The following is a 52,183-nucleotide window of genomic DNA, read 5'->3' on the forward strand; positions in this document are numbered from 1 at the left end:
TCCAGCCCTAGGAAATGTCCCCCAGCTCCTTGTGAAGACTGGGGTCACCCCAGAGCTGTGCAAGGGGCTGGGAAGCATTCTGTCCATAGTCTCAGTTCCACATGCCCAAACTGAGACTCATTTGAAGATGCTGATTTTTAGAAGGCAGATCCTCAGATCATCTTGAAAATCAGTCTCTCCTAAGGTCATTTTCACCCAAATCACAAGTCACTTTTGGAAGCTGTGTCCTTAATGTGTGTGTTTCACAGCAACACTGATTTAGTTTGTATGTATTATCAACACATAGGTGCTGCAATGCCACAGGATAAAAAGGGGGATTAATAAAAGGGACTTATTCCTATGCACTTTATCTGGGCACATCAACCATGTGTAGAGGTCCACTGGGTGAATTTATCTAGTTTTGTTTCACAAACTTCACATGCAACAGTGCTTAAAATATATGCTTGGGGACTGACTTAACTTCCACGGAAGCCAATGGTGCCTTGCAGTTGATTAACTTCAATATGTGCCAAAGAAGTCGAAAGATACAAAAGGTGTGCTATACACTCCTACATCCTAGCATCAAAAATAGGCATGGCCTCAGCCTTCTGCTTTAAAATCTATGGTGTGGTCTAGAGTAAAGGAAGTAAAGGAAGAAAGAGTAGAGGAAGAAACACTCTGCTGCTGCCTCTATTAGCAGTGAGTGGGTTAGAAGAGGAACACAACAGCCCAGCCAAACTATGTCTAATGGTCTCAAAAACAAAAGACACTCCACGAGGCCAAATTCTGTATTGTTCTGGACCTTGTGAAATCCCATGGATATCTGTGGGGTCGCACAAGAGGAAAAAAGGGCAGAATCCAAACCTGTGGGTGGATCCAAGTTGAAAATTAAGCCAGTTTTAGCACCTGCTTCATATTTACGACATTGCTCAAAGTGCTTCAAACTGCAAGTGAATATTTGTGCTGGAAAGTCTGTTATGGTATCTCCTCAGGACCAGGCCGGTATGTGCTTACTTCTAACCATATTAAAAAGTAGGACTAACCTCAGATTACTACTGTTACACTGCATGCAGTTTACTGGATTCTCTCTGTTAATGGCTGAACTTTTTATATAAAGACCAAACATAAGTTTTTGATTTTCTTAGACTAGTAAGAGGTTGTTTTTTTAAAAGAAACTGCTGCCCTAAGCAAATTGCAAGTCTATAATATTTCCATTAAGAGATCTTACATTCCCAATGTCTAGTGATTTCAGTAATATGTTATGCAGTCCAGAAACATGGAATGAAAATTGTTCTTGTGACCACAGAAGCATTTTAGATCCTTCCGGTGAGGCCCTTATCCAGGTCATTTCAATCTGTTTGATTAATGTTTCCTTTTTTCTCTGTCATTACTTATAGGGAAGTGGGGGAGGTACAGATTTCTTTCAGAAGAATGCAGTCTAAATGGAAACAGATTCGCATTTACAAGACTTTAAGAATATTTTCCTTTATTTCTTCCAAATCAATAGAATCTGGCAGGTAAGTCATAATGGGCTGCACTCCAGGCCCCAACATGGCCCCCTTACAGGGGTTGACTGAAGGAGCAGTGGGTACATCCAGAGCATTCCTGTATTTCAGCTCTCTACTGTTAGCAGATTTCTTTGAGGACTGGTAGCATTCAGTACAAGTTGGAGGAGCCCTGAGACACCTCTGTTTCTTTGGATTAGTGGCAAGAAAAGGGGTGGGCGGAGACAAGTGAACTCCAGTATGTCCCTGGGACTGGGAGTTGTACTAAGCAAAGCTTGGCTAGACCCATGTGTTAGCTGAGCTAGAGGCTTAGGCTTACTTAAGATGGTAGGAAGGGCTTAGTGTCTGAAAGTCCCCTAAGTTCAGAAAAGAGCTGAACTACTGAATTAAGCAGTATTGGACACCATCCCATAAGGATAAGAACAGACTGAGGACACTCAGGACATCTTTCTTGATGAGGTCAAGATGGGTTGGTACCAGCCTCCAAAGGGCAGTTTTCTGCACCTTCACAGCATCAGTGTAATCGATCAGCAAGACTGTGGTTTTGGGCAGTGGCATAAGTCGGGCAGAGCAAACATGGCAACCAGCCTGGGCGCTGACTTGGGGTGGGATGGGTGGGACAGGGGAAGGACAAGCAAAAAAAGTGGTTGTTGACAGCTATGTGATTGCAATTGTAAACTGCAGCAGCAACTGGAAGTCACTGCTGCCCCTGTGTACCGGGCACCTGGCTAGGTCCCTATGCTGCTGGTTTTGACACTTGGTAAAGTCCTTCTGTAACCCAAAACTAGTATAAGAATGGAGCTATAGTGGCTGTTGACTCACTGTGTATCTCGCGCAGACTTGTAATCAACCTAAACTAGTGATTAGTGAAAAGATGCCTAGCAAGCTAAGTTTATGCCTCTTCTCTGTTACCGTGTGTGCTTAGCACTGCTACAGGTATCATTAAAGCTCTCCCTGAGTAGCACCAAGGGCCTAGAATGGTATAAACTCAAGTATATGCTCTGAGAACCTAATCAGCATGTGCATGCTGGTTTTGTCATTTGGATATTTGCATTGTAGGTATTTGCACAAGTGAATATTAAATTTGGTGGCATCACTTCTATAAGTTTGGTCAGACTTTCAGGTAACTACATGTAACCACATATAAAAAGTTACTTGTATGTAGTATACTATAGTTACTTTTTCTTCCTGTACATTACCTCTTCACTTAAAGCCATGTTCCTTATTCTGGCATGCCTGTGGGTATCAGGGGGGGGGGTGGGACTTTATGTCAAGGAGCACTACACATCCTCTGCCAGCAGTATGGGGTCAGGGGAAGGGCGAGCTGAAGTGCTCTGGGTCAAGATCCAGGGGGGGCAAGGCGAGAGGGATTTGACGGTGGGGGTCTATTACAGACCCCCCAATCAGGAGGAGGAGCTGGACAGGGAATTTTCAGGCCAGCTTGCGGAGACACTAAAAGCAAGGGATGTAGTTGTCATGGGCGATTTTAATTACCCGGACATCTGCTGGGAGGAGCAGTCAGCCGGGACGGACCGCTCCAGGAGGTTCTTGGCCGAGTTGCAGGACCTCCACTTGATTCAGGAGGTGCACAGTCCCACCAGAGGAGATGCTCTGCTGGACCTGGTCCTGGCCGCAGGCGACGACCTGGTAAGAGGCCTCCAGGTTCTTGACCACCTGGGCAATAGTGATCATCGCGTGCTGGAATTCACCATCCAGCGTAGAGTGTCAAGGGCCCGCAGCAAGGTGGTGGCCCTAGACTTCAGGAGGGCCAACTTCAGTGAGATGAGGAGATTAGTGGGAGAGGAACTGGGGTCCTTGAGGGCAGAGGAACTCAGCGTCCAAGAGGAGTGGTCGTTCCTTAAGGAAACGATACTCGGGGCCCAAGGGGTGTCCATCCCGACAAGAAGCAAGGCGGGCAGGAGTGTCCAAAAGCCCCCCTGGCTCACCAAGGGTGTCCGGGAATGCCTGCTTGCCAAAAGGGTGGCGTACGCCCGGTGGAAGGGGGGTGTAATCTCCAAAGAGGAGTATACCTCCTCTGCTCGGGCCTGCAGGCGGGCTGTTAGGAAGGCCAAGGCGGAGATAGAGCTCGGATTAGCGTCCAGGATTAAGGATAACAAAAAGTCCTTTTTCAAATATATTGGGAGGATGAAGAAGGCGCCGGGTAATGTGGGGCCCCTGCAGGATATGCGGGGCAATCTGGTGGTTGCGTCAGAGGATAAAGCGGACCTCTTTAACCAATTCTTCACCTCCGTTTTCTTGTGCAGGGACCGGGACTTCCCTGCTGTGATAGAAGCCGGACGCGAGGGGATCGCCTTCAGACCTCAGGTTGGGGAGGACCGGGTTAGAGAGCTTCTGGAGGGGCTGGACGCGTTCAAGTCAGCGGGTCCGGATGCTCTCCACCCCAGGGTGCTGAGGGAGCTGGCTGGGGTTATTGCAGGGCCCCTGGCACGGCTCTACGAGCGATCGTGGTGCTTGGGCCAGGTGCCAGACGATTGGAAGGTAGCTAATGTGGTCCCCATCTTCAAAAAAGGGAAAAGGGAGGACCCGGGCAATTATAGGCCCGTCAGTCTTACCTCAATCCTGGGGAAGCTCTTTGAGAAGATCATCAAGGAGCACATTTGTGATGGGCCGGCATCCGAGATGATGCTCAGGGGCAATCAGCATGGATTTATTAGGGGGAGATCATGTCAGACCAACCTGATTGCCTTTTATGATCAGGTCACAAAGGCCATGGATGCAGGTGTCGCGGTGGATGTAGTCTTTCTGGACTTCAGCAAGGCCTTTGACACCGTCTCTCACCCCATCCTAATTAATAAACTAGGCGACTGTGGCATAGATGCCTACACGGTCAGATGGATTGCAGATTGGCTGAAGGGTCGCACTCAGAGGGTGGTGGTGGATGGATCATACTCGACTTGGGGGGAGGTGGGTAGTGGAGTCCCCCAGGGCTCGGTCCTGGGGCCTGCGCTGTTCAATTTCTTCATCAGCGATCTTGATGTTGGGGTGGAGAGCAACCTGTTTAAATTCGCTGATGACACCAAAATTTGGGGGGAGGTGAGCACGCTAGCAGGGAGAGAGAGATTGCAGAAGGATCTGGATAGGTTACAGGGGTGGGCAAACAGGAACAGGATGTGTTTCAATACGGACAAGTGCAGGGTGCTGCACTTGGGTAGTAGGAACCAGCAGCACACTTATACGATGGGGAGCTCCCTACTTGAGAGCACGGAGGCGGAAAGGGATCTTGGTGTCATTATTGACTCCAAGATGAACATGGGCCGACAATGCGAGGTCATGGTTGGCAGGGCTAACCGGACCTTGTCGTGCATCCACAGGTGCATCTCGAGTAGAGCCAGGGAGGTGATCCTCCCCCTCTATGCGACGCTGGTCAGGCCGCAGCTGGAGTATTGTGTCCAGTTCTGTGCGCCCCATTTCAGGAGGGATGTGGACAACATGGAGAGGGTCCAGAGGAGGGCCACCCGCATGATCCGGGGACAACAGGGCAGACCCTACAGTGAGAGACTGCGGGACTTGAACCTATTCAGCCTCCACAAGAGAAGGCTGAGGGGGGACCTGGTGACCGTCTATAAACTCACTAGGGGGAACCAGAAGGGTTTGGGGGAGACGCTGTTTCCCCTAGCCCCTGCTGGCATAACAAGGAATAATGGGCACAAGTTGATGGAGAGGAGGTACAGATTGGACATCCGAAAAAACTACTTCACAGTCAGGGCGGCTAGGAGCTGGAACCAACTTCCAAGGGAGGTGGTGCTGGCCCCTACCCTGGGGATCTTTAAGAAGAGGCTGGATACTTACCTGGCTGGACTCATTTGAGTCCCGTTTTTGTTTTTAGGGTGAGTTTTTTTTGGGTTGTTCTCCCGCCCTGGCGGGGGGTCGGGCTAGAAGATCTATTAGGTCCCTTCCGACCCTGAAACTATGAAACTATGAAACCTTGTTTTTACCCCTTACGTATTTAAAAAGGGACTTCTTGTTATCCTTGATCTGGGTCACTAGTCCTAGTTCCATCTCTGCCTTAGCCTTCCTAACAGCCTCCCTACAGTCCTGAGCAATGGAGGTATAGTCCTCCTTGGTAATGGCCCCTCCCTTCCATTGGGTGTACGCCTCCTTTTTGGCATTGAGACGTTCCTGGATGCTTTTGGACAGGGAATTTTCAGGCCAGCTTGCGGAGACACTAAAAGCAAGGGATGTAGTTGTCATGGGCGATTTTAATTACCCGGACATCTGCTGGGAGGAGCAGTCAGCCGGGACGGACCGCTCCAGGAGGTTCTTGGCCGAGTTGCAGGACCTCCACTTGATTCAGGAGGTGCACAGTCCCACCAGAGGAGATGCTCTGCTGGACCTGGTCCTGGCCGCAGGCGACGACCTGGTAAGAGGCCTCCAGGTTCTTGACCACCTGGGCAATAGTGATCATCGCATGCTGGAATTCACCATCCAGCGTAGAGTGTCAAGGGCCCGCAGCAAGGTGGTGGCCCTAGACTTCAGGAGGGCCAACTTCAGTGAGATGAGGAGATTAGTGGGAGAGGAACTGGGGTCCTTGAGGGCAGAGGAACTCAGCGTCCAAGAGGAGTGGTCGTTCCTTAAGGAAACGATACTCGGGGCCCAAGGGGTGTCCATCCCGACAAGAAGCAAGGCGGGCAGGAGTGTCCAAAAGCCCCCCTGGCTCACCAAGGGTGTCCGGGAATGCCTGCTTGCCAAAAGGGTGGCGTACGCCCGGTGGAAGGGGGGTGTAATCTCCAAAGAGGAGTATACCTCCTCTGCTCGGGCCTGCAGGCGGGCTGTTAGGAAGGCCAAGGCGGAGATAGAGCTCGGATTAGCGTCCAGGATTAAGGATAACAAAAAGTCCTTTTTCAAATATATTGGGAGGATGAAGAAGGCGCCGGGTAATGTGGGGCCCCTGCAGGATATGCGGGGCAATCTGGTGGTTGCGTCAGAGGATAAAGCGGACCTCTTTAACCAATTCTTCACCTCCGTTTTCTTGTGCAGGGACCGGGACTTCCCTGCTGTGATAGAAGCCGGACGCGAGGGGATCGCCTTCAGACCTCAGGTTGGGGAGGACCGGGTTAGAGAGCTTCTGGAGGGGCTGGACGCGTTCAAGTCAGCGGGTCCGGATGCTCTCCACCCCAGGGTGCTGAGGGAGCTGGCTGGGGTTATTGCAGGGCCCCTGGCACGGCTCTACGAGCGATCGTGGTGCTTGGGCCAGGTGCCAGACGATTGGAAGGTAGCTAATGTGGTCCCCATCTTCAAAAAAGGGAAAAGGGAGGACCCGGGCAATTATAGGCCCGTCAGTCTTACCTCAATCCTGGGGAAGCTCTTTGAGAAGATCATCAAGGAGCACATTTGTGATGGGCCGGCATCCGAGATGATGCTCAGGGGCAATCAGCATGGATTTATTAGGGGGAGATCATGTCAGACCAACCTGATTGCCTTTTATGATCAGGTCACAAAGGCCATGGATGCAGGTGTCGCGGTGGATGTAGTCTTTCTGGACTTCAGCAAGGCCTTTGACACCGTCTCTCACCCCATCCTAATTAGTAAACTAGGCGACTGTGGCATAGATGCCTACACGGTCAGATGGATTGCAGATTGGCTGAAGGGTCGCACTCAGAGGGTGGTGGTGGATGGATCATATTCGACTTGGGGGGAGGTGGGTAGTGGAGTCCCTCAGGGCTCGGTCCTGGGCCCTGCGCTGTTCAATGTCTTCATCAGCGATCTTGATGTTGGGGTGGAGAGCAACCTGTTTAAATTCGCTGATGACACCAAAATTTGGGGGGAGGTGAGCACGCTAGCAGGGAGAGAGAGATTGCAGAAGGATCTGGATAGGTTACAGGGGTGGGCAGACAGGAACAGGATGCGTTTCAATACGGACAAGTGCAGGGTGCTGCACTTGGGTAGTAGGAACCAGCAGCACACTTATACGATGGGGAACTCCCTACTTGAGAGCACGGAGGCGGAAAGGGATCTTGGTGTCATTATTGACTCCAAGATGAACATGGGCCGACAATGCGAGGTCATGGTTGGCAGGGCTAACCGGACCTTGTCGTGCATCCACAGGTGCATCTCGAGTAGAGCCAGGGAGGTGATCCTCCCCCTCTATGCGACGCTGGTCAGGCCGCAGCTGGAGTATTGTGTCCAGTTCTGTGCGCCCCATTTCAGGAGGGATGTGGACAACATGGAGAGGGTCCAGAGGAGGGCCACCCGCATGATCCGGGGACAACAGGGCAGACCCTACAGTGAGAGACTGCGGGACTTGAACCTATTCAGCCTCCACAAGAGAAGGCTGAGGGGGGACCTGGTGACCGTCTATAAACTCACTAGGGGGAACCAGAAGGGTTTGGGGGAGACGTTGTTTCCCCTAGCCCCTGCTGGCATAACAAGGAATAATGGGCACAAGTTGATGGAGAGGAGGTACAGATTGGACATCCGAAAAAACTACTTCACAGTCAGGGCGGCTAGGAGCTGGAACCAACTTCCAAGGGAGGTGGTGCTGGCCCCTACCCTGGGGATCTTTAAGAAGAGGCTGGATACTTACCTGGCTGGACTCATTTGAGTCCCGTTTTTGTTTTTAGGGTGAGTGGTTTTTGGGTTGTTCTCCTGCCCTGGCGGGGGGTCGGGCTAGAAGATCTATTAGGTCCCTTCCGACCCTGAAACTATGAAACTATGAAACTATGGTGAGCCATGGGCCAAAACCACTAGGCCAAATCATTACCAGCTAGCCCGTCACACAGCTTTTTCCTCATTATTCTTGCCTTCCAGGCCTCTAATCAACTCTAATCAGATTGGACTCTTTCCAGTCTGTCCACTTCCTTCTTGAAGCGTGGGACCTAAAATTGGACGTAGTATTCCAGGCAAGGGCTCACCAGTGCTGAATAGAGTGGAAGAATCACTTCCCTTGATTTACAAGTGACAGTCCTATGAAAACAGCCAGTGGCATAAGCAGAGTTGTTTCCTGGGGCAAACCCTGTGGGAGAGCTGGTAGAGGGGTGGTATACATGGCTTCCAGGCAGAAGGACAGATTCCAAGGGGAGGCGGGGAAACAGGATCTGAGAGTGAGGAAGGGGAGGGGATTGGTGGGTGGGGCAAAGGAACTGGAGTGGGGTGGATAGGGCTGGTTTTAAGGATGAGGACAACACTCTTATCTGTGCTAGGAACTGCATAGCCCAGGGGTGGGCAATTATTTCAGGCAGAGGGCTGCTTACTGAGTTTTGGCAAGCTGTCAAGGGCCACGTGGCTAGCCCTTCCCCTTAACAGGTGCCCCACCTCCTGGTCACCATCTTGGGACCAGACGTCCCGCCCCCTTAATCCCTGGCCTTTGCCACCAGAAGCCCTCCCCTTTGCCCCAGAAGTACTCCTTTCAATAAGGGGTTTTACCATCTCGGAACCAGAAAATACCAAATTATAGTCTAAAAAGAGAACATCTAAAACATTTATTAATTTGATTTCAAAAAATACTTTTGCCCTAGTTTACATGTGTTTGTGTAGTGTACACAGAGGTGATTGCACAATAGCTTAAAATGAAGTCTTACTTTTGTATGTTGTGGGAGGGGTGTAGGTTGGGGGAGGGGGGGCTGTGGGTGTGTGGATATGTGTGGTGAGGGAGCATGTAGCTGTGTGTATGGATGCATGGGTGTCCCAGCTGCCTGCAGAGGGTTCGGGATTGAGAGTGTGGTGGGAGGTAGAAAGGTAAGAAAGGTTTATTGACTTAAACACACAACTACGCATAAATAACACAACAAGAACAGACAATAATAATTCGCGTCGGCAACTCATCGGCAGTCCCCTCTGATGCCTGATGTATGACAAGTTTCTCTTTTGCAAAGCTTAGCAAAGTCAGGCATCCCTGATCAGCGCTGTCCGAGGGGTACCGGGGAAGGACCCTGGTATTCAGTCCTTGGGCTCCTCGAGATCCATGGGCCCACTGAATCCAGGCCAGCAGATAATCTTAAATCAGGAGCTTCTTTTACAGAGCTGCATCTTCCTCCTACATGATTTCCGGATGTGCCAGCCAATTTATAACTTCTGAGCTATGCTGACAATTTACAGCCAACCATATACTCCCTACTTCAAACTGTCCTTAGACTGACCAATAGAAGTACAAGCCTTGCATTCTTTTGATAAGGTTAATTTTTACTATGCCACAGGGCCTACTACTTCAAGGCTTTGTTAAATTTACTAGGCTTTACTTCATACAAGGCCTTACTACATCTTTGACTTTAATTAGGCTTTTAACAACAACATATAGCTTAATAGCCGAACAAATGACAGAAAAACACTTGGTCTAATCTTCATAGAGCCTTCAGGAAGCATCTTTATCACACAGACATCATTTTCAGCTGTCACACATGGGGTGGGGGTGGTATGGGGTTTGTGGGGGAATACGTGTAGGGGGAGGGTGGCTGGGGTGTGTGAGAGGATGTGGGGGTGTGCGTGTATGGCAGTGCGATGGGGTGTGTGCCTGTATGTGTATGGTGGGGTGTGCATGTGGAACTCACCCTATGAACACACACATACACTCTGCCCCTGCCTGCATACACACACGCACTCTGCCCCTGTCTACACACACATACACACTCTGCCTCTGCCTATACACACACACACACACACACACACACGTACCAGTACAGCCCCACTCTCCCCAGTCTGGCCATGCAACTGGGAGCCAGTGGAGCTGAAGCAGGGCAGAGGCAGAAAGCAGAGAAATAGCTGGGGGTGGGCGGGGCAGGGCTGAACTCTTGCCTTCTGCTGATGGCTCCACCTGGGTCCTACTTTCCCTGGCTCCTATTATCTTTGACAGGCAGCCAGGAGCAGATAAATATTTTCTAAATTTTTTAGGGGTCCTACAGGCCAGATAGAATGGCCTGGTGGCCCAGATCTAGCCCATAGGCCATTTTTTTGCCCACCCCTGGAATAGTCCCAGCCAAGCTGCTGCTGCTGGCACATGTGCTCTGCCCGCCTTGCTGTTCTTAAAGCGGCAGCAGCCTGGACTGTTTTGGAGTTTCTGGCATGGGGATGCTGCTGGAGCACACACTCTGCATTGGTGGAGGATGATTCAGGCACCCCTTCCAACTTGGTGCCTAAGGCAGGTGTCCCTCTTACTCACCCCTAGCTATGCTAATGACTACAACCCAACATAAGTGGAGGAAGAAAATATGATTTGAGGGGGGCTGAGTGAGGCCCTTGCGAGGGAGGGAGTGGGGCAGAGACAGGAGCTGGAGCAAACGGGGCCCTGGGGCTGGAGCTGGGACAGGTCATGAGACACTCAGAGCCTGAGCGGCTCATCCAGGGATGCAGGGAGCTCCTGCTGATGCATGCATCCCCTGTGCACTGTCTGCAGTGCCTGCCTGGTGGTGAGAGGCACATGGCATTGTGTGGCTCCCAGGGCACCGGCAGTGGGGTGCAGAGTCCATCCCCCCAGCAGCCTCCGCCCCACACACAGACTGGGGGACCACATGCCCTCTGTGCCTGCTCCGGGGGTGTGCACAGTGGTGGGAGTCCCCTGCACTCCTGTCTAGGTTCCAAACATCCTATGACCTGCCCCAGGGCCCCAGTCACCCCCACCTCCCCACCACAGAGGCCTCGATCTGCCCTCACATCCCTTCCCTCCCCCGCGCCCCTTCCTGTCCACGCATTTACCTGCTGAGCACTGCTCCGCACATAGCCAGGCTGGGCTGAGTTCCTGGGTGCCTGCAGGCTTGGCTGCTTGTCTCTGTCTGTGTGCCCCCCCTCCCTCCCTCCCTCCCCCCACCCTGCAACTGCCCAGAGCCTGTGCCCAGGCTACCTGCATCTGGGGGGCCTAAGCCTCATTATCCCCAGGCTTCCTCCATCTATGCAACCCTCTGCCCCTCCAGCCCTACCAGAAGGGGCCCCCAGCTGCCAGGGCTATGGGTCTACAGTCCCCTTCTGCCTGCAGCAGTGCTTAGGCCCCTGCTGCTGGCTGTGGGAGGTGGGGGCTGCTGCAGCATAGCCAAGCATGGAGCCCAGCTCTCCCTCCCCTATGAATTGAATTGAAGAGCCAGAATTGAACCCGTGGGGGGGGCAGGGGCACGCTGCCTGCTGCAGGCTTAGGTTGGGGGGCTGCATCCCCACTACTGTGCACACTCCTGGGGGGACAGGGAGGGCATGTGCTCCCCAGATCTGTGTCTGGAGTGGGGGAAAGCTGCCTGCTGCAGGCTCAGGCTCCCTGCCCTGCTGCCCTCCCCCTGGAGCCTTTGCAGTCCGGCGGGTAGGACCCGGCATGGCAGGGCAGAGCAGGGCCAGCTGGGGAAGCTCATTGCAGCTGCTGTGAGCCCCAAGCTGCCCTGGTGATGCACCCCCTGCCTGCTTAGCAGCAGTGGGGGTGGCAGCGCAGGGTTGTGCCCCTTGCTGTTCCTCCACACAGAGCAAAAAGCCAGGGGATTCCCAGGGGGCCAAACTCAGTTCCACCATAGTGACAGGACCATGGGCCTATCTAGCCAATGATGGGCAACTGCTGGCATCTCCCTGGGAAGTTTTCAAGGCCCTTGTGCAGCCTGAGGCTTGTTCTTGGCAGAGGGCAGGACACATCCCTGGACTGGTTCAGTCTCAGTGTGTTCACACCCAGATAAATCTATTCCTAAATGGGACTGTACAGGGAGTTGTCCGTGTCCCATCTGATTCCAGGTGGTCCATACTCTGACGCTTGCTGGCACCCATCTATGGCAGTTCTTTGCTGCCTGGGTGTTGCTTTTCTGATAGGTAAGTAGCACAGAGACCCTATACCCTTCCTGGTGCTCTGGGGCTGCCCAGAGCACAAGGGCACTGTGGTGCGCCGGAAGGGGGTGGGGGACCCCCCACAAGCCCCATGACACCCGAACAAACCCCCCCTACCCGGGGAAACTTACCTCCGGGAGCATGACCGGAGCGGGAGCCGCGGCTGCGGGCTCTTCAAACAGCTGTTCCTGGGGCGGGGAAAGCCCAGGCCAATTGGGGCGGCCGGACAGGCCGCTGCGGGAAGATTGAAAAGCCCCGCTGGAACCCGGCAGCGGGGAGGAGAAGGAGCGCGCCGGTAGCGAGCACGCCTCGCCTGGCCTGGCCTGGCCTGGTGAAGCGCCGGTGGCCGGCAGGAGCTTTGTGGCTGGCTCGGGGCCAGCATCCCGAGCGGGGGAAGCTGTGCCCCTGCATTAGACTGGGAGGGAGGAACCAGTTCCACCCCCCCGCATCTAACTTCTAAGGAATTAATTAGAGGCGTTCTTCCCAGAGGTGAGGAGAAGGAGGACACCAGAAGAAAAAAAAGAAAAAAAGGAGACCAAAGCCTAGCCTGGCCACTACTCCTTTGAGTGGGTTCCTTCTGGAGAGGACCTGGCTAGCATGATCCTGTGCTCACCCATCACTTATGCCCCACAGGTAAGGCAAGGTCAGTGCCTGAGCCAGACAGGCTGCCTGACCCAGTGGAGCTGCTGAGCTGGGAGCCTGGAGAATTTGTCAGGCAATGCCAGAGCCCCCACCCAGACGGCAACACCCCCAACTCCTCACACACCTTCAGGTCCCTAGTGACCATACTCCATTGTTAGTAAAGGAAGGCTTCTGGGGAGAAAGAAGGTGGAGAAAAGGGGAGGGGCTGGTGTAACCAGGGGACAGTACTTGGGAAGGTTGGTCTAGCTCAGCAGGATCTAATCTTTTTGGTAAATTTGCCATAAATTAGCCTTGCAACCTGTCCAAGTGCTACTCTGATCCCCTTCCCCTGCCTCATCTGCTGCTTTTTTTTTTTTTTCTTCTTCCTTCCCTATTTGCTGCTGTGCTGCCTGTCCCCTCCCCTATTTGCTCCATAACATACATAGTGACTGCCTGTGCCACTTGTAGCACCTGTGATGCAGTTTGGCCACCCCTGGTCTAGCTGGTGGAAAAGGGTAGTAGAGGAGGTTGACATAAAAGGGTAAAGTGGCTTGAAGAGAAGTTGGCATTTGGCATGAGTGGCTGTGCATCCAGATGTAGGTTCCAGGAGCATGCATAGGTAGGTGGTTGACACCACAGAGGGCCTGGCAGAGTGTTGGTAGCTGCATACTGACACCAGTTGATTGCTGCAGGTAACGACAACACTGCTGCTGTGGGTAGGAGCCCAGGACCAGCAAGTGTCTCCCTATCAAGCTGTAGAATATTACTGGGCTTTGTGGGCCACAGGCCCATGCAGTAATTCTCCATGCCCCTCACTGTATGTAGGGCTGTCCTTGCCCAGGCCAGACCATCGAACCTAGGCATGGAGGTTCAGCAGGTCTGGGGTTTTCCTCAATTATATAATGGGGCTGGGCCTCATAATGCAGGTGGAATGCCCAGCATCTGCTCCACTGCCAGGGCATGAGAGCTGGTAGGAGCAAGGTATCTTTCCCTTACACCCCATTCTGCATGTCTGTGCTAGTCCTCCTCTTTTGTCTCTGATCCTGCAGGGTCCCACTGTTGCTGACTGACTGCTCATCAGAGCTGGCCTTGGAAGTTACTCATTTTTAACAGGGCTATGCTGCTGCTTCTGCCAGTACTTAGAAAAACCAGAGATTCTTGTCTAGAGGGTCTTGCTTTTCCTCTCAGGATCGCCAAAAGTGGGGTCAATAAGGAATTTTTCCTCTAGGTCAGAGTAGCAAAGGCTGTGCGTTTTCCTTCTTCTGGAGGTAATCCTTTTTCCTAGTATCCTCTGAGCATATAACCAATTACCTTCCTGTTGTTGCTATGGCAAGGTAGTGTCCCTCATCTCCCTTTGCATTTACATGTAGCATGTGATAGGGACTGTAGCACATTGGGGTCCCGGGGTGGCCGTGACACCCCTAGTGGCTCCACAACCCATACCCCCCTCTGCCCCAAGGGTACTCTCCCTTCCTTCCATCTTGACCACCACACCTTGATGTAATTATTGGACTGGAAGGGAGGCTGCCTTGAGTCTTAGAGTGAGCTTTATTCTATCCAGTAGCCAGCAGGTCGCCCCCCTCCCCACAACACTGCTGGCCCTGACCCAGCTCCCGAGCTGCATGGGCATTCTCTGCCCATCTGTGCCCCAGGGAATCCTTAGGGACAAGTTACATAGCTCCATCTGTCCCTACACATCTCATGCCTCACAGGTGTCATTGTACTATCACTCTCATGTTGCTGGGCCCCTGACCCCTGTCTCTGGGCACCACACTTACTTGGCCTTCAGCCTGCCCACAACATGGGTCATGGCAATCGCATGTGCCCAGGGCACTAATGGGACCTGGTAAAAGCACCCCTCAGTCTCAATCCAAACCACTGGTTGGACCTGTAATTAGAAGATAAGCCTCCTGGCTATAACATAAACTCTCCTTTCCAGGTCCACCACCATCAACAAAAGGGAAGGCAGCACACTACCCCTTCAAAAGGCAAAACCTTCCCCTCCCCACCTTTGGGTTATATCCCTTTAAGGTCCCAGAGTCTCGCTGGTAATCCCAAGGCAGCTCAGCAGTCCATCTCGTGCCCTTAGCCAGCTCCTTCCCCTGCAGCCTGCAGGGCTAGATTGCCTTGCAAGCTCAGGCCCTGGGCCTATATGCCTCCCAGAGCCTGCCCGTCTGGTCAGATAGCTCTATAGGGTTGCCTGAAGGTGCTCCTTGTTTCGACTCACTGCCTGGTTTCCATGGTAGCCCACCTGTGACAGTGCCTAGGCTCCCCTACAGGGCTCCAGACTACAGCCTACTGTGGAACAACTAGCACTGCAATAGGCTTCCTAGTACTCACACAGGCATCATCCTATTGTGCCACTGCACTCACAGTGGCTGTATCCCTGAGTGAACGCTCCTGCAGCTTTTTCCCCTGCACTTTCTTCCCACCTGGGGCTCTCCCTAGGCCCTTTCTCCTTTAAAGTAGCAAAGTGCCTTGTAACACCTCTGTTACAAGGTGTTATTGGTATTCCAGGTGTTATGCCTTGTAGCTCTGTGTGAGGGTTTGAAATGGCAATTTGGGGGATTTCTTGGAAAAGGTATTATCTGAAAATCCAGGGATCCAGATACAATGCCCCAGAGGCCTCTTCTAGTCCAGAAGACACAAAGGTTTAGCTCGTGTCATCCTGCAGCACCCTGCCTCATGCCAAGGCATTGGCTAACATTGGGTGGGGTATGAGAGAGAAGCATGGTTAGCACTGTTCCCAAACCTGAGTGGGCGTGCAGGGTAGGGATATAAGGCTGGCTAACCATGTTCCTTTCTTGCAAGCTGCTGTGGGGAACCATGCACTGTCTGGAGTGGAGACTGAGGCTGGCATGTTTGTGAACAGTGCTCAATGGATAACCTTGCCCCCTTCCCTCCCTCTGATGGAAGCAAGGGGCTAGCATGGCTGTTAGGAGGGGAGGGAGAAGAGTTGATCCCATGGCAATGGGCCTGGTTTAAACCTAGTTAGCTGTAATGGTGGTTGAGTGTCAGGAGTGAAGGGGATTTGTGAGGGGCGCTGTTTGTCATGTTGACAAGGTCTAATGGTCAGCCAATGGGGCTTGGCAGCCTGAAAAGTTATAGTCCCTGCAGCAGTGCAGGGGTAGTTCAGTCCCAGGAAGTGCCCAGACACTCCTGGGGTGCAAGTATCTAGGCACAAAGGTAGGGCAGGAGTTGGGGAAGACCAAGTAGCCAGACCAGGGGCTGCAATAACATGTTGCATGGCCAGGGCCAAGAGGAGGATGTGCAGGGCATTTAGCAGGTGGAAAGGGCAAGCAGGAGTCAGGAGGTAGACAGAGAGTGAGGTAGGCAGATGGATGAACAGATGGGCAGGGCTTCTGCCCAGGTAGGGACTTGGCTTTGCATGCAGCTTACAAATAAACAGGTGATGCCAAGGAAATCCCTGCACTGTGCCTTGCCAATTCCCAACAGCTCTGGCTGCTATACAACAAGATGGGCACCAATGTACAGAGCTATAGGCAGCATGAAGGGCAGAGGGCCTGGCATGGTATCAGTGCCCCAGGGCAGCCCCTCCCCCTGTTTTTACCTGTGACTCAACCCAAAGAAGCCCCTACCCTGCACTCAGAGCATTCCACGCAGGAGCAGAGAAGTCCTTTTCCTGTAAAAACTAGAAAAAATGGGCTGAGCCTCAAAGAGGGTTGCTGGCCCCCAAGCCCTAAGGAACCCCTCATCCTACCCCTACATTAGAGCCACCCTGAGTGCTGCTTTTGTGGCCACAGGAAGTGATGGGCACCCAACACATGCTCTGACTGTGCTTGAGGAACATATCCCTCACTTGACCGGAGGAAGCCATGGTGGCTGGGCTCCTGCCAGTCACAGCTCAGAAACCCTACTTCACAGGGTGGCCCCAGGTATGAATACCCCCAGAAGCAGGCTCCCAGAGTGGGGGCAGGAGCACTTCATGGACAAAGCAGAGATAAGGCCAGCTGCACTCTTGGCCCCTCTCCTGGCAGAGTTCCTACCTGTGCCCCCAGGGCAACAAACTCAAACCCCATCAGGTCCTGCACAGGCTGGGGAATACAGATCTGCCCAACTACCCCCAGTCTGCCCTGACAGCTGTGCTCCATCCCATGGAGTGCTCATCCCAGCCTCCCTTATGGGTGAAAGAGAGACCATTCCATCACTTTCCATATTTATTCCCATTAGCGAATGCAGTAACAAGGAGATGATTACTTAAGAAAGGGACTAAAGGGCCTAACTGTACAGGAGATGGGCTAGAGCCACTTTTAGGCAGGATCAGAGTTCTGCCTGCCCACCCAGGGTAGCCCTCCCCTCTCCATGTGAAGCTTTACCCAAAAAACTCCACAGGGTCAGCACTGTGACCTGTAGCTTGGCATAGGTAGGTAACATGAAAGGCAAAGGCACACACACATCCTGGAGCCCACAGCCATCTATGTATGGAAAGAGCACAGAGCTCAGTCCTTTGGGGTTGTTCCTGCCATTTTGTGCCCCAGAGCAGCTGCAGGGTGCCCCTGGGGTACAAAGAGCCCTGGCTGTCCTGTTTCTGCAAGGCCCCTGGGGTTCAGATCATCTTCATCACTTTGTTGATCCAGTCGACATATAGTGAGACGCGGACAAAGATCGCGGGCTGGTCTTTGCGGGCACATACACGGGATGGGGTGATGACCCCTTCCAGTACCCAGCAGTCATGGGTCAGGCAGGCCAGGGGTCCCCCATAATCACCCTGTAGGGGGGCAAAAAAGTTGCACAGACTCCTACATCCACCACAGCCCTGCAGCATGGAGCAGGGCCCCCCACCGTTACCCCTCTGGCATCAGCTCCTGAGCTGTCTGACTGCTGGCTGTCTACCTGGGCCTCAATCCCCTTCCCCTGGCAGACCCCCACCATGTTTGCCTCACAGGCCCTCCCTATTGTGGGCTCTTCCCATCCTATGACCTTGTCATATCAGCCTGCTGCATGGCCTCCATTCCAAGTCTCCCCCTTGCAGTCAGATCTTATCCCAGTGCTCCCCTTGCCCCTGTGTCTCTCCCCTCCATACCACAACCCAGCCCTCCAAGACACTCTCTGTATTCTCCACAGAATGACCCCCCCAGCATTCCCCTAGCCCCCAAAGCCTGCCCCCATTGCACTCCCCTCCATTGTCCCCCACAACATTCTCCTTGCACCCTCACAGCATTCCTCAAACTGTTTCAAAGTTTGCCTCCTATGTGCTGGATAGACTAGAGGCCCTGTGCTCCTGGTACTAGGGTTACCATATTTCTAGTTTCAAAAAAGACACCTGTCGGTGGGAGGAGGGTATATGATTGTGAAGGGGCAGTGATTGGCCTGTGCCCTACCCCTGCCCTTCATTCCCAAGCCACAGCCCCCACAGACTTGCTGCTGCCCCTCACTCCCAACCCACAGTACCCTGCCCCCCAGACCATGCTGGTGCCCTTCATTTCCAACCTGCAACGCCCCTCCCATCCCTGCTGATACCCCTCACTCTGGACCTGTAGTTTCCTGCCCCCCCACCAGCTCTGCCAGTGCTCTTCACTCCCAACCCACAGTCCCCTGCCCCAGAAGAACCGCACCCCCTTCCCTTTCCCCCACCTCCCTGCCCTACTGCAGCCACAGCACTGGCCCTACCTCCAATTGCCCTGCCCCCACTCTCCAAAGCAGCTCCTTGCTAGGGCAAGCCAGGAAGTTCAGGGAAAGCAGAGGCAGAGCAAAATCCAGGACATTTGCTGATATTTAAAAAAAAACATCTGGACGGAGATGGGAGGACCAAAAAAGGGGACATGTCTGGGACAACCCGGACATATGATACCTCTACCTGGTACTGTCTTTCTAAGGTTTTGGCAAAAACATGGATCAACAAGGTCTCAGCTTTTCACAGTCCCCCCTCCCCTTTCAACATCCCTCCTCCCCTTTCAACATCCCTCCTGTTTCTCCTTAGTTGAATAAAAGCTTTGCTTCTAACCAAGTGCCCCTTTTCCCTCTCTCCTCCTGGAAGATGACCAGGCTTGATTGGGCTGCCAAAAAATATAATGAGCTAGGAGTTTCAAGGGCCTGGCAGATCACATCTGGAAGATAAGTGACATTTTCCAGGAAGCTAGGGAGATTCAACAGTAAGAGACAACTACTTAGTAGACATACATACTAAAGTAGTAAAATAGGGTACCCGTCCATGGGTATCAGTGTGGTAACTGGTGACTGATCTTCTTATGCAATCATTGGAATCTGATTGTTTTTTTTAGTTATTCAATGTATAGCAAAGGTATAAAACAGTGGTGCCCAATCTTCCGGATTAGTTGCTGGTTGAATGGCACAGGATCTGTCCATGGCCCAGATCCTGCATGGGGTCAGCACGTGGGGTTGGCTCACGGGTGTGATCCAGCACACCAAGCTAACCCTGCATGCCAGATTCAGCTGCACACCAGCCCAACTCCATGTGCCATTTCTGGCCTTATGCCAGCCCAACACCACAATAAACCAAGGGCAAAGATGGACTCTGGGGGCTGGGTCCTGGTCAACCCAGCTACTCGCTGCACCATGGCACTCCCCTTCCTCCAGATCTGGTTCCCTGTGGTGCTCTCCTTGGCTCCCACAGCACCTTCTTCCCTCCACAGCACTCCCTTTAACTCCCAAAGTCTGTACCCCATGGCATTTCTCTTGCTTCCACAGTAATTCCCTTACTTTCCACAATCTGTCCCCACACTGGCATCTCTTCCCCCACACCCTGTCCCATCCCTACCACTTCCCTTAACCCACAGTGTATGGCTCTCTCCTCACCCCCCACCGGACTCCCCCAACTGCTCTATTACTCTCCCTAACACACCCCTTCCTTCCATGGCACTCCCCTAATAGCCTGCCCCCAGGACTCACCTCACAGGCACCCACCCCAGCCTTCAGGGGTGCAGTGCACAGCTCACTGTCCTTCACTTGGCCCCGGTGTACCATGCTGCACTTCTTATTGCTCATCACAGGTAGCCTGGCCACATTGAGCACAGTCTCATCACCAGTGCCTGAAGGAAGGAGAAAAGGGAAAGCACTGAGGGGCAGGAGCAGGGCAAGAGCTGGTGCCACCAGGGCCATAACTGTATAATTATCTGTGCTTCTGGGGTTCTCTGTTGTTCCCACAGCTTGTGACAGCACAGGCTAGAGGAAAGCCTGTCCACCAAGCCAGGGGAAAATCCCATGTGCTGGGATTAGAGGTTGAAGTGATGAAAGGTGGAAGGGGGCATCAACTTAACCTGTGTCCGTTGCCAAGCCAAGGCTTCCACACTGTAGGGCAGAGCACACAGAGCTGGGGAAGAGAAACCTATCACTGGTGAAGCCCCAGCCACAATGAGTCTGAGAAGCTGGGGGCCATGCTTGAGATGCTTTGTGTGCATTGGGGTCATTCCTCTTCCCAACCCTAGCTTGATACCTCTAGTTTCACCCCATCCGGCAATCTCGCACTCTGTATTCTCAGGAACAATGTACCGCTCAGGTGGGAGACAGATCAGAGCCACACGCTTGTTCAGAGTGGCAGGCCTGCCAAAATAAAGACATGCTAAGCCAGCCTGCATAGAGATAGAGGCATGCATAACCCCAGGCTCTGGGCTCCAGGCCTAGGCACAGAACGTTCCACACTTAGCAGCACATGGAGGCTCCACATGTCCATGTCCACCAAAGAATTCAGCCCCCAGCATTCAGCTCCAAATGTGCAGAGCCTGAGACCATTGCTGCTTAAAGGGGGAGCTGCCCATTCTTCTTCAGCAGGGCCCTGGGGGGCTCAACATTTTTTGGTCACAGGCTGCAGCATATGGCTGTAGAATGCCCCATTGCATAGAGCCGATGGCTAAAAGTTTTACTTCCTGTCTTCATGCCTATCCAGGATCTGCCCGCAGCTGCCTTTTGCAGCCCTCCCTTTCTACTAGAGGAGCTACCTGGACTTCAGTGCAATCTACCTACACTAAGCCATGAAGCCAGGGCTAGTGTCCAGCTCACAGCCAGAGACTGAGGCAGCTAGAGATGAGCTGCTAACATTAGCTACCCAATGCCCTTTCCCTGGCACAGAATGGGAGAAAAGGGAGGCAGCTGAGCCAGGCTGCCTGGATGTAGGTCTGCAGATTGTTGGCAGTGAGTCCAGGCTTGGTGAAATCAGGAGGATAAAACTGGAGGCTCTGACCTGAAGACAGAATGAATGTGTCTGCCCAGCATCTTTGCTGTGGGGATAGGCTCTTGCTGCACCATCCTGGCACTGTCAGGCATCCTTTCCTGTAGGGACCCAGTGCACCCCTGAACACAGCACCCTCCCCAGCCAAGCACCCTGTGGGCACCTCACCTTGGACCTGATGTTATCTAGTCAGAAGCTGGCTCCCTGCATCACCAGAGCCCTCTTTGCACTGACCTGACACTGGCATGCTGCTCTACTCATTACATGTGCAGCAAGCCCAAACAGAATATGCCTGGCTTGTGAGTGACCAGGCACTGCTCCAGAGCTCTCCCACATTGAAAGATGCCATTAGCCCTCAAAGGATTCTCCTCAGACACATGGGCCTTCCACTGGTGAACTGGGCACACACTGCCCAGGTGAAGGGAAAGAAGCTCTGTGCAGAATTACAGCTGGAGAAGAATGGGCAGGCATGTGTGTTCCATCTGTCTCCCTTCCTTTCCCACCACACAGGCATGGATGAGGTATGTGTCCAACCCAGGGAGAAGGGTCTGCCAATCCAGCACTCACAGACCTCTCACCTCACCAGCTTCAGCATGACCAGCTGGGACTCTGAAGGCCCACAGATGATCTTCAGGATGGGGATGGCCTGTTTGTCAGGGTCACTGGGCTTGGGGTCCTTGAAGAGTGTCCCAAGCTGGACCTCATAGCCAGACAGATCAGCATCACTGCAAAAGGGTAACAGAACAAGCTGTAGTGTCTCCTACTGGCACAAGCACCATCTTGCAGCACGCACAACCTCTGCCCCCTGTCCCCGGCATTATCTCACGCAGGCCACCTGCCAGCAGCACTCCCAGTGCCCTGATTGACCCAGTCCCCTATCCCACCCATATGGCCTCTGCTTCCCTCCCTATCCTGAGCCCAGCCCTGTGCAGCCCTCTTGGAGAGCTGCAGCTCCCTCCCCCAAAGGGCTCGGTGACTTGCAGCAGACTCCAGGGCTACTGTACCCATCTCCAGTCTCCTCAGTTTATTGCCACACAATATTAGCACTGTTAGGTATGCAAATACCTACATAGGATTCACAAGATAAACCCAGAGATATCGAACAGGAATCCATAATGTCAGAAATATTTCTGTCCTGTTGTGATCTTTCTGAGTTTTTTGCAACAGAAGAACTGTTCTGCTATTTTTTCACAGTCAAAAGCAAGTGAAAGCTAAGAGCTTGCATTTTCCAAGAGGGTGCTTGAGCCTAACAAAATTGAGAACCACTGGCCTAGGAACTAATGGAGACAAACACAGAGGTGGGGGCCAAGGCTTGACCCCACACTTCCTGTAGCCAAGACCTGGGGGTGCTACAGAAGCATGCCTGTATCAGAGCCCTTATCTTCTTCAGTACAGCTGGTTGCTGGGGTCTGCTAGGCCCTCCTTGTGACTGGGCCCAGACTTGCTACTACAGGCCATTGAAGCCCCAGAACTCAGACCAAATCGGCTGTGTCTCCTCTGTTCCATTGCCACTCCCAAAGTGACTGGTATCTCCTGACCAGTGGGAAGAAGCCTGGCTCTAAGCCCCCTGCAGCACTGGGAGCTCAGTAAAACATTGCTCCAAACAGCCACTCCCACAGGGAAACCCCTACAGTGCAGCCCCAGGGCAGAGTCAAGGCACATTACCAGGAGGAGAAGCACTGACGCGTGCTGATGACCCACTGTTCCTTCACCAGGGATCCCCCACAGAAATGGACTCCTTCCCTGCAAGACAGAGACACATCATAAACTGGAGGAGCAGGGTCCTTGTGTCCCACTTCTTGCACTTACCCCTATGTGTTGTCACACTAGTCAGCCTCACAAGATCCGGGCCACACACATGGCACACTTTACTACTGCCTATACCCAGCAGAACTGAGGGCTGGTCTGGAGAGGGCCATGTGGCACAGGAAGCCTTGGCACAGCTAAGAGGAAGGGCATGACTTGCTCAGCCTCCCACGTCCAGCAAGGGCCAATGCCAGGTGCTCCAGAGATGAAAGCAAGAAATACTGTAGCGAACAATATTGGAATAACATTCCCCAAGAAAGTTCACATATCGTCCTCTTTGCTTGGGGATCGGCATGTGTAGCAGCAGGAGCATCCAGACCCTTCCCCAAAGGGCTGGTGTTTATTCTCATTAGTAGCCATATCATCTCTTATGCCAGCCTCCTGTGGCAGGAAGTTCCACATGCCAAATGTGTAAAGTTTTGGTTGGAAATGTGCCTGCTTCCACCTGCCCCTGGTACTGCTGAAGGGGAAGGTGGAGTCATTCATCTGCCACTCCTTGCCAGAGCATGGTACTCTGTGCACCTTTGGCCGTCCCCATATATTTAGCATCACTCTGCATTGAGTCATTTGGGTCCTTCCAGTCTCTTCCTAGAAGTCTCTTCAGGTCATTGATCATTCTCATGGCCTGCTGCTGCCCCCTTCTAGTTCTGTCACAGCCATTTAGCAGAAGGGCAGTCAATCCTGCACACAGTGCCGCTGAGGAGCCTGAAGCCACACCATCGATTTATATAGGAGCATTAGAATATTCTCCACATCAGAGGTTTGGAAGGCACCTTAAGGCTTGTCCAGCCCAGCTCCCTGCACAGATGCAGGATTTGCTGTTCCTAAACCATCTCTGACAGAAGCCCATCCAATATCTTCTTGAAACCCTCCCATTCCACATGCAGCCTAACACCTTAGCTTTTTGACCACAGTTGCACACTAAACAGAGGTCTCCATTGGGCTGTCTTCAATAACAATTACATCCCATTTCAGAGTAGAAGCAGCTCATGGTGTGTGACTAGCTTCCATTGTTCCCTCCAATGAACATCACTTCACATTTATCAGTTTTCAATGTCATCTGCTATCTATGCTGTTCATCTTTTGATCTGGTTTAACTCCTCCAAGGTTCGTCCATCTTCCCTAAAGTGGACTGACCAAAACAATTCTGGGTCCCTGCTCCCAATTATGAATAAATAACTCAGTCATGAATAAATAACAAGCTTTTCCCAGAGGTCTTCACTTTTTTTCTGACACCAGTGGAAGTGACTGGCACTGTGCAAATGTCTTGCCATGCTTTTGCTCAGCTCTGCTCTTTCTCCTCTGTCTATGGTGAAACTTTGACAGGACATCCACTGTGGCTGTCATGGGCTGCTCTGTGAATGCTAGTGTCCCTAAACTACTGGCCTCCAGCCCTGACTAACCCAACTTTCAGGTGTCTTATGGAGTGCCAGCAATACCATGCTGAGGTTAGGAAGCCAGTTCCACCATGAGCTCAAGGTTACTGATTTTTAACCTCTCCAGCCCCCTTTCCCAGGAAGCTGTGGCACATGTGCTCCCATGGCAGGAGGAGAAGCAGCTCACAGGGTGGATGAGGATTGGTTAAATTTAGTGCAGATGCACACTACCCTAGGTCTTTGGCTGCAGTCTTTGCATCTCCAGTCAGGAAGAGGCACACTATGCTGATAAGTGCAGAGAACATTCTGGCACACTAAATGGAGTTAAAATACATCACCGCTAAGCCTCAGAATGACAGCTCTGGAAACATCCAGATATGAGGTTGGAGCAGGCTGCTGCAGCTGCTGTCCAGTGATCCCAGCTCTATGCCTGCCCCCAGCTGGCTTCAGCTGCAGCCCCCTATCAGAATCTTGCTCACCGGTTGCGGATGCTGACAGTCCAGGGTGAGTTCCCAGGGCGTCCTCCAACAATGCGACCCTTCAGCTGCAGGCGCTCATCCCTCTTGCCACACTCATCAAAGACCACATTACCTGAAAGCACAGCAAGGATAAGGGTGATATAAGATGAGCAAGGCTAGGTCAAGAAGGAGGCTCAGGAGAAGATTCCCACAGGTGCCTCTGACTGACAGCCTCCTCCTTCACAGCATGAAGCCAAACACCCCTGGGCCCAAATAATGGGGGCCACTTTGGGACACTAGCCCCTGCCCTTGAGCATCTACCCCTTTACTGAGGTTGTCCCAGACTCAGGATCAGGACCAACTGCAGCCAGTAGATTTACCTGCATTCTCCAGGACAGATGGTATCTTGTCACCAGCTGGGGAAGCAAAGCACAGATAAGGAATGAATGTCAGACCTGGAATATGCAGCAGTTACAAAATGGGGAGGGAAAAGGAACAGCCAGCCTCACTTCTGGAGAGGCACACCAGCACCACAGAGGCAAAGATAGTTTTCCAGGGTCACAGCCATGCCCCTGCCAGTGGGGTTCTCAGCCAGTCCACGCATCACTGCTGTCAGAGCTAAAGTCTCAGTCATGCCCAGAGCTCGTGAGTTCAGCAGATAACAGGCAGCTGTGCTGGCCACAGTGTGGGGAAGGCCCCACAGAAATTGATCTGCCAGGCAGGCTCTCTCAAAGCCTCAGCCCATAGAGCAGGGATGGGCAATTATTTTGGTTGCGGGGAACACTTAATGAGTTTTGGTGAGCTGTCAAGGGCCGCAATGATAGCCCCACTCCTTGACAGGTGCCCCACCCCCTGGTTGCCATCTTGGAACTGTAATTTCCCACCTAAACCTTGATCTTTGCCAACAGAAGTCCCTCCCCTTGCCCCTGGAAGTACTCCTTGGGGGGGGGGAGCCTTCTTGGAACCAGAAAAAAATCAAATCATATACTAAAAGTCAAATATCTGCTCTAAAGTATTTTAATTTCAAAAACTATTTTCATCTTGATCTATGTGTGTTTGAATAGTGTATACAGAGGTGATTGCATAATAACTCAAAAATAAACTCTTACTCTTCTATATTGTGTGGGGTGTGGTTGGGGGGTGGGTATGTGTCTATGGTGGGGTGTGTATGGTGGGGGTGTATATGGGATTTGTGATGTGTGTGGAGTTGTGTGTATATGTGGGAGGGTTGTGGGGGTGTGTGGCTGTGTGGGGTTTGTGGGGTGAGGAGTGGAGGAGCAGAGCCAGGCTGGCCTGCCTCTATTGCAGAGGGCTCGCATGCAGCTCCTGGCACTCATGCAACACCAAGGGAAGCTCCACCACTCAATGGAGTCAGCAGCCTTCCCTGCTCCCTGCTGCCATGTGCAGACCATGGGACTCCACAGGGAAGTGGGGCTCCCTGCCACTTCTGGCGGAGTCCCGTGAGCTGCATGTAGTGGCAGGGAGCAGGGAAGGCTGCTGGCTCCATCACATGGGGCTTCCCCCCAGTGATGCACAAGTGCTAGGAGCTGCACATAGGCTCTGCACGATAGAGGTGGGCCAGCCTGGCTCCACTCCTTGCCACCACACGCAGCTCCCAGAACTGGCCGGAGCTGCACGCCGCCTGGTGTCTGTGGCTGCATTTGCATGGGCCACAAACACTCCGAGGGTCCGCTGCCCGCTGCTGCCGCCGCCGGTAATGGCAGGGACTGCGCCATGGAGAAGGCCATGTGGGGGGTTCCCACACTCCTCCCTTTTCCCTCACCCCACAAAGACCACACACCCACACCCAGCCCACCTGAGCTCCACACTCCCACTGCCCTTCTGGGCGTGGGCCCTGAGATCCATGCTCCTACCAGGCCCAGCTCCACTCTCCATGCTCCCACCCAGCTGCAGCTTCTTTGCCTGGTGCCTGGAGCGAGCACTGCAGTAGGGACACAATGAAGAGCTGCTGGAGGCTGAGCAGGTTCCCCGGTGGCTGCAGCAGCGCCCCCCCCCACCCCCCCCCCCACCCCTCCACAAGCTGTGCATGCTGGTTGGGGCTGGGGCCCTTCTGTGCAGGAGAGTGGGAGCGAAGCACACAGATGGGCTTGGCAGAGTATAATTAATTGGTGGTTGCCCACAGGCCAGATGAAATCACCTGGCAGACCAGATCCAGCCCACGGGCCATATTTTGCCCATCTCTGCCACAGAGGGCAGGACATCCCCAATGGGACCTAAGAGTTGGCCCTGCCACTAGCCGTGCCCCTCCACTTCTGTGACCTTGGGCCAGACAGTTCGGGCAGGATCTCAGTCTGAGAGCCTAAGGCAAGGTCATAAAGAGATGTGTGTGTTCCTCAGGGTGAGATTACATGTTAGAGTTAACAGATGCTAATTCTAAGAAATGTCTGTGTTAAGGTTAACTGGTGCTAGTGGTGTTAATACCCTCTCTAATGTGCACTGCTCAGACCTGCACCTAGAGGGCTGTCGAGCAAGCGTGTAGCTGAGGGAGGGGTGGGCAAAATATGGCCCGTGGGCTGCATCTGGCCCGCCGGGCCCTTCTATCTGGCCCGGGGGGGCCCTAAAAAGTTTAGAAAATTAATATTTATCTGCTCCTGGCTGCCTGTTAAAGATGACTGGAGCCAGGGCCAGTAGGATCCAAGAGAAGCCAGCAGGACTCAGGAGAAAGGCTGGTCCAGCCCTGCCACACCAGCACTCTCCTGCTTCCCTCCCCGCCAACCCGAAGCTTCTGCCTACCCAAGCTTTCACTGCTTCCCTGCACACTTGCTCCATCATGTGGCCCCAGGCTGCATCGCTGGACTGTGGGAGCATGGGGCTGTGCCAGTACCCTGGGGCCAGGAGAGGGAGGGGGATGGGTGTGTGTGTGTGTCCGTCAGTCCGTGCAATGAGTGAGGGTGAGAGAGAGACAGAAAGAACAATGAGGGAAGGAGAGAGAGTGAGAGAGAGAGAGAATGTGTGTAGTAAGGGAGGCACAGAATGTATGTGTGTATGTAGTGAGGGAGGCACAGTGTATGTGTTCATAGGGCGAGTCTCACAAGCACACCCCACCATACACATGCACCCACACCCCCCATCGCACTGCTATACACACAGACTCCCACCCCTACACACACCCCAACCACTCTCCCCCACACACAACCCCCTACAAAATCCATGCCCACCCACACCCCACATAACCACACACACACCATGCTCCCTCACCCCACACCTGCACTCCCAACACCTATCCACCCTGCCCACAAACCCCCCTTCACACACCCACACCCTCCCTACATCCTACACACCCACACGCCCACAGCTCCCCACAAACCTATACCCACCCCCCATGCCTCCCCCCCACAGTATACAAGAATAAGGCTTCATTTTAAGCTATTGTGCAGTCACCTCTGTGTACACTACACAAACACATGTAAATCAGGACAAAAATATTTTTTGAAATCAAATTAATGAATGTTGTAGATGTTTGATTTTTAGAATATAATTTAATATTTTTCTGGTTCTGCGATGGCAAAACCCCTTGCTGAAAGGAGTATTTCCAGGGGCAGGGGGAGGGACTTCTGGTGGCAAAGGTCAGGGGTTAGGAGGCAGTACTTCCGGTCCCAAGATGGCAACCAGGGGGTGGGCCACATGTCAAGAGGCGGGGCTACCCATGCAGCCCTCAAAAGCTTGCCAAAACTTGGTAAGCGACCCTCCGCCTGAAATAATTGCCTGTCTCTGAGCTAGGGGCTGCAAGTCTGCTCCATGCCTGGCACTCTAGTCACAATATAGGCCAAGGAGGAGGGAGGGCCCCCCTCTGCTACATATATTGTTCTCTTGGTCCCCCAAATCACCCCGCTGCTTCCCATTGGCTCCTGGATCCCAACTGCACCCTGTGATTGTCCCTTCCACCCCAGACTGCCCTTCCTAGCCCCTGATTGGCTCCTACAGTCCCAGATCACTGCCCTGCCACCCCAATCAGCACAAGAGCAGTGGTGGTGGCAGCAGCAGAGTGGAGAGGTGGTGGGGCCTCTATGCCTGCTCCCCTGCAGCCCTTGCCACCCCCATGCATTCAGATCCAGCCCCACCAAGCCCTGAAGCTGCCTGGTTGTCCCTTCCTTCCCCTCCTTCCCCCTGCCTCCTCTTCAGTTGCAGGACTTGGCAGGGACTAGATCTGGGCACACACGGATCACATGGCCTGCAGGGTCCCTAGGAGCAGGCAAGGAGGGAAACCCCTTCATTGGCACTTCCGCTATTCTCAGGCTGATCGAGGCAGCATAGCAGAGATTTGCAGGTGGAGATTAGGGGCAGAGGGGGAATTGGGATGACAGGGGAACAATATGGGGGTGGAGGAGGTGATTTTGAGGTTGAGGGGGAGTTTGGGATGCAGAGGGGGCAGCAACCTGGCAGCTCCCCCCTACCTTCTCACAGCTTCCTTATGCCTCCTTCCCCCTGGCTCCCCTACCCCGCTTTACTCCTTTTCCCTCCCTCCCCACTCACCTGTTGCCTGACTGTTCCCAGCTGTCATTCCAGGGCCATACAGCCCTGGAAGACAGCTAGTCCACCTGGGAGCAGTGCCTCCTGAGATACGGGAGGACCGCAAACTGGTGGTTCAGGTAAACACCCAGACGTTAACTCAAACTAGCTAGCAGAGATCAGAGATAGTTCTAGCATGAAGTAGCATAACTTTAAAATGCCATTAACATTAGCACTAATTAATCAATTTTAACATATGATCATTCAAGTTTTTAGCACTCTTAACATGATCAATTATAATGTGTAATCTCACTCTCAGAGGCACCAAACATTCCCACTCCATAGTCCACAGACGGCCTCTGCTCCTCACATGTCCAGTCCCATTAGCAGCGAGATCCCCTGAGTACAGGCACTAGATCCAGCAGCTGGACATGCTGCCTCCAGTTCCAGGGAAGCACTGGAAAGAGGTCTGTTCCAATGGGTCACAACCCTCTGCCAGAAGCAGGACAGACCCCACCCATCACTCTATGGTAATCAAAGCACAGGGAACAGCAAACCTCACAAAGACGGGACATAGAGCCATTGCAAGGCCTGGCACAGCCAGGACATTAGGGCATAGCATTGTGCAGAGGGGATGTTATGGCATGGTCTGGCACAGAAGAGATGCTGAGACTGTATAACCTGGATCAGAGGGGAGACTGGGTCACAGCTGAGCTTGGCCCAAAGGAGATGGTGGGGCATGCCATGCTCTGACACAAAGGGGATGATGGGTCATAGTGAATGCTAGGACATGCATGACTCAGTCGTGCTCAAGGGAGGAGGGTTGTGAGCCCAGAGCTGTCTCTCCACACCTCCATGTGACTCACTCCCAAAGAGGCCAGCAGCTGAGCCACCCCATGACATCACAGATACATACTACAGGGCTTGATAGCGCAGTAGTCAAATGGCGTGCGGGGGTCCATGGTGTAGCACCAAGGCCCATGGCTGTCATTGTCTGGGTTGCGGCAATAGTTCTCCTCCAAGTGTGCACCTGGGTGTGTGGTGGGCGAGATCCTGAAGGAAGACAGGGACAGGAAATTGACTCATGTCCTCCTCCTTTCCCTGCCATGTCCCCTCAATCCCCTCCACTGTCCCACTGCCCCTGTCCTCTCTCATCTCAAACTTTTTGTCCCTCCTCCAGAGCCTGCAGCAACCCTCTTGCTTCCCTCTCCCATGAGCTGACTCCCACTCATTCTGCCACCTACCTTTGGCACTTGCCCATGGTATGACTACCCCCTATTGCTGTAGGAGCAGCTAAGGGGAGTGCTGGCTTCAGGGATATTATTGGCTTTCCCAGCTCCCCACCAGACGGCACAGTTCTTTACAGGCACCTGTAGCACTAAGCAAGGCAGGAGAGGGCAACCTCCCATCCCCACATACTCACTGAGGGACATGAGGAGACTGTTCCGACCACTTCTGGCAGGTGACACCCTTCCGGGTCTTGCTTGTGTGGCCTCGATATAGTTCACCATTACCATGGTAACAGTCTAGAGTGCAGGGACAGGAAAAGACAAATGGGGTATGTGGCTCCTTCCTGCAGACTTTACAGGGTGACCAGAGGCTTAGCTTAACCGCCCCCCCCCTTTCCCATCCTGCCTGCACAACTCACAGGACACTAGCCGAGCTCCCCACCCTGAGATCTCCTGCCCTCTTCCTATGCCCACAACCCGTGCCACCTTACCTCATCTCCCAGAGTCCACTCTGGAGGCAAAACATACATACTGGCTTGGTATGGTAGGATTACTTATGGGCAATGGCTATATGCACTGGCTCGTTACTGTAGGGTGCCTCACGGGCATTGGGCCACACGCACTGGTTTGCTATTATAGGGTGGCCAGGATCAGCTGTCTCTTCCACACACAGGTCAGGGCCTACCCTCTACATCCACCTCATCCATGCATCGTCTGATCTGGAAGCAGAAGGCCACGCGCATGCTGGGCAGAGTGGTGAAGCACCAGGGAGCCTCTGAGCCATCGGGATTCCGGCAGTAATTCTCCTGCAGGTCCCTAGGATACAGAGCAACTTAACTGGATACTCCTGGTTCTTCCTCCCACAGAAGGGTGTCCCCTACTTCCTCTAGCAAAGCCACCAGGGAAGGTCTACGGTCCTGCAATCAGCCATGAAACACCCTAAGAGAATTCAGGCTTGGATTTTCAAACCCAGTTAACACCTTGCCTGACCTCTCAGAGCCTCTGTGCTGGATTCTCACCACATGCACAGGGGCAGGAGGTTAACCATGTCAGGAAGGTGGGCTTCATAACCACCTGGGTGAGGATGTGTCTGTTCTGCAGCAAGCTCTGTGGGGAGCAATGAGTTAAAGCACAGGGCCAATTCCCTACTTCACATTCAGTACAGTACTCTGTTCTGAGGAGCTCAGGCTTACTCCATGCTGCAATCTCAGCACTACCAACAACCATAAGCTAATACCAGAACAGCTCTCCAAAATCTTGACTGGCAATATGGCAAGACCTTAGCCAGTTGGAGCAGGACAAAGCGGGGCTGTTCCCTGGGCATTACATACCACAACTTGCTTGCAGACTCCCTCCCCGGCTGAATCTCCACCAAGTCAATCCCCACCTCCAGCTGAATCTCTACAAAGAGCAGCCTCTCAGCAATCTCTCACCACAGGGCCCCCTCCCCAGCAACCGAGTTGCAGAGTTGTTTAGAAACCCCATGCACTTACGCTCTTAACCCCACACTGCATTCCCATTCCTATATACCAGCACATGCACCTTCTCACATTCCTTGCCCATCCCCACACCTCCTCACCCTTTGCCACCGCCTTTGCCTGTATACATGTGTACAAGCACACACACACACACACACACATATGTTATCTGCCCTATATGCACTGGTTGTTTCTAATAACCCTGACAGAAGCAAGAGCTCTTGGCCTACTTGCACTCATATTTCTCAGGCACGAAGTGGTGCTGGTGGGGCATCTGGGTGTCCCAGCGCTGGCAGGGGATCCCTGTTGTTGTAACATTCACTTTGCCCCGGTATCCTTCACCCTTTTGCTTGAAGCAGCTGGTAGTGATGTCCATGAGGCGTGAGTGTTTTTCTGTTTTTATTGTTGTGAGACAGAGGAAGGAGAAAGCATTACTAGGGACTTCCTTGTGCCCTCCCAAGGGACAGAGAGCGGTGGCATACACTGCTGGCATTAGGACTCTTCAAAGTGGCACCTATTCACTAAGTACCCTAAATACAAGGCAGTGTCAAGCTTTCCCCACTAGCCATGAAGGCTAGTTAGATGCCAAGACACTGAGTTGGGTCCCTTGGGTGGCAGAGCCCATGCCATGCCCTCAAGCTGTGGGAACCAGGCACTGTGGGGGTGCACCGCGGGCCCAGAGCACCTGGCCCCACCCACTCAGGGACTTGACACCACTGGCAGTCCTGAAGCCCCAAACTTACTGCACTTGCGGATGCGGCAGAACTCCCGCTTCCGGGCAAGGTCTGTGGTGTAGCACCAGGGGCGCTCAGAGCTGTCAGGGTTGCGGCAATAATTGTCATCCAGGTTCTTATCAGGGTACCTGGCCAACATAGGGAAGAGAAAGAGAAGAAAGAGCCAGAAAAAAGGGAGGGGAGGAAAGAAGCAGCAAGATTTAAAAAGTCAGAAATTGCAATGTTGTCATGATCAGGGTGCCTCTGGGATGCTCCGTTTTCCCAGCTGGCACCCAGGAAGGGGGTTCACAGCACAGCGCCACCCCCCCTAGACTAGCTCTGTCTAGGCAACACAGCTGCTGCGTACTGCCCAGAGAATCTCAGTGCAGGAGCCCCTATCAAAGTGTTGCTGTGTCTAGTGGCTTAGAGTGCATTCCTGTATGTGAATCACTGCTCACCCTTGCAGCAGCCTGTGGATGCATGGCTGGTGACAGGGAGGTGCTCTCATCAATGTCCATGGCAAAGGACAAAGCAAGAAGGCCAAGCCCATGTCCCAGGGGGCCAGCTTCTCCCAGCAGGGTCTTACACCCATGTCAGGGAAGAAGAAGGGGCTTGGGGCATCCTTTTCTCCACCAGGGTCCTGTGCTGTGCAATCCCACTCCTGTCCCTGTCCCATTTAGGCTGAAGGGAGGAGGGCTCCATACTTGTTTGGCTCATATGGATGCTTATGGGGGTGCTGCTGGTCCCAGCGCTGGCACTCCTGCCCAGATTCAGTACGATCCACAAAGCCCTGGTAGTCTTCACCATTACATGACATACATACAGCTGCAAGAAAGAGCTGTGAGTTTAGACATGGCACAAGCTGGGCTAGAGGCCAGCAGTGCAGAAGAAAAGCACACATCTGCCACCTGGCAAACCTAAATGCTGGCTCTTAACCCACGTAAAGTCCAGATCAACCCCAGTTCTTGCCACCATAGCCCCAAAAGGATTCCAGAAATTACAAGTGTCAAAGACAAGTTTGTGGGAACCCCCCCCCCGACTGTGCAGGTGTGTCAGGGCTTGTGTCACTCTGGTTGTCTGTGGGGGAGTGCTGGGGGCTGCTGCACAGACACTAGCTGCTTGGAGGCTCTGTGCCTGCTCTACCCACCATCTTCACATTTCTTGATGTTGCAGCTCTGGTACCGGACATCAGGGTCTGTGGTGTAACACCAGGGTCCCCATTTGTCTCTATCGGGATTTCGGCAGTAATTCTCCTCCAGGCCATTCTGCAGAGATGGTGAGAACCTGGGAAGACAGACAGCAGGGCATGCAGGGAGGGGCTTATGTCCTAGCAAGGTTATTAGAGGTCATGTCCAGCCAGGTTATTTCTGACATGGGTACAGCTCCCCTGGGTGCACCCAGAAGGGGTCTAGCAGCAGGTAGTAAATGGCCCCGTGGCCCTAATCCAGGTGCCTTCAAATGCAATCCTAGGAAGCTCACTGTAGTGGCAGTGGCCCATTAAGCAGGCCCCACAGGGTTGCACCATCTTCATAGCCCTTTACTTACCACCTGTTATCTTTCACCCTCTGCAGAATGCAAGCCCTGCCCCGGTGCCTCCAGAATGTTTGAGAGGCCCCTTTTACAGGTACAGCACTGGTCATGGCCAGAGTGGCCCTGTCTGTCTCCAAATGCAGCACCATCTGTCCTGGGCTACCTAGAGCTGCAGCCCTTGTGATACATGCCCAGGGAAGAGGTGGGGTGCGCTGGCTGCAGGGCTAGTGACATCATGGGGCCCCAAGTTCAGTGGGAGAGCCCCTCAGACAGAGATCAGTCCCCCATCCTCAGTACCTGTGATCATGGGGAAACGTCAGCCTCCAATGCTGGCAGGTCTTGCCCTTCTCTGTCACTGACAACATCCCCCGATAACTTGTGCCGTCTCCCACAATGCAGTTCCGCTTGTAATCTGTGGGAACCAAAACAGGTGCAGAACCTGAGCATGTCTGTGGGGACAGTTGCCACATAGCTCTTGGGACACATACCCTTCACATAGCCCCAAGGCAAGGCCAAATCTGTGGCCCAGTGTCCCCAGAGCAAGCAGACTCAGCCTCCTTCTCCTTCTGTATGCAAGTTTGTGGCAGATACTGGTGAATGAATGTGGGGAATGAACGGTCTGTACAACCAGTCTTCCCTGGACCTACCACCCTGGCACAAAGGGCTGCATTGCCCAGAAGCACAGAGCTGCCTTGTTTGGGGTCCCAAGCAGGGAAAAATACCCCAGAGAGCCCTGGGACAAGATAGATAGGGTTGTAGTCAGTGGCTGTAAACCAGAGCCCAGTAGCTCCATAGCTCTGAAGATGCCAGATCAAAGGCTGCAGTAACTTTAAAGCACAGACTAATATAAGAGCTGCCATGTCAAAGCCCTCATCAGGGCCAAGCAATGGAGTGTTCCTGCTGGGCCTGCACAGCTTGCATCAAGGCATCACCTTAGCTCTGCCCTCTCATTCTGAGTTCTCTGCCTGCCACTGTGAATCATTTACCCTAGGCCATAGGCTGCCCTACAGCCCAGACTCACCTCCACAGCCTCACATGTGGCTTCAGACAGGGAGGGCTGAGGTTCCAGTGTCTGTTGCAAACCAAGACATGTAGATAACACTGATTCCAGAAGTTTAAGCCACTGCTCATTCAAGTCAAGTCAGGTTCTTTCCCTTTGTTTTCAGTTCAGCTCAGATGCAAACTAAGAGAAAGCTCCACACCTCCCTCCTCGGCTGCTCCCTCCATGCCTCCCTGCCCCTACTTCACCTGCCATACCCTGCTGCCCACCTACCCTTCTTCTGGTAGAGGTCATAGTAGACATTCCTCTGCAACTGGGTATGTGCTGAGTGCTGGGTCCAGGGCAGCATCTGGCAGCCATGGCTCTGCTGATTGTAGTTAAAAGCTCTGGAGAGTCAAAGCAAGAACATCCTCTATGTTCATACTGGACCACTAGCCACTGACCTTTGAACAGGTCCCCCTCCTCTTCCAGGGCTGCTTTCAGATACCAGCCTGTCTCATATCCCCCCTTGCCATATGCAGAGTCAAGACTTCCTCCTCAGGTCTGTGGTCCCAGTTCTGGCCTCCTCACATGGTGTAATTCATGACTGACTCTGGTGTGAAGCAAAAACAAGTGACAGCAGACCCAGGAGCTCTGCCCTGCAGAGTCAGTGAGCAATGGGACACAGCAGGCACTTAGCTGAGATCCAGCAAGGGCACAAGACTGCCAGCATAACTAACTGCTGATAGTGGGGAGGCAGGAAAAAGAGAGGATCATCCCAGCTGTAGGGACATGCCTGCGTAGAGGGGCGGCAATATTAGGAACAGGCCAGAACCCAAACCTGTATGAGCTCCACTGCTCAGGGGTAAAAGGGCACTGTCCCCATATCAGTGCATGCTGTTATGGACATGCAGGAAATTACAGGAGGGAACTCAGATCCTCCTGCATGCAAAACACGGGCCCTGCCATGAGACCCTCCATAGCGATCTGCAGCACGTTTGAGAACAAAAGCAATTCCAATTCCAGCCACCAGAGGGACACAACAGAAATGACCTGCTATTCATAAAGCAGGTGCACTTCACACTCGAGCAGGCTCACAGATTGCCCACCGCAGATGACAGCAGCCTGCAATGGATGACAGCGGCTAGCATGCCCACCAGGTCCATGCTGCCTCTTTGTCAACTCCAGGTGGATCATGATTAGTAAGGGAACCCCAGGTTCCGGCCCCCTTGTGCCTGTGCATTAATCCGACACTAGTATGACATTAATACCTGCTTCTCTGCTTTGAGTGGGCTCCCGAGCATATTTTCATTTGCTGTTTAAACTAGCATGAGGTTTTCTGATTCCACGGCTGCAGGCATCGGAACTGCTTTGCCCTGTGTTAACCCCCCACCCTTTACTTTGACCAGGCTTCTGCCTGAGCCAATGCCAGGGAAGGGGCATGCCTAGCCCCAGTCACTCGGGGGTGGAGGATGGCGGTTGGGCTGGGGTCCCTGCTACCATTGTCTGGGTCAATGGGTCACAGTGTCTGGGTCATTCAGGTTAGCAAAGGTTTTTTTCCTCAGTATGATTCCCCAGAAGCCTCAGCAGTGGTGGCAAGCCATTCTGAACATGGTGTTCACTGGCACCAGTTGAAATTGCAACTGTTGCATTGCAGAAAATAGGTCAGCAGAGCATAGCTCTTCAGACTTTGCACAAAAACAGAGGCCTTGAGGAACCACTGGTCCCCTCTACCCTCCACTAAAACATCCCTTTTTGGTGTGCTGTGGCTGAATTTTCCACACACCCCCAACCCACATATTCATGTGGAAGTTTTACAGAAAACCTGACAAATGGTGTTCTGTGAGCCTGCAGAACCGTTAAGGGCAGCTGCCCTCTTTAGGAATATCAGGTCAATTTTTTCCTTAACGGGAATGACAGTGCTAAATGAAGATCTGAGTAGGATTAGGATTAGTATTAGGATGGGATGGCACAACAACACCACCTTGGCCCCTTGTTCCCACCAGCACAGCATATGCACAGGCAGGACAAGGTTCACAACTTTATTTTTCATCGCATTTCCTTTCCCCAAAGGTGGGCAGGACCATGCCACTCACACACTGAGGAAGGCATTGATTCATGCAGCGATGACACCCTTGGTATTGGTGGTCAGGGTTGTGTAGCTCTGCAACAGGTATCTGTCTAGTCCAGGAGCAGGCAATTATTTTGGGCGGAGGGCCACTTACCAAGTTTTGGCAAGCTGTCGAGGGCCACATGGGTAGCCCCGCCCCTTGACACATGCCCCACCCCCTGGTCACCATCTTGGGACCAGAAGTACCACCCCTTAAAGTTTGCCACCAGAAGTCCCTCCCCTTGCCCCCAGAAATACTCCTTTCAGCAAGGGGTTTTACCTTCTTTGAACCAGAAAAATACCAAATTATATTCTAAAAATCAAACATCTACAACATTCATTAATTTGATTTCAAAAAATATTTTTGTCTTGATTTACAGGTGTTTGTGTAGTGTACACAGAGGTGATTGCACAGTAGCTTAAAATGAAGTCTTACTCTTGTATACTATGGGGGTGTGGGGGCATGGGGGGGTGGGTATAGGTTTGTGGGGGGCTGCGAGTGTGTGGGTATGTGCGGTGTGGGGAGGGTGCTGGTATGTGTGGGGGGCTTGTGGGGGGATGGATAGGTTTGGGGATTTTGGTGCGGGGTGAGGGAGCATGTGGGTGTGGGTGTGGTTATGGGTGTGGGTGGGTATGGGTTTTGTGGGGGGTTGTGTGTGGGGGAAAGGTGGCTGGGGTGTGTGTGGGGGTCAGTGTGTATGGCAGTGTGAGTGGGGGTGTGGGTGCATGTATATGGTGGGGTGTGCTCGTGGGACTCATCCTATGAACACACATACTGCCTCCCTCACTAAACACACACTCTCTCTCTCTCTCTCTCTCCTCATTGTTCTCTCTGTCTCTCTCTCCCAATCTTCTATTATCTTCTCTCTTCTAATAAGATAGAAGATGATAGAAGATAATGCCACCATCCAGCTGGCCCCACTCGGTTGAGGAAAAGTATGTTTATGTTTGATGTTTTTATTTATTTATGTTTTTAAATCAATTATCAGAAAATAGTATAATTTATATTTTTATAGTCTTTTTTAACTAAATAAAGGTTTTAATTTATAAAGTTCCTTCTGGGTGTGGTCTGTTTTTTTCATAAACAGATTGGTGTGGGACTCCATGCGAGCAGCTACAGCTTCTGGGCTGGGGGGAGGAGGGGGTGGCATTTCGGGAGTGAGGGGATTAGTGCCCCCTGCTGTAATTGAGTACTGAAGAGATAGGCAGGGTGGATTGTTATGTGGCTCCCCCTGCTGGAAGTTACTGTGAATTGCGCACTGAGCTTAATTCGATTTAAAGACTGTCACCTGTAAACAATGACATATCAAATTAAAACAAATCATTTCAATTTTAATAAACCTATTTCATTTAGTGAGGATTAAACACCATCACATGTACAGATGCCCATACGTACCAACTCATTGGAGGGCAGCTAAAGGAAGCTCAGAAGAGCAGATTCAAGAGATAACACCTCTCCAACACTTTTCAGAATTCAGCAGCACCCCATTTGAAAAACTAACATAAATGTACTGTGAATATTATAACATACATGTTATAATTTGATTACTAATTAAAATGTTAATAATTGATTAGATAATTATTAATATAATTAGATTATATTAACTCTGCTGCCACCACCACTGTGGCCAGGTGGAACTATGCTGCACACCTCCTTCAGAGTCAGATTACAAAATGGCTGTAGCAGGAACGCAGCAGCCCTTCCCAATCTCACCCTCCACAGTGTCTCCTAGGAATATAGGTGCAGAGGACAGGTGGATCTGTCCCACGCACTTCTGTGTTCGGGGGCATGTCAGAGGCAAACTGAGAAGGGACTGCAGCTGAAAGTGTTATTCAGTGAAAATGTTATTCAGTAGCTCTTCCTGGCTTGGCTCCAACATGCCTCCTAAAAATGGAGGTGTACAGGGTAGTTTCACCCCATGGCAGAAGCAGCTTGGAGACAAATGCTGCTGCAACCATAAAGAACTGCCACGGTGTAGAACTGATATTACAGCACCCCTGGCAGGTTCTTGTGGCACTCCAAGGTGCCCAGTCCAGTTTTGAGTTGAGAACTACCTGTCTAGCTTTTAACACAGGGGGAATCAAAGATAAGGCCCTCAGAGCCACATCATCCAGCCCACAGTGCTGCCTGTGGAGCTTGCTTGGAATGGATCCACACACCACATGCGCCGCATGCTGCATTGTCCCTGCCCTCTGCATGTGGCTGGGGCAGATGCACACAACATGCAGCACATGGGGCTGGGGTAGGCACATCCTTCATGTGGCATGAAAGGCCAGGGTAGGCCCATGGACTGGCCTTGCACCGTTCATCCAGCTTGTGGCACCTGATGAGCTTGACATCCCAGCTTTTACAAAATACCCCAGAGATGGATTTGCATTACCTTTGATATGCCCCATCATTAATAATCAGCATGGCTGAAGCAAAGAGATAAAAACAGCCAGAGACAGGCCCTGCCCCAAATGGCTTATACGGGTGCGAATGGCAGTGGTTCCTGCTGGGACTAGAACCCACCTCTCCCAAAATATGCCCTGCCCCCCAAACCTGACTGACTCCATGTCAGGAGCAAAAATACAAGTAGCTCTGTGGTCTGTTTGCCCTCAGCACACTCACTCCCTCTATGACACTGCCAATACTCACCGTGTGTTCTGCACTTCAGGCATGGAGTGTCCCCACAACATGAGGGCCGCCCTTCACTGGCCACTTCTGAGTCTGAGTTTTCAAAGCACCTCTGACATATACAAATGCAAGAGTTGCTCTAGCCCTTTACTTCTCCCCAGCCTGACATACACCAAATGCAAGAGTTTCTCAAGCCCTTGATTTCTCCCCAGCCTGGGTGAAGGGATGGAACTGGTCCAGGGGTCCTGTTCAGACAATATCTATTCATCCAGGGGGGTCCAGACCCCAGTAATGGCAACACAACCCCAGGGGTCCAGTGCAGCTTCTATGGTTGCAACTCTCAGCACTCTTCAAGATCCAAGATGTGTCCTTGAAACAGCACAGGCGCTGTCCTTCCCTTGGACTACTCAAGGAGTGGCAGCCTATGGCAGAGATTGTGGCGGAGCACCATCAGGGTGCTTGCCACTTAAGGGCTGTTGCAAGCTCTGAGTGAGTTTGCTGTGTGGGCAGCAGGGAAAGCCTCCCACAGTGACCATTTTAAGGGGTAAGGTGGGTGTGCACACCAGCCCTGATGAGGCGGCCATTTTCAGATCCTGGCTTTGAGGGCTGGGGCAGTAGTTTGCTGCCAGCAGCTGAGGGAGCAACACCACCTGGCTGTCCTGCTGATAAAGGAACATCTTGGAGGTAACAGCAGGAGCTATGGGGATGGCAGGTAAGACTGAAAACTGCACCCTGCCATGGAAGGGTGGTTTGGTGGGGCTGTCTGTGGCAGGACAACCTCCAAGAAATGCCAGGCCAGTTACCTCCCTGGTGAAAGGAAGGTAGGCATGCATCAAAACCCCAGCCCCCACCAGCCGGTGGGTTACTGTAAGATTGGAGGTAGTAGGGCTACGGATGCCCATGAGTGGCATCTGAGCCCAGAGTGGGTAGTGAGGCCAGGCATGCCCATGAGTGGCACTTGAGCCTGTAGGGGTGCAAGACCCTGGAGCCCCAGGAAGGAGAGAGTTGTGTTGAACCCCAGAGATGAGGGGGCGAGTGAGTTGGGCCCCAGAGACAAGGGGGCGAGTGAGTTGGACCCCTTTGAGGAAGGGGCAGAGAGAGGCCCAGGTAAGCCTTGGGGCACCTGAGACTACAAGTGGGCCTGAGCCTGAGTAAGGCAGCTCAGAGGGAGCTGCAAGAAGAAGGGATGAGTCATTGGCCCAGTTAGGGAACTGTGGGTTGTGTTACCCAGTGTGGGGCCAGGGACAGAGTTAGTCCCATGTTGGATGAATTGCCTGGCCACCACGCAGATGAGAGTCACGGGAGAGGCCCAAAATGCTGTGCCAGGAGTAGCCGAGGAGTGCAGGGTCAAGACTGATGCCCTACATGGTTGCTCAAGGGAGCAGGGCGGTGTGAATGAAGCCCAGTAAGGGGTATGAGTGTGAGAGGCCTGGTGAGAGCAGGCAGGGTGGTAGATGCCCCAGTGACAGCGAGGGCTGTAGGTGTGAGGTACTGAATAGGGCAGAATGAGAAAGGTCTAACCATGTAGTGAGTTTGCCCGGCTTTAGGCCAGAGCATAGATCAGCTCAGAGATGACATCTGCAAGGCACTGGACATGATAGGGGAAGGTAGAGGTTGTGTGTGGACTGCCCATGAACAGCAGGGTGCTCAAAGGGCAGCCTTCCACCTAATTAACATCTTTAATTTACAAAAAGGTATGGTAGGAGAGTAAGGTGGATGGCTTGCCCAAAGACATGGGCCAGTACTGTGACTGGGCCTGGGAGTTTGCCCCCTGTCACACAGCCATGTCAAGGTGGGAGTGGTGCGGCAGACTGAGTTACTGCACAGTTGGGGTGTGCGAAGCCAGCCCTATTCAATTTGGATTCGGCCTAAATCAGGAACAGTGATTCGATTCGTTGATTCGGATCACTGTCCCTGATTCGATTTGGCCAAATCTGAATCTGAAGATTCAATGCTGATTCAGATAATCAGCGATGCAGACACAGCACAGCTTTAAAATGTTTTTCTACATACCTGGAGGTAGCAGGCGTGGTTTGTGACCGCTGCAATGCTGGGACGCATGGAGCATCCTACAGGAGTGCAGAGGGGTCCTCCACATGCTCGGCGGTGAGCCTGGAAGTGGACTGAAAATACTTCCAGTCCACTTCCGGGACTGCCAGAGAGCACGCTGGGGGCTCCCCCGTGCCTCCCTGGCTTCCTGATTGGGCACAGGGGGACCCTGGGTGCCTCCCCCACCCAGGAGGCACCAGTCACTGAGCTGGGGGTGGGCCCTGAGTGCTCCCTGGCAGACCCGGAAGTGGACTGGAAGTGCTTCTGGTCCACTTCCGGGTCTGCTGCTGAGCACACTGGGGAGCCCGCCGCACTTCTGTGGGACACTCCATGCGCCCCAGCATCACAGCGTTCATGAGCCCCTGCTACTTAGAGGTATGTAGAAAAAACATTTAAAGCTGTGTCTATGTCCGAATCACCGAATCTTTCCGAATCTTGCCGAATCGATTCGGAGGGTTCTGATTCAATTCGAAGAGATTAAAGGGTCCTCTGATTCGATTTGGATTCAGATTCAGAGATTTGGCCACTGAATTGGGCCGAATCTCCGCCGAATCGAATCAGGGACTGAAGCTTCGCACAGCCCTACTGAGCAAACATTCAACATGAGCCACAAAGGTCTGGGCAGAAGGGTTAGGAACCCTAGGACTGGTATGGGGAGCTAGTACCCCAAGAGGGTGACTGCTGGAACCTCTCCCTTTTGAGACCAGGCCCAGCTGGGCCCTGGAGTAAAATTATCGCCAACTCCAGACCATGTCTCTGGCTTAGCAGGAGAATGCCAACTCTAAATTTCCCAGTGTTCCCCGTTCTCCCCAAGAGATGACAGCTTCCTATAGCAGCTTCCATCTCAGAAACCTGCTCCTGGCCAGCCCCATCTGCACTGCCCCAACAGAAAGGGCAGTAACAGGGAGAGTAAAACACTGAGAAGAGAGCAGTGACAGAGGAAACTAGAGGTCAGTCCATTGCCCCTTTGTAGCTCCATGTTCACTGTACCATCAAAATAATATACTGTAAAAATGAATATACCTACCCTCCTCCCTGTGGATACATCCACATAGGCCAATGCCATGCAACCCAGAAGTCACCACACAGCCCTCCTCACACCCAGACAGGTCAACATACTCCTCACATCTGCCCCAAGTGCAGTCAGGCCCCACCATGCAAATCTCCCTACATCCAGACTGACACCTCCACTCACAAGCCTACACACATCCAGTGAGGATGATGAGACCACCCAACATATCCCTCCCCACACCCAGACATGCCAACATCATCCCACACAACTATCCCCACATTCAGCTAGGATAACACCATCTTGCACAACCCTTCCTATAGGTGACACGTAGGTGGGGTACTAGGGGGGGGGCATGTGCCCCCTCCTAAAATTGGCCACCGCCAATGCCTGCATCACTGCTCGCCACCCCCCTCCACTCGCTGCCGACACTGCTGCAGCCTCCTGTGGGCGGTCCCTGCTCAGCCCGCCCTTGCCGTAAACATCACTGCAGCTGCCTGCGGGCAGTCCCCGCTTGGCCTGCCCTTGCTGCCAACGCTGCCACACCACCTGCGGACAGTCCCCACTCACTGCTGACACGTCTCCGCTGCTGACACGCCCCTGCTGCTGACATCGCTGCCGCCACTGCCGCCACCTGCGGGCAGTCGCCATGCCCCCCCAGCCTCAAGGGGCACACATCGTTCATGACCCTTCCCAAACCTACACATGCCAATGCCAAAGCACACATCCCTTCTCACATGCAGAAAGCCTAATACAATCTTTCCCACATCCAAACAGACCAACACTACCCCACACAAATTTCCTCCTATACAGACAGGCCTAAAACCACTTTGCAAACCACTTGCCACAGGCAAACTTATTGGCAGCATGCAATATAATCCCTTCTCATACCCAGATAGTCCTACCCCAGCCAAGAAATACTCCCCATATCTGGAGAGAATGACACCATGCTGCACGAACTTCCACAAACTCCAACAGGCTGATCCCCGACCCAACGACCCATGCTTTCGGGAGGGGGGATTGCTGGGGCGGGATGGGCTTCATCTCTCCCCTAATGGCAAGCGTGTCTTCTCTTCCAGGTTGGCTGATCTCGTACGGCGAGCTTTAAACTAGACTCGCCGGGGGAGGGGGCTGCAGAAAGACGAGGAGACGCCATCAGGGCAAGGGGTGCAAAGGTAAGTAACAGGGGTCCTGATGGTCTGGCTAATCAGGGGGTGGGGGGGCACACAGTCTTGCAAGGCCTTAAATGCCTGTACACCAATGCTCGTAGCATGGGGAACAAACAGGAGGAACTCACCCTCAGAATAGCTAGTTCAAATCCAGATGTCGTAGGGTTAACAGAGACATGGTGGGACTCATCCCATGACTGGGCAGTTAACATTAGGGGCTATAGGCTGTACAGGCGGGATAGAGAAGGCAGAAAAGGCGGGGGGTGGCACTTTATGTCAAGGAGCACTACACATCCTCTGCCAGCAGTATGGGGTCAGGGGAAGGGCGAGCTGAAGTGCTCTGGGTCAAGATCCAGGGGGGGCAAGGCGAGAGGGATTTGACGGTGGGGGTCTATTACAGACCCCCCAATCAGGAGGAGGAGCTGGACAGGGAATTTTCAGGCCAGCTTGCGGAGACACTAAAAGCAAGGGATGTAGTTGTCATGGGCGATTTTAATTACCCGGACATCTGCTGGGAGGAGCAGTCAGCCGGGACGGACCGCTCCAGGAGGTTCTTGGCCGAGTTGCAGGACCTCCACTTGATTCAGGAGGTGCACAGTCCCACCAGAGGAGATGCTCTGCTGGACCTGGTCCTGGCCGCAGGCGACGACCTGGTAAGAGGCCTCCAGGTTCTTGACCACCTGGGCAATAGTGATCATCGCGTGCTGGAATTCACCATCCAGCGTAGAGTGTCAAGGGCCCGCAGCAAGGTGGTGGCCCTAGACTTCAGGAGGGCCAACTTCAGTGAGATGAGGAGATTAGTGGGAGAGGAACTGGGGTCCTTGAGGGCAGAGGAACTCAGCGTCCAAGAGGAGTGGTCGTTCCTTAAGGAAACGATACTCGGGGCCCAAGGGGTGTCCATCCCGACAAGAAGCAAGGCGGGCAGGAGTGTCCAAAAGCCCCCCTGGCTCACCAAGGGTGTCCGGGAATGCCTGCTTGCCAAAAGGGTGGCGTACGCCCGGTGGAAGGGGGGTGTAATCTCCAAAGAGGAGTATACCTCCTCTGCTCGGGCCTGCAGGCGGGCTGTTAGGAAGGCCAAGGCGGAGATAGAGCTCGGATTAGCGTCCAGGATTAAGGATAACAAAAAGTCCTTTTTCAAATATATTGGGAGGATGAAGAAGGCGCCGGGTAATGTGGGGCCCCTGCAGGATATGCGGGGCAATCTGGTGGTTGCGTCAGAGGATAAAGCGGACCTCTTTAACCAATTCTTCACCTCCGTTTTCTTGTGCAGGGACCGGGACTTCCCTGCTGTGATAGAAGCCGGACGCGAGGGGATCGCCTTCAGACCTCAGGTTGGGGAGGACCGGGTTAGAGAGCTTCTGGAGGGGCTGGACGCGTTCAAGTCAGCGGGTCCGGATGCTCTCCACCCCAGGGTGCTGAGGGAGCTGGCTGGGGTTATTGCAGGGCCCCTGGCACGGCTCTACGAGCGATCGTGGTGCTTGGGCCAGGTGCCAGACGATTGGAAGGTAGCTAATGTGGTCCCCATCTTCAAAAAAGGGAAAAGGGAGGACCCGGGCAATTATAGGCCCGTCAGTCTTACCTCAATCCTGGGGAAGCTCTTTGAGAAGATCATCAAGGAGCACATTTGTGATGGGCCGGCATCAGAAATGATGCTCAGGGGCAATCAGCATGGATTTATTAGGGGGAGATCATGTCAGACCAACCTGATTGCCTTTTATGATCAGGTCACAAAGGCCATGGACGCAGGTGTCGCGGTGGATGTAGTCTTTCTGGACTTCAGCAAGGCCTTTGACACCGTCTCTCACCCCATCCTAATTAATAAACTAGGCGACTGTGGCATAGATGCCTACACAGTCAGATGGATTGCAGATTGGCTGAAGGGTCGCACTCAGAGGGTGGTGGTGGATGGATCATACTCGACTTGGGGGGAGGTGGGTAGTGGAGTCCCCCAGGGCTCGGTCCTGGGGCCTGCGCTGTTCAATTTCTTCATCAGCGATCTTGATGTTGGGGTGGAAAGCAACCTGTTTAAATTCGCTGATGACACCAAAATTTGGGGGGAGGTGAGCACGCTAGCAGGGAGAGAGAGATTGCAGAAGGATCTGGATAGGTTACAGGGGTGGGCAAACAGGAACAGGATGTGTTTCAATACGGACAAGTGCAGGGTGCTGCACTTGGGTAGTAGGAACCAGCAGCACACTTATACGATGGGGAGCTCCCTACTTGAGAGCACGGAGGCGGAAAGGGATCTTGGTGTCATTATTGACTCCAAGATGAACATGGGCCGACAATGCGAGGTCATGGTTGGCAGGGCTAACCGGACCTTGTCGTGCATCCACAGGTGCATCTCGAGTAGAGCCAGGGAGGTGATCCTCCCCCTCTATGCGACGCTGGTCAGGCCGCAGCTGGAGTATTGTGTCCAGTTCTGTGCGCCCCATTTCAGGAGGGATGTGGACAACATGGAGAGGGTCCAGAGGAGGGCCACCCGCATGATCCGGGGACAACAGGGCAGACCCTACAGTGAGAGACTGCGGGACTTGAACCTATTCAGCCTCCACAAGAGAAGGCTGAGGGGGGACCTGGTGACCGTCTATAAACTCACTAGGGGGAACCAGAAGGGTTTGGGGGAGACGCTGTTTCCCCTAGCCCCTGCTGGCATAACAAGGAATAATGGGCACAAGTTGATGGAGAGGAGGTACAGATTGGACATCCGAAAAAACTACTTCACAGTTAGGGCGGCTAGGAGCTGGAACCAACTTCCAAGGGAGGTGGTGCTGGCCCCTACCCTGGGGATCTTTAAGAAGAGGCTGGATACTTACCTGGCTGGACTCATTTGAGTCCCGTTTTTGTTTTTAGGGTTTGTTTGTTTTTTTGGGGTTGTTCTCCTGCCCTGGCGGGGGGTCGGGCTAGAAGATCTATTAGGTCTCTTCCAACCCTAAAACTATGAAACTATGAAACTATGAAACCTACCCACTTCCCCCCAGGATGACACTGCCCCCCATAACCCTCTCCACACCAAGACAGGCCTATACCACACCACACAACCCTTCACACACCCAGACATGCTGATGGCATATCACACAGCCCTCCCTTCACTTAGGCAGGCTGACATGACCCTACACATCCTTCCCTACTTACAACTCCACCCTACACAACTCTCTCCACATCTAGACAGACTGTACAACCCTTCCCTCACATACGTAGACCACTACCACCCCACATATCCCTCCCTCCACCCAGATAAGCCAACACTTTCCTGCACAAATCTTCCCACACCCAGAGAGATCAACACCATCCTACACAACCCCCTGAGTATCCAGACACAATCATCATTATCATCGGCAGTCCCTCACAGTCAAGGATGATGATGATTGTGTCTTCCATGACTGACTTATCTGTGGGTCCAAAGGTAGCTGACAAGGCCAATCTGGAATCGACAGGTTCTACTTCAACTCGGGCATGTGTTTCTATGCAGTGGGCGGCTCTGGATTCTTGCTTTGGTCTGCAACCAGCTGTTTCTGCTGCTTCAGTCTCCTGACACAATACCATTTAATAGAACATCCCTAAACCCAGAGAGCTCCTATACATGTTCAGGGAGCCGGCTCCAACGCACTGAAAATCCAGCACAATTAACTGAGTCTGCTGGAGTGCAGAAATTGATGTGCTCCGACAGACTCCAGCTTCACGTGTTTCAGCATCCCCATGCTGAAAAATGGCAGCGGGGCACTTTGAACTAAAGCTCACTGAATAAGCTTTGGTTCAAAGTGCCCCACTGTCATTTTTTAGTGCAGGGGGCACTGATACATGTGACCCTTGGGAGCTTTTAATTAGCATGGCTTGCTAATTAAAGCACCAGCCTGCCACATCTCCTAGGACATGTGTAAAAATGCCCAGAGAGGCTGACACCACCTGATACTTTCCTGCCCACAAGACAGCTTGACACCACTCAATATGGCTCCACCCACACCCAGAGAAGCCCACACTACCTCACACAACCATCCCCACATTCAGGCAGCCTGATACCACCCCAAACCTACCCACCCTCAGATATGCTGATACTATCCCATACAATCTTTACCACATTAAGACAGGACAACACAACCCCATGCAATCCACCCCACACCTAGCAGGCTGCCATTACTCTAAACAAGCCTTCCTACATGCAGACAGGCCAACACCATCCCTACATACACCCAGCAGATTGCAGCACCTCATATATCCTTGTCTACAACTTGACAGGTCAACTCCACTCCATTCTACTATTTCCAGTTCCCTTTAAAGTGGCTGACACCTTGCCTCCTAATCCTCCCACACCCAGACAAGTTGAAACCATCCAACACAAGTCCCTTCATGCACAGATAGGCCAACCCCACATACGAACAACTCTCCCTACATCCACACTGCCCAGCACCACCCCACACAACTCTGCTCATATTCAGGCAGGACAACCCTGCTATATACAATCTTTTTCAAAATGAGTCAGTACAATTCCACCTCACTTAAACCACCCTACACTTAGGCCAACACTACTTCATACAATCTTCTCACCATTCAGATAGGATACCACCACATCACCCCCTAGCCCCCACTGCACAATGCACTCCCATACTCCCATGTGCTCCTGTGTTTGCAGCTGATGCCTGCCCTCCTTCCACTGTGCCCTTACCTGCAGTCTAGCAGTGCTGTGCAGCGCCTGGCACATTCTTCCACCTGCATGGGTTCCTCTGACACCAGGGCAGGGCCATGGAGACTCAGTGAGATCAGTTCAGTGGCTTTGCGACTCTGGAAGTTGTTGAGAGGGGAGCACTGGCCTAGAAGGATGCAGTAAGGCACAGAGCTAGCCACAGCCTGGATGCAGAGGACAATGCTGCCTGGCTTTTGTCATTGCCCTACATGCAGGCATCCCAGAGGAGCCTAGGATGCATGTGGGTAGCTATGCAGGCAGTGCAGAGCTAATGGAGCCAAAGTTGGTGTTGACCACGTGCCAGCTGTGCCTTTTGTGGGACAACTGAGTGAGGAATTCTGGGCAGTTGTACAAGCGTCAGAGATGGAGCTCAGGGCTGTTCTCACACGTGGGAGCAGCAGTTGCCACAGTGGGGTGAGGGACAAACACAGGACCACACTGTAGTTACCTGAACCCTGGCAATCTCTCTGTCCCTCCTCCTAGCAAGAAGCTACCTCACTTGCTCCTCTGCCTAAACCAGTGGTCTTCAACCTGTAGTCCACGGACCCCTGCAGGGGGTCCGCAGACTATGTCTAGGGAGTCCACAAGAGATAAATAACTATGATCAATCAAAAGTACGTGAATACCCACACTTACAATTCAAAGAGGTCCACACCTCCATTTGAAATTTCCAAAGGGGTCCACAAATGAAAAAAAGGTTGAAAACCACCGGCCTAGACCATAGAGACTCTGGTGTTTGTAAACAATGGCTGATTTCACCACTGCTCTCAGCTGCCGGTAGATGGCCACATAACATAGAAGCCTTTGCCTCATGAAGCATGAACTGCCCTGGGGCTCCCTGCTTGTTATGTGGCTCAGAGAGAGGGTTGCTGCTGCTCAGCCTGGGCAGACCCCTAACAGAGTGACTGAGGCCTTTCCTCAGGAGCTGGCCTTGGATCCTACTGCTCTCACTTCACACCAGGTCCCCTACAGTGTAGGTACACAATGTGGGTCCCCTGCATTGGCCTGGAGGGGAGGCTGAGTGCCAGCCCTGTGCCATATGGCTGGGGAGGGGGTGCAGTAGCAGGGCCCCCTGGTCCCAGGCCCTGGCCTCGTGGGGCATGTTCATAGTGAGGCCCAGCTGCTTTAGAGAAACCTGGGACAGGGCTCCTTACCTGTGCTGAGGGCACAAGCCAGGGCGAGCAGCAGCCCTGCACTGGCCTTCATGGTTCCTGTGTTCTGGCTTGTCCCCCAGGATGTGAGCTGGGCTTGCTTACAGGAACTGCGTAGAGGCAGGGGTGGGGCCTTCCCAGAAGAGTAAGACCCCCTTCCATCCCTCTGCAAATATTTGTTTCTGGGCTACAAGCCAACAAAGCAGCTGCAGAATGAAGCAACAATACCCACAGGGTTTTTCCAGCAAGGCCATCTCCTCAACACACACCCTCACATGGGAGTCTGGACTCTCCACTGAGGACCCTGCAAGACTCCAATCATTGCATCACATCCTCCATACTAACCCCTTAGGGCAATCTACAGCCAAATTTCAAGCAGGACTCAACCCTTTAACCTTCTAGGTAATCAACATGACTAATGAAGCAGTTCTCCCCAGGAGGGAGCTGCTCCCAGCATTCAACCAGGGAACAGTCCCAAGGCCCCTTGCAGTAGAGGTGCACAGCTATGCTGGAGATGAGTCTGAAGGCCCAGCAAAGGTTTTGGCCAATGATGCTGTAGATCATATTTACCCAGCCATGAAGCTCCACCCAGCACTAGCACCAGGATACCTCAATGTCAGGTGTAACCCTGCTTATGTTGTACATGTTCCGTAATGGTGACTTTGGATGCGGACAGATATAACACTCGAATCATTCGGAGAATGTCATAAATATTCTGACTTAAGTTTCTGAGGCATGATTAAACCACAGCTCAAATGCCTCTTCTACAAGTATGGGGACTCTGCTCCCTGAAAACACCCAGAGCTTCCTATATAGGGCTAACTCAGGGTGTGGTTTCTTTCAAAGCTTGTCCCAGAGACTTTGCCACAAATGGCTGGAACTGGTGGTAGAGAGCCCAAGTGTCCTAATAGATCAGTCTTTCTCTGTTCCAAAATCTCCAACATTCTCTTTAAAAAGCTGCATCAGAAGTCGGAGGAGGAGGGGGCTGGCTCCTGAAAGCAGTCATGGTCCATATCCTTATTTCCTTGGGAACTCTTGAGGTTCCATTGGCAGCTACAGCTTGCAGAGGGCAGCAAAATCATTTTCCTCCTTCCTAAGTCTGAGCCCATGTACCTGGCAATACCTCAAATAGTAGGAAAAATTGTTCTTTGCAAACTTTTGGGCACAAATGCCCTTCTTCAGGCATAGAACAACTCTCTCTTCCTGAAGAAAGGTATTCGTACCTGAAAGCTTGCAAAGAACAATTTTCCAACTATTTAGTTAGTCTAATAAAAGATATCACATCTACCCAAGAACCTTGTCTGCCTATGTCCTTAGACCAGGGGCAGGCAATTATTTTGGGCAGAGGGCTGCTTACTGAGTTTTGGCAAGCCATCGAGGGCCACATGATAGGCAGCTAGGGGCAGATAAATATTAATTTTCTAAAGTTTTTAGGGGCCCCGTGGGCTGGATAGAATGGCCTTGTGGGCTGCATCTGGCCCCCAGAAGTCGCCGGGGGGAGCCCCATCCAGCCCCCAGGCTGCATTTTGCCCACCCCTGCCTTAAACCAACACAGCTACAACCAACAACCCTCAATAGTAGGAGGCATTTTGTAGTGTTCTGTAAAGAGGTTTCAGTGTAAGCCTCTGATATGCCCGTAACCAATAGGGACTCTTGGGGTCTATGTGCATCCCCTTATATCAGGGGCAGGCAATTATTTCAGGGAGAGGGCTGCTTATGAGTTTTGGCAAGCTGTCGAGGGCCACATGGGTAGCCCTGCCCCTTGACATGTGCCCCACCCCTGGTCACCATCTTATGACTGGAAGCCCCATCCCCTAGCCCCTGACCCCACGTGTCAAGGGGCACATTATATTCTAAAAAGCAAACATCTAAAACATTCATTAATTCGATTTCAAAAAGTATTTTCTCCTGGTTTACCTGGGCTTGTATAGTGTACATAGAGGTGATTGTATATAATAGCTTAAAATGAACTGTTACTCTTGTATATTGTGGGAGGGGTATAGGTTTGTGGGGGGATGTGGGTGTATGGGTATGTGGGGTGTGGGGGAGGGTGTGGGTGTGTCTGTGGGGGTGGATACGTGTGGGGGTGTGGGGTGAGGGAGAATGTGGGGGTGTGTATGGATATGTGGGATGTGGATGAGTATGAGGTTTTTGGAGGGTTGTGTATGGGGGTGAAGGTGGCTGGGATGTGTGAGGGGATGTGGGTGTGGAGTCTGTGTGTATGGCAGTGCAAGGGGGGTGCCTGTGCATGGTGGGATGTGCATGTGGGACTCACCCTATGAACAGACACATACACACAGTCCCTCCCTACACACATACGCAGACAGACACACATAGCCCCTCCCTACCCAAACAATCACATGCACA

The 52,183-nt window shown here is 52.8% G+C and overlaps 1 protein-coding gene across 2 annotated transcripts; it reads right to left on the reverse strand.

Moving 5' to 3' along the window:
• Positions 1–16,991: 16,991 nt before the first annotated feature.
• On the reverse strand, positions 16,992–49,904 carry MST1 (macrophage stimulating 1). Of its 2 annotated transcripts, XM_006024995.3 has the most exons (18): positions 49,820–49,904; positions 48,648–48,792; positions 35,325–35,437; positions 34,349–34,463; positions 33,669–33,805; positions 33,226–33,346; positions 32,552–32,670; positions 32,039–32,201; positions 31,016–31,146; positions 30,525–30,627; positions 30,018–30,154; positions 25,012–25,047; positions 24,653–24,764; positions 22,657–22,734; positions 21,570–21,716; positions 20,260–20,366; positions 19,716–19,855; positions 16,992–17,574 (listed from the first exon to the last, which is right to left on the reverse strand). In XM_006024995.3, exons 1-18 carry the CDS (start codon positions 49,869–49,871, stop codon positions 17,413–17,415), a joined length of 2,118 nt encoding a protein of 705 aa, XP_006025057.1. In that variant the 5' UTR covers positions 49,872–49,904; the 3' UTR covers positions 16,992–17,412. The 2 variants fall into 2 exon arrangements, with proteins under 2 accessions (XP_006025057.1, XP_025061555.1); XM_025205770.1 differs by lacking the exons at positions 48,648–48,792; positions 49,820–49,904 and adding an exon at positions 36,302–36,379.
• Between the last annotated feature and the right edge of the window lie 2,279 nt (positions 49,905–52,183).

The sequence above is a fragment of the Alligator sinensis genome, unplaced genomic scaffold, assembly GCF_000455745.1.
Source record: "Alligator sinensis unplaced genomic scaffold, ASM45574v1 scaffold467_2, whole genome shotgun sequence".
Lineage (NCBI taxonomy): Eukaryota > Metazoa > Chordata > Crocodylia > Alligatoridae > Alligator > Alligator sinensis.

What these genes read in the sequence shown, in the direction of transcription:
- MST1 (XM_006024995.3), bottom strand. Translation starts at nt 49,871, where the DNA reads ATGAAGGCCAGTGCAGGGCTGCTGCTCGCCCTGGCTTGTGCCCTCAGC. An exon ending in ACGTTTCCCCATGATCACAG is followed by an intron (nt 33,806 to 34,348) that starts GTACTGAGGATG and finishes CTGTCTTCCCAG; the next exon opens with GTTCTCACCATCTCTGCAGA. An exon ending in ACTGTCAGCATCCGCAACCG is followed by an intron (nt 22,735 to 24,652) that starts GTGAGCAAGATT and finishes TCTGTCTTGCAG; the next exon opens with GGAAGGAGTCCATTTCTGTG.